The 67,864-nt window shown below is 45.9% G+C and overlaps 1 protein-coding gene, 1 long non-coding RNA gene, 1 other non-coding gene and 2 pseudogenes across 5 annotated transcripts; 4 read left to right on the forward strand and 1 right to left on the reverse strand.

The window, feature by feature from the left end:
• The first annotated feature begins 12,754 nt into the window (after positions 1–12,754).
• LOC142456785 (uncharacterized) lies at positions 12,755–47,618 on the forward strand. Of its 2 annotated transcripts, none has more exons than XR_012786097.1 (3): positions 12,755–12,891; positions 19,128–19,163; positions 47,020–47,618. It is a non-coding gene; the product is annotated as an uncharacterized LOC142456785 (long non-coding RNA). The 2 variants fall into 2 exon arrangements; XR_012786098.1 differs by lacking the exon at positions 47,020–47,618 and adding an exon at positions 32,369–32,508.
• LOC142457633 (small Cajal body-specific RNA 15) lies at positions 17,518–17,644 on the forward strand. Its single transcript, XR_012786333.1, has one exon.
• FSD2 (fibronectin type III and SPRY domain containing 2) lies at positions 21,917–56,266 on the reverse strand. 2 transcript variants are annotated; one of them, XM_075558044.1, is made up of 13 exons: positions 55,622–56,266; positions 55,173–55,268; positions 49,025–49,255; positions 47,502–47,524; positions 46,233–46,354; positions 40,396–40,551; positions 37,699–37,833; positions 36,415–36,565; positions 34,744–34,877; positions 31,995–32,109; positions 30,879–30,890; positions 24,221–24,403; positions 21,917–22,169 (listed from the first exon to the last, which is right to left on the reverse strand). In XM_075558044.1, the coding sequence occupies exons 1-13, from the start codon at positions 56,264–56,266 to the stop codon at positions 21,917–21,919; spliced, it is 2,256 nt and encodes a 751-aa protein (XP_075414159.1). The 2 variants fall into 2 exon arrangements, with proteins under 2 accessions (XP_075414159.1, XP_075414160.1); XM_075558045.1 differs by lacking the exon at positions 37,699–37,833.
• LOC142457506 (U6 spliceosomal RNA) lies at positions 44,647–44,747 on the forward strand (annotated as a pseudogene).
• LOC142456342 (haloacid dehalogenase-like hydrolase domain-containing protein 2 pseudogene) lies at positions 51,341–52,135 on the forward strand (annotated as a pseudogene).
• Positions 56,267–67,864: the final 11,598 nt, after the last annotated feature.

Here is a 67,864-nt window from a genome sequence, read left to right on the forward strand (position 1 = left end):
CATTTTTCCCTTCCCTCCCCGTGCCCCCTCCCTCATGAACCCTTAATAATTTATAAATTATTATGTTGTCATGTCTCCCTTCACCCACTTTCTGGTTGTCTGTCCCCCAGGGAGAGGGTTATATGGAGATCCCTATGATTGGCCCCCCCTTTCTACCCCACCTTCTCAACACCCTCCCGATATTGCCACTCTCACCACTGGTCCTAGGGGTTCATTTGTCCTATATTCCCTGTGTTTCCAGTTCCTGTCTGTACCAGTGTACATCCTCTGGTCTAGCCAGGTTTGTAAGGTAGAATTGGGATCATGATGGTGGGGTGGGGTGTGGGGTGGGGGAAGAAGCATTAAAGAACTAGAGGAAAGTTGTATGTTTCATCGTTGCTACATGGCACCCTGACTGGCTCATCTCCTCCCCGCGTTCAGCACATTTTAAAAAATGGAGTTTTTGTGATAAAATTAGATGTCTGGGCTGATATTCGGGTTGGCTTATACTCGAGTCTATGGGATATATACATTTCTATGACGGCAACCACTGTTCTTGTTAAACCTCCCTTTCCTTTAATAGAAAAATCCATTAGCAACATTTTGGTTCCATACTATAATTGCTGAGGTTTTTCAAGTCATCGAAGGCAATGTTTCTTTCTTTTTTTTTTTTTTTAATTTTAACAATTTATTGGGGCTCATACAATTCTTTTCACAGTTCATATATATACATACACCAATTGTATAAGCACATCTGTACATTCTTTGCCCTAATCATTTTTTTCTCTTTTCTTCTTTTACATTTTATTAGGGACTCATACAACTCTTACCACAATCCATACATATACATACATCAATTGTATAAAGCACATCCATACATTCCCTGCCCCAATCATTCTCAAGGCATTTGCTCTCCACTTAAGCCCCTTGCTATCAGGTCCTCTTTTTTTTTCCCCTCCTCCCTCCCCCTTCCCCCCTCCCTCATATGCCCTTGGTAATTTATACATCGTTGTTTTGTCATATCTTGCCCTATCCGGAGTCTCCCTTCCCCCCTTCTCTGCTGTCCCTCTCCCAGGGAAGAGGTCACATGTGGATCCTTGTAATCAGTTCCCCAGGCAATGTTTCTTTCTGTGAGTTGTAACCCATTCAAAAGCATCTAACTATAGAGACAAGGCATAGGCCCTCTTCCAGCTTTGTCTGATGACCTGGGGAAACGACCAGAGCGTGTCTATGCTGAAGCCCGACATGTATTTTATTCCATACTGTTGGGAAATGGTGCATCTGACCGGAGCCATGATATTTTCAAACGCCTCAAATGCACATTGAATTAGGAAGAATGAAGCAGAATCCATGCATATTAATTATGGTGCTGGCAAAAAAATATTCCAAGTATCATGAGTTGCCAAAATAACCAACGAATTCTATGTTGGAAGAAGTACAAGCCAGTGTGCTCCAGAGGCACGTCTGGTAACGCTTCCATTAACACACTAGGGACGTGTCAGGAGAGACCAGTCCCCGGAGTAGGCCCTCAGCTCGGCAACGAAAAGGGGAAGTTGATCGATAATGGTGTATTTGCAGTGGGCGCAACAAGGAGTTCAACCATAAGAACAATTGTGAGGATGGCGTAGGGCTGGGCGATGTTTCCCTCAGCTGTACACAGGTTAGCCCCACCTGAGGAGACTAACAATTCGAAAGTAGATCTCCAAGCCAACAGCTCTGGCCAATCAGAATGGGCAAGTTCCCTCCCCGCCCCCACAGCGTTATTCTGTGGTTGTCTGCTGCTTCCAGAGGTCTGATGAGAACTTCTGAAGGCCTGAAACCTTCTGGACGTTAAGAGGAGGGGGATGTGGGCGGAGGAGTTCACGGTGGGTCCCTGCCTATTTGGTTCTGGTCCTTGTTTTCTGTCAACGTCTGTAGCCCCAAGTTCCTTAGCATCAATCATGTGTCTTGGCATCACTTTCCTCCTGGACCTAGGGAGTTCTCAGCATGGAGACCCAGGTCCAAATGATCTGTTTTGTTCTTAGGTTTTCTTTCTTGGTGGTTATCACGACTCTCTTTCTCTGTCTCCTTGTAAAATTTAAGGTGATAACAGCCACAAATCAGTATTACTTGAGTTGGATTAGGGCGGTGACCTGATTCATGGTGATCTATTTGCATAGTATTTTATACTTTGCTGGGCTTGATCTGTAAGGTCAGTAGTTGGAAAGGATGAGCCATATCATGAGAGAAAAATGTATTTTTTATGCCCAGATGGTATTATTAGTTAGCTAAAATATATGTACATAAATATTATTTTTAAAGGAGTTCAACTTTTATGTCATAACATGTGTGTGTGATTATGACTAAATTGTTTTAATATTAGGATAAATTAATGAAATGATTCATTTTGACAGCATTTTATATATATATAAAACAATATATATATATAAAACAACTTTAGAATGCAACTTGAATTAGACATTACAGAATGTGTTTCATTTAGGGACTAAGAGATTTTACAGGTAAAACTCGTTTCTTCCAGTTAGCCAGGACTCTCATTTTTTAGATGAACCTGATTGAGGTTAAAGACACATTCAGTCTAGCACTTTGATAACAGCCTGGATGAGGAGCTCTGGTGGCACGGTGGGTCACGTGTTGGGCAGCTGACTGCAAGGTCAGCAGCTTGAAACCACCAGCAGCTGCTCAGGAGAAAGATGAGGCTTTCCACTCCCTTGAAGATGGACAGTCTTGGAAATCCACAGGGTGCCTTCTGCTCTGCTCGGTTCTACTCTGCTCTGTAGGCTCATTGTGAGTTGGAATTAACTTGATAGCAGTAGGGGTTTTTGTTTTATTTTGAGTGGCATATTGAGTTATGCATTGAACTACTAATCAAAAGGCTAGCAGTTCACACCCCACAGTGAGGATGGCACAGGGCTGGGCGATGTTTCCCTCAGCTAACAGTTCACACCCCACAGTGCTGGGCAGAAGGAAAATGCCGTTTTCTGCTCTCATAAAGATGTATAGCTGGCTCTACGGCAGTGAGATTTTTGAAAGGAGCAGAGCCACAGCCTGAGTCTCATAGAGTCCTAGGGAAAAAATTTTGGAAGGAAAAAAATAGCTCCTAAATTTAGTGTAGAAATAGTCTGAGTGACGCAGAGAGTGAAGCACTTGGTTATGAACCAAAATATCAGCAGTTCGAGAACAATGGCTGCCCCTGAAAGATCAGCTTATCCACTCCCATTTGTGTTGAAATCGCAGAAACTGTAGGAAGCAGTTTCTATTTGGCTCTAGGGGATCTCAGGGCGTCACAATTGATCGAGTGAATAAGTTTTTTATTTTTAAATTAAAATGAAATCTTAAAAAAATCTAGAAGAGCTAAATTTAGATAAAACAAGTAATAAGAAAACAAAAAACGGTTAAACTTTATTTCAACAGTGTCCTGAACATAAGTAATTTTTAAAATCTTCAAGTAAATTTGCTTGTTTTAAATTGGGTTAACAAATATTTGTTAAATTAGAAGTCAACATGCTCTTGAAAGCTATACTCAGGTCTGCTAAATCATGTGTTCTTTTTCTCCATTGGCAGAGGTTATTTACCAGTGCTGTGCCACAAGAGCACTGCTTAAAGGATTGGTGAATCATAAATGTGTTTGACAAAGCCAAGTGTTTTAATTCAAGTTACTTGTAAAGATCTTGATTCTAAAGTTGTTTTATATATTTGACCAGCATTTAATAATTTACTTCTTAAAAAGGGGAATGTTATTATTATTAACCAAGAACTGGCCCTCTCCATTGAAGTAACTTTTTTTTCTTGAATAATAGTTTGAATATTTAATTCATTCTTTGAATAATCTAGCTTCCAAGACAAAAGTGATTTAGGTTTGCCCAGTGACATAGTTTTGGAAAAGGATGATGCTCAGGTGTCATTTATTAGATTATTACATATTGCCAATGATTCGAACCCATGAGGAGTCGTGTAACCTAAACTTGCTTCCTGTTGCTTTGTTCCCCACCCCAATCTCCATGGAATTTGAAAATAACTTTCTGTAGTGCTCTAGGACCGAAACAGTGTGTGAGAGCACCTAAAGTATTTGACCTGGAGGGCCTCCTGGACAACTCTGCATTAAAGCATCCAAGGAGATTGTTGAGGCATCATAAATGTCTCATCTGATTACCCGAGTGACCACTTACATCTGGTGATGATCATTTCCACTTAATAGGCTATCACTTTATTTATTTATTTAAATCATTTTATTGGGGGCTCTTACAGCTCTTATAACAATCCATACATACCTTGGGCTAAGCACTTTTGTACATATGTTGCCATCACCCTTTTAAAAACATTTTCTTTCTACTTGAGCCCTTGGTATCAGCTTCTCACTTTTTCCCCTCCCTCGTCTACCTTCCCACCCTCATAAACACTTGATAAATGATAAATTATTATTTTCATATCTTATACCATCCACTGTCTCCCTTCACCCTGGGTGGGGTGGGGGGGTTATATGTAGATCATTGTGATCAGTTTCTCCTTTCTCCCCCTACCTTCCCCCTACCCTCATGGTATGGCTCCCTCCTTCCCTTCCCCCACCTTCCCCTCTCCCATCCCATGCCCCTCATCCTCCCCAACCATCATTCCCATTGTTTTCTCCTCCAAATAGTTTATTCTGCCTGTCTTATATAGATAGACATGAAAAAAAATCCTAAAAAGTTGACCTTTTATGAATGTTTTCTGATCAAGTCTCAGGAGGTATTAGATTTTCATTTTAATTATTTTAATTGCTAACTTGTTTCTTTTGAATCTAGCTCACTTATGAGCTCAGTTCAAAAGTTTGGTAACTTGAAGTTTTCACATTATACTTAAAATGTTTAAAAACTGAGATGAATAATGTGTTTATGATTTTGGGGGGCAGTATTATTCCTTCTGATTTTAAGTTAACTCCGTTTGGCTTTGTATTTGGATCTGAAATTCCCATAAGTTCTTTCATTAAAAGGCACTTATGAATTAGCCAAGGCTGTATTGTGTTGTCACCTACAGATAAGCTTCGCTCTCTAAAACATTTGACAAAAAACAGAAATTAGCCACTAATCAGTAAAAATGTCTCTGTAAAGCCTTTAGATGGAAACATTGTGGGGTTTTTTTAGTCTATTCTCCGCATATAAGTAACAACTTTTCTCCCTTTTCCTAAATTACATAACTAATGATTTTAGCTATTATGACTTTTAAATGGAATGTTTTCATTGGTAAATGTAACAAAAGTTATAAAAACCATGACTGGAGAAGCTAATGACATTTAATCTATGCTTTCAAAGCAGATTGGCAGTAAGATTTCTTGCTAAATCTCCAACAGGAACAGTTCTGTATCTTTTTAGACCAGGGGGTAGGGTGGGGAATGTCCAACCCTTGAAGCCACCTATACTAGCTAGCATCACACGCCTCACCAAAGAGAAGCCATGCCAGCCATTCCATCTCGACCCTATAGGGCAGGTAGGACTGCTCTTTGAGTTGCTGACACTGTAACTGTTTAAGGGAGTAGGAAGCCCTGTCTTTCTCCTGAGAAGCAGCCAATGGTTTCCGGCAGGGGGCCTTGCAGATCACAGCCCAACACATAACCACTGCGCCTCCAGGGCTCCTAGCCACCAGTGTAAGGATGTTAATGAAATGTTTGACCACATAGAGAAGATTAATTTTTAAACTGATAAATTTGTATTACCCTCAGATGCAATTATAAATATCCAAATGGCTTTTGGCATAAAAAAGGTTCCTCTCCCATTATAGATTAATTCTTCTATGGCCATGTTTATAAACAATGTTCACAGAATGTAGCCACTACTAGAATATTTATATGTAGAGTAACACTCTGTAGTACTTCTTCTTGAAAGCCATTTTGAATTTGAACAATGGTTCAGAAAATACTAGTGGACCATTTTATTCTGAGAATTGTGCTCTATTGAAGCTATCAGTATGCTTCAAGCAGCAGTTCTCAACCTGTGGGTCACCGACCCCTTTGGGGTTGCTCGATTAATGACAATAGCAAAATTACAGTTATAAAGTAGCAACAAAAATGATTTTATTGTGGTGGTGGGGTATCACCACAACATGAGGAACTGGATCATGGCAATAGGAAGGTTGAAAACCACAGGCTTAAAGGAATAGATTCCCCTCTCCACCAAAAAAGAGAAAGAATCAGATTAGTTATCTGGGTTTAGACCAAGTCAGTAATCATTTAATATGGGCTCAAAGACAATGCTATGACGTGTCTGCCTAATACTAATAATCCATCTGTCACTCCTGTATTGCACATCTGAGAAACTGATTCTTCGGAACAGGTCTCACCTCAGCTTCAATCAGCTTTTCTTTTGGAGGAGTGGGGGAAAGACCTGATGTTATTGTTGCTAGTTGCCACTGAGTCGGTCCAGACCCATAGTGACCCTATGCACACAGAAACGCTGCTGGGCACTGTGCCATCCTCACCATTGCTCCTATGTCTGCCCCCATTGTTGCAGCCTCGGTGTCAATCCAGCTCCTTGAGGGCTTTCCTCTTTTTCAGGGCCCCTCCACTTTGCCAAGTGTGAGGTCCTTCTGGAGGGACTGGTCTCTTCTGACAAAGTATGTACGAGGAAGTCCAGAGTATCCTTGCTTCTAAGGAGCATGCGGACTATACTTCTTCCAAGACAGATCGGTTTGTCCTTTTGCCAGTCCATAGAACTTTCAATATTCTTCTCCAGCACCGCAATTCAAATACATAGATCCTTTTTAGTTCTTCCTTATTCAATGTCCAACTTTCACATGCATATGAGGCAATTGAAGATACGATAGCTTGGGTAAGTACACTTTCGTCCTCAAAATAACATCCTTGCTTTTCAATACTCTCAAGAGGTCTTGTGCACTAGATTTACTCAATGCAACTCATCCTTTGATCTCTTGACTGCTGCTTCCATGAGCAGTGATTGTGGATCCAAGCAAGACGAAACCCTTGACAACTTCAACCTTGTCTCCATTTATCCTGTGTGTCCGTCCAGTTGAGAGGATTTTTGTTTTGTTTTGAGTAAGAACACTATATTTTCTTACATATAATTCTATTGATTCAACACTTTTTCAAATAAAAAAAAAGATAAAAATAAAGCTTAGAACCGGGTCACCTAGCCCTTTCTCTTCTTATCAACTCCCAGTTCAAAATGCTTGCATCTTTTAATGCCCAGCATCCTTTGGACCTGCAGTTAGGTTCAACATGGTCAAGCCTCAGTCTGGTGGTTTAAGCCTTCTTCTGGAAAATTGGCTTTGTCTGCCCACAATAGCCACCCTGCTTCCGATCATAGTGCTTCTTTCTTGGTGCGGACAGGGGAATCCTTGCCCTTCTTCTACTGGGTCCCTGTGTGAGGTTGATGCCTGTCACACTTCTTACACGAAGTCCTTCCAGTTTTAGGAACATCGACTATCTTTGCAAAGATGTGGTCCACGCAGTGTAAAGGGAAATTGAGTGTCTGCGACCCTCGCTCTGTTTTCTTTACATTGAGCTGTAAACCACACTGAAGGTTGCAATCCTTGATCTTTATCACCAAGTGCTTCAAGTCCTCCTCACTTTCAGCAGCTAGGTTGTGTCACATTTGCATATCTCAGGTTGTTCATAAGCCTTCCTCCAATCCTGATGCCACATTCTTCTTCATCTAATCCAGCTTCTCTGATGATTTCCTCAGAGGATGCAATTTACTCAGAGGATACAATCCTGACACATATCTTTATTTTAAACCAGGCAGTATTCTCTTATTCTGGTCACACAACTGCCTCGATCCAGGTACAAGTTCTGCAGAAGCCCAATGAAGTGTTCTGGAATTCTCATTCTTCTCAAGGTTATCCATAGTTTTTTATGATCCACACAGATGAATGCCTGGGTATAGTCAATAAAATACAAGTAAGTCCCCGCCGATACAGCTGTATCTTGTGGTTACCCTAATTTAAAAGACTTTCCTAAAATGGTGGATCCATTGACATCCACGATCAGAGGAGGGGAGAACATAAACGAGGGGACTGCCTCACTGTGTCTGTCTCTGAGAAGTTGGTGAGTAAACTAAAGAAGAATGATTGGTCTTGTTAGGAAAAACCCAACAACTGCTTAACATGATGTTTTGGTAGTTCCGTAACGAGAGAAATTGCCCCAAAAGATGCTGGTGATCACGTATTTTAACCAAATTTTCCACCTGCCTTTGGTGATCCAGGCCTCATAACTACCTGTAGTTTAGATTTTGTTGTTTTGAAGTTTACAGTTTGTCATAGGTCACATCAAAAGGGCTAATATGGAAAAGCTACCAGTTAAACTAAACTTTACCTTAAACACACTCGTTGCAGCTCAAGAGAATGGAGAACCACTCCCTTGAAATTAAAGCTGAAACAACACCTCAGTGTGGGCAAAACCAGAGATGGCTAGCCCAAGGTTGTGGACTCTGCAGTTGTAGAACTTTGTTCAAACTCTATTGCTTTTGCCTTAGTGAATGAATGTTACTGAAATTGTTGTCTTGTATTTAACCTCATTGTTTCCTTAAATAGAATTCTGTCACTTAAGCTTTGTTGAATTTTCCCATGTATTGTTAGCATAAAGAGCTTTCCTCTGTATATATACCTATATATGAAAAATATATACTCAATTAGAAAGAAAATGTCTTGAAAATGATGATGGCAACATATGTACAAATGTGCTTGACACAATGGATGTATGTATGGATTGTGATAAGAGCTGTGAGAGCCCCCAATAAAATGATTTTTAAAATATCTGCATTTATATATATACACACATACATTTCCTTTTTCTCATTAGAATTTTAAATCTATGCTATTGGTTATACTGATGATGCTACTATTATTAGAATTATCAAATGTCCCAGGGAGGTTACATAATATTACTCCAGGGAGCTAATGTTACCTCTGACGTGGACCATATCCCTAATATATGAATCAATTTTGAGCTTGCACTTAATTGTAAGCCCTAATCTGAGATCAATTAGTTCTTATAGTGTAGCCCTTTTGGTACCTATACTTGTGAGATGATCACTGCAGATATAGCAAAGTGTGATGAAGAGATCTTATGGTACCTGGCTATAAGAAAGAATAGCATACGGGGTCTTCAAGGCATGTCTTAAGACAGACACTCATCTAAGGAAAGTGTCAATTAGTCCTTGTAGAATATGTACTCCAGTCTAGGTGTGATTAAAGATTTTAAATAAAATCCACGATCAGAGGAAAGGGATTACATCAGAGTTTAAATTTCGGAAGTTTACAGAAGGCTATAAGTTACAGTGGAAGCCCTAATCCATTTATGAGTGTCCACATAAATTTAACTGCCACTGAATTCTTCCTGACCATTTTACTGGCAGTGTGAATGCTTTTGCCCTCAAGCAGAGTGCATTAGCGTGTGTGTCACTATCACTCCCCCAGCCAGTCCAGAGAGGAAGAGCCTACCTCTCAGAGACTTGCTTGGGTCTTCCTTTAATGTTGGGATGATGAAGCCACATGATCATGAGATATACCCGAACTTAATACACATATATCTCTAATTATACTTGAAACTATGGTCTCTTTTTGCCTCTGGAAACATCTGTAAAGTCAACATTTAGAACTTAATCCCAAATTTTCTTTGACAAGGTTAAATTTCATGAGTCATGGATTAGGAAGATGTGGGTGTATGTCCTAGGAACTCAACACTTACTACTGTTTGATTAAAGAAGAAGTCAGGATGCGGAGGGAGAAAAGGCAAGTGGGAACTGAATTCTAAAACCAGTAAGCCTGAATACGACAACCAATAAGCTTCATATAATAGAGGCATTCATACTTTTCTTTCTTTTTTTTTTAGTGAGAGTGAGTGAGCGAGTGAGAGAGAGAGTGAGTGAGTGAGTGAGTGAGGGAGACAGTGAGTGAGTGAGTGAGAGAGTGAGTGAGTGAGGGAGACAGTGAGTGAGTGAGAGAGTGAGTGAGTGAGTGAGCGAGTGAGAATGAATGCGTGAGTCCACACTTTTCAATTACAAGAATATATATATTTTTTCTGTGTCCATGCAATACATAAACACTGATAATATACTTCACAAAGAAAATCTTAATTTAAAAATATAGATCCTGATCATACTGAAATAGAGCTAGAAAGAAAATAATAGATGTTTTGTGTATTCATTGATACATCATGTTGGTACTTTAAGATGAAGTATTTTTTCTATTTTATTGTATTTCAGACAGTCTTTAGGTTAATAGAAATGAGCTCCATTCCTAAATTTATCTCTAAATTGATTTTGTATATAAATAATAAAGTTAGTACCATTGATATCTAATGTTTTCTTACAGTTTATAATGTATCTTTCTATATATTAAAAAATTAAAGAAACACTTCTAGACACATTAAACATTCTGAACATGATAATACAGCAATAATTATGTCTTAAAATGTATTTCAAAATAGCCCCGATTATTTGAACATCTTTATTTACTTTAAAAATCATTTTATTGGGGGCTCATACAACACTGATCACAATCCATACCTTTACTTACTTTTTAAAATGTATAGAGATCAACAGTTTTACAGTTAACAGTTCACATATTTTATCTCAAAACCCCATTCTTTATTATGAATCATTGCATGTACTTCAAAATTTTTAGTATAATAGACTTGCAGGTAGAAGCTGGACTCATCACTACTGGTTATACACAAGTTAGACGTTCATATCCTGGGAGTGTTGACATACTGATGAACAAGGGCTTTTTCCTCATGAATCTTCTGAAGCCCTCTCATGTACGAAGAAGTAAGTTCTTATATATTAATTTATTTGGCCACCTGCTGAATTATCTTATGGCCTGTCATTGGTTGTCATTTCATTCTGTTGTACTCTTTTAGGAAGAAAATAGTATCATTTTCACACAATGAAGGAGCACAGTGGATTAAATTTTGGGCTGCTGATAGGCCAACGATTTGAACCCGCCAGCTCTGATGGTGGGTTAGCAAGATGAGGCAGTCTGCTTCACTCACTGCCATCTCGATGCCTACTCACAAGAACCCTGTGGAACAGAGTTAAACTGGCCCTGTGGGTTTTCAAGGCTTTAAAAGCTTAAGTCTTCACAGGAGTAGACAGTCCCATCCTTACTTAGCCCATGGATTCAAACCGCTGACATGGCTAGCAACTCAGTTCCTAGCCCATTAAGCCACAGGGCTCCTTCCCAGCAGCTCAATTCCTAGCCCATTAAGCCACAGGGCTCCTTCCCAGTAAAGACCTGGAAATACTCTGTAGTAGTTCTACTCTGACCTGTAGGGTCACTGTGAGTCAAAATCACCTTGACATAATGGGCTTGTTTTAGCTTTTACACATGAATATTTTCCGCTTCATTTCAAATATTTTCCTTGAGTTACTGCTTGAAGAGGAAAACCTAGCACAATGTTGACTATAAGAAGTGGAGAGTTATGCTTTTTCCTGACCTTAATAGGAGTGCTTCTAATGTTTAATCGTGAAGAATGAGTACTAGATTTCTGAAAGTGCCTTTGATCAAGATACTTTGAGTCAATATCAACCTGATGGCAGTTATCTATCCCTCACCGTCTGTCAGTTTGTCACACTGCAGTGGCTTGTGTGCTGCCAGGATGCTGGAAGCCAGGCCACCAATACTTCAAATACCAGCAGGGCCATCCATGCAGGATGAACAGATTTCAGTGGAGTTACCAGACTAAGAACACACTTGGAAGAAGGAAGAGGCAGCCCACATCTGAGGGATTAGCCACTAAAAGCATTTTAATAACAGCAGAACAGCAGGATCTTGTCGGACATGGTCCTGGGAGATGAGCACGCAGGTTGGCAAACTTAAACCAAACTCACTGTCATCAGTCAATGCCAACTCAGAGCAACGCTATAGGACACAGTAGAACTACTATCTCTGTGAGTTTCTGAGACTGTAAGTCATTCATTTATCTAATTATCTATTTACCGTTCTATTTGCACTTCATCCACATGCCATACAATTCAATAATTCAATCATATTGAGTTGTGCAATCATTACCACAATCAATTTTTGAAGTTTCGTTCTTGTATTGTTTTTCATGTAATTATTACTTTTTAATTGTGGCCAAACCATATACAACAAAATATTCTCCAATCAACGTGTATAATTAGTGCCATTAATTATACTCTTTGCAGAGACTGTAACTCTTTACAGGAGTAGAAAGCCCAGTTTTTCTCTCAGGGAACCACTGGTGGCTGGCCAGTGGTGGTGTGGTTTCGAAATGCTGATCGCAACGTGAAGCCTACGAGGTCGCCAGGGCTCCTCCTGAGGTTGGAAGGCATTCAAAATACAACTGGGGAAGAGTTGCCCCCGCGATTTTAATGACGTATATGTAATAAAGCTTTAGGGCCCTTCATTGCTGATGGGGCGCGACCCTACCAGAAACAACAGCTGCAAGCATATAGTAATCAGAACATGGCACATGTAAGTATAAATGTAGGGCCATTGGAAGCTGCCAAAAGTGAAGTCGACCCGTACAGGATACACAGAGCAAGGAGGGGGAGAAGCGCTCTCGGCCCTTACTGTCCACCTCCAGGCCCTCTCCGCTCCCCAGGCCCGGCCACGCCGCCGAGCTCCGCGCAGGAGTCCTCCAGGCGCCGTGACTCCAGTTCCAGGCGCCGTGACTCCAATTCCAGGCGCCGTGACTCCAGTTCCAGGTACCGTGACTCCGGTTCCAGGCGCCGAGACTCCAGTTCCGGAGCACCTGGGAGGGCGTACTAAGCCCGCCGACGCCAACTGAGCCTGCGCGCGGCGTCCCGGCGCGCCGCGTGACGTCAAATGGTTGCGACGACCAGGGCGGGGCGGCTTCTCCGGGCCGGGAAGCGGGAAGAACTCTTCTACCACCAGCTGGGAGCCGCGTCGCTGGACGGAGAGCGGGACGAGGAGGCCGCGCCGCGTTTGGTGCGTAAGGTGAGGTCGGCAGGGCGAGTGCCGCGGGCTCCTCCCGGCGCGCACGCTGGCCTGTGGGCATGGCGTCGCTGCGGACGCGACTCTCCGTCGCGGGGTCGGAGCCGCCGGCGACCCGGGCCCATTTCTTAACTCATTTGCGCCCAGCCTGCTCGTCCTTGTCTTAACGAGCGGGGCCCACGGAGCTGTGCGGGGACTGATGTGTACGGGAGGTTGCGCACTGACGCAGGAAGTTTAAGAGGAAAATTTCAGTTTTCACACGGGTAAGGCGAGGCCTTCTTGGGGATGGGGGGCGCTTCTAAAAACTCGGGAGAAATGGAATCGAAAGATAGTTTTCCCACAATTTTTTTGACGCTGGTACAAACTTATTTTAATTCGGTGACTCGGACTTGAGGCAGTAGTACCTGTTGCATTCATTTGGTAATACGCGCAGCACACAGATCATTTTTAAGCTTATTTTTAAAGAAGCTGAGGGGTAGGGGGCTTGTCCCTCCCATACCTGCAAGGGCCCCCAAAGAGAGGTCCTAGTCTGTGCATGTTTGGTTTGGGGGTCTTAAGTGTCCAAAGGCTGCCAGATTTCTTTCCAACCTCCGGTCTTTTCTACGTGGTGGTTCGTGCCCAGTTGTGAACCCCAGCGCTGCTTCCACGGGGCTTGGCACGCTTTCCAGAAATCGCATGTACCCTTTTGAGACTGTGAAACCGGAAACGTCCCGTCCTTCATAAAAACTCACTTGGATTACAAAACCTGCTTCAGCGTGAATTCTAAGCGTGCGAAGCAAAGAACCGAGGTATAACCTACTCCAGGAACCTAACAAAAGTCTTGTGAGAGGAGACGGCTTTGCCACCAATACAAAATTATTTCTATATTTAATGTTTGCATTGCTAAACAGCCCCCACACACGTGGTCCTTTTTGGTAAGTGAAGGGAATGTTGATCTGCATTTAGGTCGATGTGAATCCATCCAAAGCAAAGCCAGTACCATCAGGGGTTATTTATGATACTCGTTTATATTCTAGATACTTTATTGATGGTGGTCAGTCTGTAAGTTTCTCCTTTCATTTCTCACTCAGCAACATATATGAAATAACAAAGCTTGTAGGTAGAATTTTGATTTCTTATTGCGTATTTTACACAAACGGTCAAGATTTCATTGAACAGTGTATCCACCACAAGAGACTTACATCTAATCATTATTTGAGTTGTGATTATGGCTATATGTTGTAACAACTTGTGTACATGTTTACCCAAGACTGGAAAGAATTTATAAATTGCCTGCAATCCAGTTGAGAAGCTGGAGAGTACACTGCAGGCACATGGCAGCTTTCGTGTTAGACAACATTGCTTTGATGTTCATGCAGTTTAGATGTATTGTGTATTTTCTTTGTCCTTATCCTGTAATAAAACAAGAATGTCTTGTAGAGAAGTGTGCAACCATGTATAAAAGGCTAAAATGAAAAAGCAACCCATACAGTAGCAGATACTGAAAACGTACCATCACATCGGGAAAAATCTCATTAGGGGAATCATGAATATTCATAAAAAGCAATTCTCAAACTTATGGTCTCAGCATTTAATATTTGAGGACTCCAAAGAGCTCTTGATTATTGAGTGTGTGTAAATATATACATATATAATACTATATATGATATAAACTAAAACTGAGCAATGTTTTTTAAAGCATAAGAATATAGAAGCATACCCTCCATTAGCTAGCAGGGTTGTGAATGTCTTCACTTGTCAGTTAAACTCTAATGTATCTTCATGGAATTGAAGAGAAAAAGACAAGTGATGTCTTAGTATTATGGAAGGGGCAGTGGAGGATCAATGGAGGGCAGGTTCAGTTCTCAGCCTACCACCACTTGTCTGTCAGTGTAGGCTTGCCTGGTACTATAATGTGGAACAGGTTTCAGCAGAGCGTCTTAGCCAGGAAGAGAAATAGAATCTCATCACCTGAAATTCTCTTCAATTGCACCTTTTCCAGGGAAGGATGGGATTTTGATAATGAGGGATGCCTGCGGTAGGTCTGCACCGTATAAGTAATACTCAGACATTTGACCAGAGTTGTTTTGTTGGTTTGTTTTTTTCTTTGAAGTCTTGCTATCATTGTTTCTACGGAGCTTTCTGGTTTTACTTCTTCTTTTTTGGTTTTTTACTTCATTTTTATAAATAGTTTTATTGGCACATAATTCACATATCATACAGTGTAGTAGTTTAATCATATTATGAGTTATGCAACCATCACCACAATCAATTTCAGAACATTTTCTTCTAGTACTCATTTTTGCTAGCTCCTCATTTTCCTCCACCTGTCCCTGCCATGCCCCTAGATAATTATTAATCCATTTACTATCTCCATAGATTTACCAATCCTGAATTTCTCATATAGAAAACCATAGAAAGCACAAACTAACAACAACCACAACAGAAAACAGAGGGAAACCTCAATAGAAAAGTAGAAAATATTAAAAACAAACAACTTAAAAATAGGTCAAAAGGGAGATCAAATTATGAACGTATTGTATTTTAACCCAGCTACTTCTGCCATAACCGACTTTATAGTGCTCCCTATCTGTTAAGAAGGCTTTTCACATCCCTGCATCATGTTCAGAGTGGATTCAGCAGAGGCTTTATCCATGTGGGGACCTTGCGAGTGGAATTTGGGCTTCCACTGTCATCAATAAACCAAAAAACCACACTCGCTGCCATCCAGTCAGTACTGACTCACAGTGACCGATAGCTTTCTGCGAACTGCGTGCTCATAACTTAGACTCTGATATACTCCTCCTTTGGATTTTGGCCTGAGTTGATTTTGAGGAGGAGGACTGCTGTTCAGTACTGAGCTTCTTTCTCTGTCGAATCCTTATGAGGAAGTGTGTGTGTGCGTGTGTGTGTGTGTGCGTGTGTGTGTGTGTGCGTGTGTGTGTGTGCGTGTGTGTGTGTGTGTGTGTGTGTGTGTGATGTATATATAACATTAAGAGGGGCTCACCCTGTGGTCTGTGTGATTACCTTCCCGGCATATACTTTTCTCTGTAAAAGTCTTAGATTCTAAAAGTAGCTAAGAGCCATAGCACCGTGCTGTAGTGTAAGTGTGAGGGGGTCAGTTGAATGTACACTATCAGTGAGAAGCCAACTTCTGCTTACCAGCCTCTAGGTGAACCAGTGATATGCTTCAGGCATTTAAAACACACATTTTGTGCATCTTAGGACTCTTTTAGAATAGTCAAAACTATGAACCTTAAAAGGGAGTGCCAGTGATCTTTTAAGTACTTCAGGGTAGGGTGACATTTTAAACCCGATATGAGGGAGCTTCAGAGAGTTTGTAGAAAAGCCGATGAACAGACAGTGAGATTTTTCCACAAGCTGAAGCCCTCTTCTCTAGCTTGTTTTGCACGCTTGTTTAGCACTCTTTAGCATGCTTCCCCTCTCCCCAGGTCTGAAGTCACCATGCAACACTGCTACTCCTGGGACTCTCAGATCCCGCAGGTATATTGAAGCAGAAGAAAGGTTGAGCATCACCGGTGTATATTTTTAAAACTCCTGCCACCACCACCCCCCAACATATAAATTCCAAAACGACTTAACTCGATAATGAAGAAGCTTTTTCTTTGGGTTGAAAAGCATTCTGTGTGTCTGTTTTCTCTGCACAAGTACGTGAGCTCTGTGCACAGAGGCTGTTGGTGCTGTGTTCTGACGATTCAGTAGCAGAGATGCTTGGGCGAGGTTCCAGCTTTTGATTTGCTTACAGTCAAGTGGAGGAGACAAGTCACTGATTGCAGTATAGCTGTTTAAATATTCTTAAAAACGTGAGTTATTTGGCTTATAAGTCAGCCTGGGAGAGGGACAAATGAGGCAGTGCTTCAAGAGGTGCCCCTCGAAAAGCTACACAATATCGGTCAGGTGGACAAAGATGGGGAGGTCCATTCCAGCTACAAGGGTGCTTCAAAAGGTTTGTGGGAAAATCCCATTCTCTTTTAACTCCATTTTCCCACGAACTTCCTAAAGCCCCCTCTTTTGAGTGGTGTAAACTAAACAAAAGGCCGCCTCGAGTGACTTTCACTTTTATCCCTACCTTTGGACAGTGATTCTTGTGTATTTTTTCTCCCTCTCTTGCCCTGTAACTGAATGGGTGTTTGCGATGTATAAAGGAGCTGTGGTGGCCTACTGGGATATGTGCGGGGCTGCTAACCACAAGGTCAGCAGTTCAAACACACCCGCCAGCCACTCCGTTAGAGAAAGAAGAGGTCAGTGCCGTGTTCATTGTAGATTTCCTGACCGATGGAAAAGAGGTTGACCCACTGCAGGTGCTTTTCCAAATGACACACTCATCCTGATTTTAGCTTCGTTAACAATTAGTTGCAGTGAAGCAGGCAAGCTTGGTGTTATAAAAGTAGTACAGTGACGCCTGTGAGAGGTGAAACGCAACACGTTTTGCCAGTTTCCTGACTGACAGGGTGCAATCTAACCACTTTCCTCTAGTTTGTTTTAGAGGAAAGCATTTGAGTTCTCCTGTCTGACAGGTTTCCATCCTACACCGGTCTCAGCTGTCACCGAATTCACGAAATTAGCTTTCTTTGACTATCCAGGCATGTTAGACGACAGTGTTTTAAAGCTGCACTTGGTCATGTTCTTCTGGAGACTAAGAAAAGAGAGTCCTTGAAGTCAAGCTGGCTCTGCTTCTAGTCTCCTAAATGAAAAGGTAGATAGAACAGGTCTTGTGAGCGAAATAAATTCAAGACTTACGTATCTACCAACAGCAACTTGACACTTCCCACCATCGTCCTACTGCGGGAAACAGGACTAGTCGGTTTGTAGATGAGAAAGGGGGGAGAAAGACGTAATGAGCCCATGAAAATCCTACCGTACTCATTTCCAGAAAGGGGACTAGAAAGTGGAGCGATCATGTTAGTATGGGAAGGAGAATACCTTTCCTCCCACAGAGTCCAGGAAGGTTTTCTGGAGCTGAGTTCCTCGGAAAGACGTGGCTGCCTACTCCAAAAAAAGAGTGACACTCCTCAGACTCACAGGGGCGCTGAACCCGTACCACAGGTTGCGACGAGTCGGTTGTCGACTCGATGCCTGTACAGAGGAAGGTGTGCAGCTCGCAGTGTGTGAATTGTGTAAGATTAGGAGTTTAACCAAGGGAGACAGTGAGCACTATAAAGAAAAGGCCCCAGTGCCCATGCCTTTGGATAGTGATTTTTATATCCTCCTCCTCCTCCCTCCCTGGCCCTCACCCCCTTAATTGAATGGGTGTGTGGGTTGGGAAAAGGAGCTCCGGTGGCCCAGTGACTTAGATGTTGAGCTGTTAAACACGGGGTCAGCGGGTCAAAGAGCAGTCTGCTAGAGCACGATGAGGCCCATGTCCAGGTTTTATACTGATGAGCTGACACATGCTTCAGAAGTACGTCACTGGTTATGTCAAGTGGTGGCGTATCATTATTCAAACCAGAAGGAAGTCAATGATTAAACATTTAGCCATTACAATTTTTCTATTATGTTGAAAATGTACATAACAGAACCTGCCATCTCAACAGTTTCTACATTAAATAAACTTTTTCAAATAAAAGAGAATTAGATTTTTATCAGAAACCAATGTCGTTTTATATTCCATCTCTAACCTGCTTTTAATTCCATCTAATAAGGCCTCCCCCCCTTATTAAAGGAACTTCTGAATGTTCTGTTACTATGTTTATATTAAGATTTAATTGCTTTTGCACCTTTGTGAAAAATAAATTTGGCATATTTATGCGGGTCTATTTCTGGGTTTTCCACTTTGTTCCCATTGATGTGTTTATCTCTGGCCAGTGCCTTACTGTTGCAGTTACTGTAACTATTGAGTAAGCCTGGACATCAGTTAGAGTGATTTGCTTTACCAAAGAGTTCAAGACCTGCTTACCTGCCAGCAGTAACTGGACACTTTCCACCATCCTATTATTGAAAAATGGGACTAGTAAGTGTATAGGTGCAAAAGGGTAGAGAGAGATACAATGAACTCATGGACTACGACTCTAACTGACCTGCCCTCTCCGCTTTGCTAACACGGGAATCCGAAGCCGCCTATGTGACTGAGTCATTTGAACTATAAAGTAGTACAGATAGGGCTGAGAAATGAACAGCTTTGGTATGTTTTGTTTTTACGGTTTAGTACCAAAGAGTTAGCAAGAACTTCTAGTCATATAAATAACCATTCATGGCTACAATGGTCTTTAAAATTTTTTTTTCTGTTTTTTTTTTAACAGATGTATCTGCAGGTTGCAACTGGACATGGCCTCGAGGTAAATCCAGCCCCTTGTTGAAATTTTGCTTCAGCAGACCATGCGTAATATTCTAAGGAATTGTAATATTTCCCAGAAAAGCAAAAGCGTTGTGTAGTCTTGGATTGAAATGATTTCCCTGTTTACAGCAGAAAGATGCTTAAGCAAAGGTTCTTTCTGCTGAATCATGGTGATGCTTACATAGAGCCATCCCCACCTTATTTAATTAAGTGGGTTATAGTTCTTAACTTAGTGGATTTTACGGCCAAAGCCAATTCTAGAACATTTTCCCTTGTTTGAATAAAATGTTATTAAAACCTTGTTGTTGAGTTTTTAGTCCATTTGTTATGCCTCCTACGGTTAGAACTGCTTGTGTATGTTAGAAGTTAAAGACACAAACTGACAGTCATGTCGATAGTGTTCTGTGGGGAAATGTCAAGCGTTCCATATTGACTCGTGGCTGTGCAGCCCATTCCAACTCACAGCAGCTCGTAGGACACCATCGACCTGCTCCATAAGGTTTCTGAGATGGGAGACTGTCCAACTGCTGGGTTTAAGTCACTCACTGCCCATGTCTAGTACTTAACCCGCTGCACCACCCGGGCACTTAGAAAGCCCGGTAGAACTTTGAATTCAAACCTGCCGTAGTTATGTCCCATTTCCTGCTTTGCAGTTTCTACCTCAAACACTGGGAACACTTTTGTTTACATTTTATTCTGAGAGCACTTATGAGTGTTCTTGTACTTAAATTTTAATTGCTTATAACTTTCACCATTTCTGTTATCCTTTCCTTATTTTACAGTAAGTGTAAGTGATTCAGCTTGACAGGGCAAGATTTTGTGTGTGTGTGTGTGTGTGTGTGTGTGCGCGCGCAAGTAAAACAAGCTTACAAGGTTGTAAACAAGCTTACAAGGTTGTTGAGTGAGTTGTAAATTCAGTAGTATGAGCTGCTTTTTTTTTTTCCTAGTAGGCAAAGTTGTGAGATAGTATATGAGAGGTACACAGTGTGCCAAACTTGGAGTGTTCTAGAGTACATGAAAGTTTTAAAGGAAAAATATATTTCATCTCTCACAAAACTGGGAGTGGTAAGATTAGAGGAGACCTGTGCTTAGGGAGGCATAGCCGGGGTAAGTTACTAAATCGTGTCTCGATAATTCATCAATGGAGTCATTTGTTCTACAGCCTGACGTGAGGTGACCTCTTCACTGTGAGAACTGTGCGTAGCACCTGGAGAAGTGGAGAAGCAATAGTGCAGCTGGTGGGGCTGGCAGTGGGGTCCAGGGTGCCAGCAAGCTAGAAACCACTGCTCTCCATAGTGGTTCACTTTGCCCGCCGGTGAGCTGATGGTTTTTGCTATATGTCACAGACTGTTACACCCACTCAACGTTTATCATCCAGTCTCCTTTTCCTGCGAGGCAAAGATTATTCTTCCTTTTGTACAAAGGGAAACAAGCTCTGGAAGAATGTGGCTTTTCCAAAGTCATAAAGCACAGTGGAACAATGACCTAATTAAACCCAACTCTTCGGACTTCAAATCTGCTTGTCTTTATGTTAGAGCACAGTTCCTAGAATCAGTTGCAACAAATATTTTCTACTTTTCCCCTGTCTGTCCCCCTGTAGGAACCTGGTGGGTAATGGCTTGGGCTGCTAGCCACAAAGCCGACATTGGAAACCACCAGCAGCTCTGGGGGTGAAAGAGATGGCTTTCTGCTCCAGAAAGACGTACCGCCTCGGAAACCCATAGGGGCAGTTCTGTTCTGTCTTATGAGTTGGAATCAGCTCGATGGCAGAGATTTAGTTTTCTGGACTTGCTCTCCACACTCCCACGGTGAAGTACCACACTTGAGTAGTGCTCCATTTCCTAATCGCAGAGATGCTGGCTGCTTCCTTTGTGTTTTTCTCCAGTCCTTGGCCATACGTCCTTGGCTGTAGTTTTGAAAGAGCACCCTAATCCCTCATGTGGAGAGAGCAGTGAGTGGCTGACATGAAGAAGACCATTTATTCAAGTCTACCTGAGGATCCAGTGGTGTACAAGGCACCCTTGCCTCTGCTTCCCTGGAGTTAGGCATTAGAGAAGTAACTATAAAATCACAGGAGTCCAAGTGCTATGATAAAGAGATACTGGGTGTTTTTAAAGGGCATGCCTTAGGGGAAGCTCACTCCTCCTGCATCTGGGAAAAGAGAGTAGGTCACGGAGTCCTGGTGATGCTGCGCTTAACTGTTGGGCTGCCAGCCAAAGGTGGGTGGTGGGAACCCAGCAGCTGCTCCTTGAGAAACACATGTTGCAACGTGCTTTGGCAGAGGTGACAGTTTGGAAACCCAGGGGGCAATTCTATAGGAATTGATGCCACACAGTAATGGCAAGGCCACAGAGAAGGGACATGGCTTTCCGGGTCCTCTTTGGGCAGCCTCTTGTCTGCTTAAGCCTGTTCTTGAGTAATCCTACAAGAATGCCTGCCCAGCCTGTCTACCTAAACAAAGCTCTGTGGGCCTGGAGACTCTGGATAGGTGCCGGTCCTCTACAATTTGGCAACTTGAAGGATTGTTGAGTTCATTTAGCCTGCTCCTTCATCTTAAGTGCTGGGACTGGTAATGACTAACCTAGTATCACACGGGTCATAGTGTGCAGGACCCGAATCCATCTGCCAAATATCAATGAGGCCGAAGTGGGCCAGGCATAGTGCTTGGGTGTTTTACCTTTCACCAGCTGAGGTGGGAGTGACTGAGAACGGGTAGGTTCTGACAAGAGGCAGAAAGCTGAGTCTCAGAATAGTCTAATAGAAGGTGACGTGCTTGGGCATTGGAATGCCGTTGTGGATCTTCAGAGACCCTGGCTTTCCCAAAGAAAACCAGGGGTGCACAAAGTGGTGAAGCTGGCAATTGAATGTGTACAGATGTTGAGAAATGTCCACGTTGAAAAATGACAGTTTGGAATTTTCGTAGTCCAACAGAACACCAATCCTCCTTGGGGAGACTGTTACTCTTATGTCTGGAGTCATCTTGTTGTGTAGAAATTCATATTTATGCCTGAAAGTCAAATGTTGATAGAACAGAGCTTTAGACATCCTATAAGTGGTCTACTTTTAGGACATTTCATCTTAGTTTTTTTCAAATACTCCTCTGCTATTTTCTTTTACGAATTGACTCCCCAAATAGCAGGGCATACCCAACACTCTCTTCTTGAACATTTGTCTTAAGAAGTTCTCATTTTAAAATGGTTTGTTCTTGAGTGATTTCTTAGCCTAAGAAGCTTACATACTGTATTAGAAACTCAGATTGCATCAAGATTGGCAGAGAATTAGACAAGTTTTAAACATTTGGATTCCAAAGTCGTTTGTAATGACATCTGAAATAGGCAAACTGAACAAATGGATCTCTTAGAGTAGGTGATGCTGTGTCTAAGTTCTCTTAAGACAACCAGTTCTTGGCCTTGCAATGAGTGTCGGAGGGAGTATGCAGTGGGCCTGCTCAGTGCTCTATGGCACCAGTTCCCTCGACCCATGCTCTGAAGCTCATGTGCTTTGAAACATAACTGGGGGGGGGGGGCTGAGGGCTGGACAGCTACAGAAATTTCCAAACTGCTACCTACAGACATTTGAAGAGCACTGTGTGCCAGCATGCAGCTGGGAGGAACACTTGGAATCTGATCTGAACAAGGGTGTCAGAGCAGACCAGCCTGTCACTCCTCCAATTCACCTGATTGCCTCTTCGCTTCTCTCCTCAACTGAGCAGCCACTGGAAGCCAGTGACACCACCCTCCCACCGTCCCTCCTACATCAATAGAACTATGAACCAAACTGAGCTGAGGTTGGAGACCTCACATTCCCTGCCACTCATAAGACACACACTGAGACACCTTTCCAAGACGGCTGCAAGAAATGTCTCCGCTAGTGTTTAGCCTGTTTCTCCCTTTCCTTGTTCTTTATTCCCTTTGATCCACTCCTGTTACTTTGTCTCCATCCTTCTCACTATACGCACACACCTACTTTCTCCCTTCCTGTTTCCTCAGCCTTCCTGACCCTGGATATCTACCTTTCCAATGGAAAGACTTCAGTTTTTAGTGTTATTTCAGGGACAATCCCCAAATAAAAGATATGGTTTAATAAATGCCAAAGGGCCTCAGAAATTGTCCATGAGCTTGTAATAGCCCTCGCATATCTACATCCTGTAAACAGCTGCGGAGGTTCAGTAGGAGTCACTATAGTTTAAATAGCTTGTCGGGGAAAACGGATTTTCCTCTTTGTCTTGGATTAGACAAGTACATAACCGTCCTGGAGGGTCACGGGCACGAACACTGCAGGTGAAACATGAGAAGGACTCAGCAAAGCTCAGAGAGGACCGCGAGGGGAGCTGGGAGCACAGGGTTATCTTGTTTTTCAGTCTCCAAGGCAAAGGAGAGTTGGAGCCATAACCTTTCAAATCTGGGAAAGGCCATTGTCCTGGACATGGGGTTTCCCCCGCTTTATGGGTCTACTCCAGAACCATTCCCTTTGGGTAAAGACAACGCCTAGCAGAAGTAGACCAAAGGTAGCCATTAAGCCTCTTACCTACATTAATTTAAAAACCGGTCTTTAAGATTAATTATATTCATTTAATAACTAACATTTAATAATCCAATCACATAGTGGTCAAGGATGTTGTCCTTGGACCTAGACTTCCCTGGTTTTGACTCCACGCTCTGAAGCCCACATTGAGTGGGTTACCTAAACTGCTGTGAGTTGCAACTTAGTGTTTTTAATAGGATAATCAATTGTGAGTGGTAAATGGAGATTATCACAGAAGGGTGTAGAGTAGTGCTTGCCACATAAAACCATCTGTCCATGGAGTTTAGCCATTTTAATCTCAAAAGTAGCCCAAAGCTGCTCTTTCTCTTCTCATCTGGACTTTAAGAGAAAGTGGCCGGAGGCAAGTCTTAAAACACCTTAGAATGTTTTTGCAAAGTAATTTTGCTAAATTCCATCAGGGTTGATGGAATAACTCTGAGCCATAATGTGGGACTTAATTATTGTGAGTGGGCACCGCTTGTTTGAGTCTTTCAGAAGTAAACTTTCATCTTGGCTGTACTGATGTTAACTTACCTTGATGATGCAAACGTATGCTTCATGCACCACGAGTGGCGGTCTGTGCCCAGGTCCTCTTGTTTAGGGATGTCTTCAAAGGCCACACCAACACTATAGTCCAAGCGCTCATCCACCTCGACCTCCCAGTAATGGCGCCCACGCACTGGAATGAGATCTCCCCTGACAGCGACACACCTGGTTTTAGAAAGAAGCAGCGTGGGCAGGTGAGTGATATCCAATACTGGGGTGGGTCGGTAGGTGGTCTACAGATGTGGAGGTAGGTGCCACTGAACACCGCCCAACTGGAGAGCAGCCAACTCCTCTTTCAAAACTATCCTGACTAACTAAAGATGAGAAGAGAATGATTACACTGGTGATGGACAGGAAGAGACATGGAAACAACAAAAAAGGCTGTTTGCTTTTTAAATATATACTGGTTAGGGTTTTTGTGGTAGCAAAAGTAAAGCTTTGGTCAGCTTGTTTGTTTTAAAAAAGATTGATTTAAGAATGCAGTACAGTCCAGGGGAATCGTGTTGAAGGTTTATGGACTGACCCCCCCTCGCTTGTGGCACTGAACTAGCCTGGAGGGACTATGGAATAACGTTTATATTGGATATGATCCTGGCACAGGACAAGAACCCCGATTCTGGAGGCAGAGCCGAAAAGAGCAAACTAGCAATCCCCTTACTCATACATCATGAAAGCCTGACGTCACATTCAACAAGGCACAGTTATACTCACAAAGGTCAGAGTTATGTTCTATAACAGTGAGGTCCTCGACCAACCAAAGCTGAAAAACTCACTACCATCAAGTTAATTCTTACCTGAGCGATCCTCTAAGGTAGAGTAGAACTGCCCCGTGGATTTCTGAGACTAACTCTTCATGGGAGTACAAAGCCCCATCTTTCTCCTGTGGAGCAGTTGGTGGTTTCAAACTATTAACCTTGTGGTCAGGAGCCCAACTTTTGATCGTATGCTCCTAGGGCTCACTAATCCACCAGCTCTCCTCCGAGGAAGGGTTTAATAGACCAGATAAATTGCATCAGTACCACAAAGTGAGTGTTCTCTCTCCGTCAGACAATGTAGCTCTCCAAATCCTTAGAAAGTTCAGCTGTCGTCAAAATATCCTCTCTTTCAAAATCCTTGAATTCCCAGTGCCAAAGCAAAGCTTTGGCAAGAAGATCTCTTCTATATTTTCCAGAACTGGTCCATGGTCAGAGTTCCTGGAAGTTTCAGTAGCACTCCTGATTATGAGAGGTCTAGGAAGAAGGGTCTTCAGTGGTCTGGGAAAATCCTGATCTGAGCCAGCCTCAGATCCTGCTCTGGCCCAACCAAGTCAACGTCACGGTGACTCAGCCAGAATGCCTTGAGGGTTGATGAAATGACTGAGCCATAATTGTGGGGTTGACATTTTAAAATTGTGAGTTTATGAGATGCAGTGGGAGAGGCTGAGCTTTGGAGTCAAGGAGACCTCGGGGAACCCAAATCCCCCATACCAGGTTGTTGTACCTTGTTGCCACTCCGTTACTCCATCTCAGTTTTTCCATTTACAAAATGAGGCCATTTCCAGTCCAAGCACCACATTTCTAACAAATGGTTCAAATTTGGAATGTTCAACACTGAAATCATCACATTATCCTCTTCACACGTACTGAAGTTTGTATTTGGGAGGGTGGTGGTGGTGGTGGTGGTGGTGTGTGTGTGTGTGGTGGTGGTGGTGGTGGTGGTGGTGGTGGTGGTGTGTGTGTGTGTGTGTGTGGTGGGTCTGGAGGGGGTGGGAGTATGTTCTTGTGCTTCAGTTTTCCCTATTTTGGTTACGTCAAGGCAGAAAACTAAGGACTGATGTCGTGGTACAAAGAGGTTGGAGTTGATTCTGACTCAGAGTGGCCCTGTACAGCAGAACTGCCCCTGTGGGTTCTGAGATGGTAACTCTTCAGGGAAATGGAAAGACAAGCTTTCTCCCATGGAGGGGCTGGTAGTTTTATGTTGAGCCATGTGGAAACCTGAGCCAGCCCTGTGATGCTTCCACTGCCACTGGGTCCACAAGACTTTTCACCCACCAGCCTGTAACCTTCCTGCGTTCTTCTTAATTGCATGTGCTGTGTGAGTCTGAAGAGAAATTTATGGACTAGTATCAAACTTATGGGCTAATATCAGATTTATGGACTTGATCTGGACTGGGATGGGCTGTTTTCTTGATATACAATTAGCCTTTTGATATAAATCTCTTGCTTATACATATATGAGTGTCTCTGGATTTGTTTCTCTAGTCAACCTAGTCTAACTCATTATGGTACCTTGGGAGTGGGGTGCTAGAGACACAAATCATAGAGATGGAGAGTGGATGCTCACTTGACTTCTGCTTTATGGCAGTTTTTCTTTGGCTAGCTGGAAGTTAAATATGACCATACAGTTGACTGGGTGGTTTTATGGAAAAGACAAGGGAAGTGAAGGTTTTGTTTCCTAGAAGTTGTTTTGCTTATTCTTGTTTGAAATGGTGAGAATGAAAGTGATAAATGCAAATTTTGAGCTTGGGGAGCACATGGCCCCTTGAACTTCTCTGAGACCATGTGCTTAGTCAAAATGGTCAGCAGAAGGCCCCACACTAGCTCGATGCAGTCAGAGGCCTAAGACCATCCTGCATATGAATGGGACAGTTTAGATAAGGATTGAATTTGACTTAAAAATTGAGTTTAGGATCTGGCTGCACTAGGTTTATGCTGTTTTCTTTTGCCTACTGTTATTGATACAATGTGTGGCAGAAATGATTATTGGGAAGGAAAAATAGAGAGTTTGTGAGCATGCTTGCCTTCAGCCATTAAATTGGATCTTTAACTGGGTGTAGGACACCCTGTAAAGAAGTTCTTTGAAAAGATACTCCTCACTCAGTGCTTTGAGTGCTCCGGACATTGGCACTGAAAAAGATTTGCTGAGAGAGCTGTTGACAGACTGAAGGAAAAAAGGAACCCTTTGGCTTTTTGAATTCTGAACTAGTGGTTGGTGCTTGAAACTAAAAAAATCTGGAGCAGGAAGGAACTCTCCTCTGTAGGACTGAACACTTAAAGAGAACTTGAGGGCAGCCTGAATTGCTTGCTAGGTGACCACCTGGATCCACATGTTGAGTGGAAGTAGGAGAAACGCAGCCATAGAGAGAGGAATTGAGTCTGACCACTAACACCCATGGACCTGGTTCACAGGGACTAGAGAAGATGAGAGCGGGTTGGCTGGTCTGAAGTTTAGAGAGTTGTGCAGAACCTTAGCCTATGTCATGACCTAGACCAAGGGGGCTAGGGTTGTTGAGAATTTTGATGGGGCCTGTGGTCAAAAGGCGAGGCAGCCTGTGGGCGCCCTGGTGAGGCTAAGTGAGGCGGCGTCCCACATTGAGTTGACCAGACCCTGACTAGATGAAGATGAGATTTTTAAGCCTGTGAATTGGTGTATATTGCTGTAGACTTTATGGATGGCCTCTCCTGATTTGACTTTGCTTATGGATGCAGACTCACAAGGTTCCAAATGGAATAAAGATTCTTCACATCAAAGAACATGCTTGTCTCCTCCAGAGCACTGGGTTCACATAAGTAGACAGTACAGAAATTAGATACCCAAAATTGGGGTGACAAAGGTATTTAGTTAGGCACTAGATATGATTTTATTATTGTTTTGTTTAAAAATCATATAAGTGCTATTTCAACACAATGGGGAAAGAAGGAAAGTGGAGGGAGAAAAGGGGTGGGAAGACAATGGCACTAGGGTAATAGGGCACTAACCCACCCAGGAGGAGAGTATTGGCTATGTCTCCACAGAATTGGGAGTGTGCATGCAGACCCCACCATGGCGCATCAAACCCTGAGGGCAATGTAACCACATGGAGCAGCTCATGAGCAGAGTGGGCTACAGAGCCAGCCCCAATCAGAACCAAACTGACCCTTTCCCTAGAAGTATGTGTTACAGAGGACAATATAAAACCTATAGGTTGGGGAGAGGGGCCTGCCTGCCATGCCCACAGGGAAGCCAATGAAGAAGGAAAAAGAGAGAGTGAGGGTCTAGACCCCATATTGGCACACCAAGCCTGGAGGATGATGTCTCTGCATGGAGCTGCTAAGACACTGAGTTAGTTTATAAGGAGAAGCCATATGGACCTACCCCGATGCAGCCCTGGGTGCTGGAGCACCTGTGTGGAGATCCCTGCCAGCACTGAAATGTTTACACATTCACTGACTAGGCTTTCTTCCTGCAGTTGGCATCTTAGTGTGTGTGTTTTGTGAGATTGAGGAGGACTTTGTGTATTAGTGTTGGACATATGGGTTAATGTTGGACTTGTGGGCTTGGGCAGCACTGGGTTGGGATATTTTCTTGATGCACACTTAACCTTTATATAAAACTCTCTCTTGTACATGAGTTTCTGTGGATTTGTTTCTTTAAAGTACCCAGACTAACACATTATGGTACCTTGGGAGTGGGGTACTGGAGAAACAAATCATTAGATGGAGAGTAGATGTTTGTTTGACCTCTCGAGACATCTTGTCCCCTCACTGGAGCATACTGCGACAGAGGCCAATGCTGGGGACACACGGCAGAGAGTTAGTTCAGTCTAAACCCCCCACAGTAGGTGAACCAAGAAGGGAACAAAACAGATCAGCAACAGGAGCAAAACCAAGCCACAAAGCACCTGAGGAGCTCCCAAAATAGACATCAGGCTAGGAGGGGGCAGTTCCCAGAACTCTCCCAGGACCACTGGGGAGATAGTAACAAAGTTCAGTGGACAGGCCTGGAATTAGGTATGCTTTTTTGGTTTTGTTTTCCTAGTAAGTATCTTTTTTTCTTTTGATTCAATCTTTTTTTGTCTCCGTTATTGTTGGTTTTACCTACCTACAAAAGATAGGCATGGGAAGGAGGCTCAAGGAGAAAGCAATGGACTGATGGTCCCAGAGGGATTTGGGGGAGGAGGAGGCAGGGGCAAGGGAGCGGTGAGCAAACAACGCCATAGCCAGGGGAACAACTAGGGAATGAAAATCAACAACGAGGACATAGAGATCCTAGCGGTGCTGGAGCAACAGCAATCTGGCTGAGAGGAATTACTAAGAGGGTGAGCATGATGGTGGGGCAGGATGAAGGTAAAAGGAAACAGGAAAAATCTAGGAAGCAAATATATGGATAGAGGTATAAACATAGGTGTGTACATATATAAATTAATTCATAAAAATAGAGGTATTGGCCTATGTACATATATTTAAATGGTAACTAACAGATAGTGGAGGGACTTTGGGCCTCTGTTCAATCCCTGCCTCAACACAAGAATACTTTGTTTTAACAAACTGGCATTCTGTGATGCTCACCCTCCTGGCACGATCGCTGAAGACAAAATGGGTGCATAAGGAAATGTGGTGAAGAATGCTGATGGTGCCTGGCTGTCAAAAGATACAGCATCTGGAGTCTTAAAGGCTTGGAGGTAAACAAGTGGCCATCTAGCAGAGAAGCAACAAGCCCACATGGAAGACGCACACCAGCCTGTGTGATCATGAGGTGTCGATGGGATTGGGTAACAGGCATCAGAAGACTACAAACATATAAGAAAAATATTGTTGAGAGGGAGGGTGCTTGGAGCAAGACCCTAAACCCATCTGTAGACAATGGGACATCCCCTCATGGAAGGGTCACAAGGATGGAATGAGTCAACCAGGGTGCAGTAAAGCACTGATGAAACACACAATATTCCTCTGGTTCTTTGAGGCTTCCTCAGCCCCCACTATCATGACCCCAGTCCTGCCTTTCACTGAGGGCTAGACCAGAGCATGTACAAAGGTACATTACAGGTAAGAGATAAGAGCTCATGATACATGTTATCCAGGAACAGGAATGGGAGTAGTGATACCAGGAGGGTAGGGGGAAGATGGGGAGGAAGGGGGAACCAATTGCAATGATCAACACATAGTTGCACACACTCCCCCACCCCCAGGGGACGAATAACAGAAACCACGGGAGAAGGGAGACAGTGGACGGTGTAAGATATGAAAATAATTTATCAAGGGGTCATGAGGGGGGCAGGGAGGGAAAAAAAGCTGATACCAAGAGCTCAGATAGAAAGTAAATGTTCAGAAAATAATGACAACATATGTACAAATATGTTTGATACAATTGATGTATGGATTGTTATAAGGACTATAAGAGCCCCTAATAAAATGTTCATTTAATAATAAATTTACATATGTCTAAAGAGTGGCGTAAAGGTGTCAAGTTGACCAGGGGTGGTCTGTGGTAGTTACATAATTTCATGTCTGCTTGATAAGTAAGTGCAGGGGTGGGGTCTCGCCTATCAGTCAGGTCATAGCCTGATGCTGCTGCTTCCTGAGCGTGGCCTTCTCATGATTCTGGGACCTTTCTCGCTTGCTGTTTCTCCTTGTTGACAAGACACATTGAGCCATGTGGAAACCTGAGCCAGCCTTGTAATGTTTCCCCTGTCATTGGCTTCACAAGACTTTTCATCCACTGGCCCGTGATCTTCCTGCATTCTGTGTCATTGCATGTGAGTCTGAAGAGAGATTTATGGACTAGTATCGAACTTAGGGCTAATATCAGACTTACAGACTTGATTTGGACTGGGCTGTGATGTTTTCTTATTATACAATTACCCTTTCATATAAAGCTCTTTGTTACACAAAAAACAAACTTTATATGTATGTGAGTGTCACTAGATTTGTTTCTCTAGACAACTCAGCCTAACATACCAAACAAAGAATTGTTAATAACCTGTGAAATGCAGATAACCCAACTTTGCTTGCTGAGAATGAAGAACACTTGAAGCATTTACTGATGAAGATGAAATCAAATGATTATTGCACTGGGAAAATCTCCTCAAAAGATCTCTTTAAAGTGTTAAAAAAACAAACAAACAAACAAAATATATTCTTTGAGGACTACGGTACATCTGGTCCAAGCCATGATATTTTCAGAAGCCTCATATACATTTGAAAGCTAAACAGTGAATAAGGAAGACTGGATACAAATTGATGCCTTTGGGCTATGATATTAAATATATTATGGACTGTTAAAGAACAAATACTTTGTACTGGGAGAAGTACAGTGAGAAAGCTGCTTAGAAGCAAGGCTGGCGAGACTTCAGCTCATGTACTTTGAACATGTTATCAAGAAGAAGGAGAAGGTGAACAAAAAAGAGGCAGGCCCTCAGCAAGATGGATGGACACAGTGGTGGCAACAGTGGGCTCAAACATAGCAACGAGGGTGAGGGTGGCGCAGGACTGGGAGTCACTGAGTCAGAACAGACTTGATGGCACCTAGCAGCAACACTGAGCAACTTTTCACCTGCTTGTGGAATATCCTCTTAATCCTTTGCCCATTTTAAAAATGCATTATTCAGGAGCCCCCTAGCACAAGGAGCTAGGAACCACCCACCCCACCACAAACACACACACACACACACGACTAACCCTCCCAAGAAAATGAAATAAAATGGTGAAAAAAATGCATTGTCTAATTGATAGTGGGCACTCATTAAATACATGTCATCATCTCTTCTTCCACAACTTGACAGCAGGATCCCAATCCCATCACTTCATGATGAACCCTGCAGCTCTGGCAGCCCAGGACTTCTCCTCCTGAGAGGTCACAACCTACCCCTTCTGTCTGCATCCACCAGCCCCCGCTCATGTCCCTTGTTCCCCAAGCCCCTGTCTCATTCATTTTGAGGATTCCTGTTCCCTTTATCTGTCTTCGGTAACCTGACCAAGTGTCTATTTGAGAAACTGTGTGTGCTCATGCGCAGTCGATACAGCACCTGGGTAGTGGCTCCCTTGCTGTTGTTTTCCTTTCTTTCCGGACGACTGTAAACCCATCTTCAGAAACGGTCAGCCAGGGATGGCAGGTGTCCTTGTTTAGGTGGAAGTAGCTACCTGTGCGGGGAGGGAACACACAGCAAACAGCCCAGCCAATCATTGCACTGGGTTCTGTGGGGAAGGGCCTAACTGCGCCTTGCTGGCTGATCTTCCTGTCAGGCTCATAGACCTGAGCAGTGCATAAGAATAACCACACTAATAGTGACGACCAATCCCACTACCACCGAGTCGATTCCCACTCCTACTGACGCTATAAAGCCCAGTTGAACTGCCCCTTTTGGTTTCCCAGGCCGTGACTCTTAATGGGGGCCGAAAGCCCCGTCTTTCTCCAGATTCACTCTGCGGCTTTGGCAGTTGGCAGCCCAGCCTGTGACCCGCCATGCTACCAGGCCTCCTGATAAGGACAGTTGACAGAAGAGGAGAAGGCAGGTGGCCATACTGCGCGATGAGAGCTGGGGTACGCAGTGGTTGGGAAGAACCATGCTGCGCTGCTTCCAGAGGATTGCAGCCTCGGAAACCCCCTGGGGCAGGTCTACCCTGTCCTCAGAATCGTGGGCTCCACAGCAGCGAGTTTGGGTTTGGGCAGGGCGTGGGGGTTGTATTATGCTAAACAGTTTGCAAATCTTATATCACTCCTTCTCCCCAGTTACCCCTGGAAACATGATTTCCATTTTGTAGATGAGGAAACCGAGGGAGAGGGTGGTTACAGAATCAGCTGGTTAATTCAAAGGACTCAATTTGGGCCTTAAGCTCCTCTGCCTCCAGTAGTGCTCTTAAATGTCACAGGCTATTAATGTGGTGCACAGCCCAGACTCGAACCTGCCCGCTACAGGAAAAAGGCACTAGAAACCAAGGGAATTCTTAATCATCCAGTTGACAGGGATTAGCAAAATTTAACTTCCACTCAGGAATGGAGCTAGTTCACTGCCAGGTGGGTTTCCAAGAGATTAACTGTAGTAGAAAGCCATCTGTCTCTCACAGAGCGGCTGGTAGTTTCACACTGCTGACCTTGCAGTTAGCAGCTCAACTCCTAACCACTACTCCACTAGGGCTGCCCCACAAAAACACCCTCCCTGCCCATGAGTTGGTTCTGACTGGGAACCTACAGGGCAGAGTAGGATTCTGTCGGGGTTCCCAGGTTGCAGTCTGAGCCAGCCACTCAGCATTTACTGCCTGCGCCTCCAGCGCGCCATCTTCTGGACAGAAGTCTTTGTGGGCCGTCAGCCAGGCCCTTCTCTTTCGGATGCTCCAGAAAGGGCGCCCTCCCCTCTTCTCACTTCTAAGAATCTCAATCGATAGTTCACAGCATTGCTATTAAACCACTCACAACTATTTCCACAGCTTGGCACCACTGGACGTTTGGTCCACTGTCGAGCTGGCTAGCAAGGGCGAGGTACATTCCCACCTTAAAACCGGCCTTCCGTCACTGCCTGTTCGCTAGGCCCAAACAAGAGCCATTTGGGACATGCAGTGGGTTTGCTGAATTCACATTGATTCATGTTCTTTTCATAAATATACTTAAACCATTACCTGAACAAATAGATGGCCTGGTAATCAAGAGCTGGCTGTATGAACCTCTTTCTCTGTGTCCTCTTGTACTGAGTTTGACATTTCAACCCACCAAGTCAGCACAGGAAATTAGAGGTGCCAGCCAATCCTGGCACTAACCCCACCAGCTTTAGCACCTTCCGTGGCCATTTCATTTGATCCCTCTAACTGTGAAGGGGAGGTAATAGGTCACTCTCCTGTCAGCTTCCTGGCATCAGAGGACATGTGACACCAGGTTCTGTAGTGAGATTCCAGGCAAGAGGACATTGTCCCCTTAGTTCAGGGCCAGCCTCGCTGCTTCTGCTTCTCACCCACATGGCCTGTGCTGGCCTTGCTCTGTGGGGCATGGGCAGCACTGGCTCTCTGTAATGAGTCCTGGTGAAGCTCAGAACCTGGAGACACAACAACTCTGGAAGAACGGGAAACAGGTGCAATGTCGCCGGCCCTGTCTGCTAACTCACCACTGACACAGGAGATATGCCAGTTCTGTGACATGATGATAGCCAGTGACAAGCTGAAACTAGGGATGTGAGTACCCACTAAGCCACACCACTTGTCATCTAGTTGATTCACAGTGCACTGCTCCACGGGGCTTGCAAGGCTGCACCTTTCAGAAGCAGGTTACCAGGCCTGTCTCCTGGGTGGGCCTGAAGCACCAACCTTTTGGTTAGTAGTTGAGTGCTTAACCCTTTGCGACACTCAGGGGCTTCTGCTGGGACCAGACAAATTTACATTAGGCCTGTGGGTAGGGAGATGTTGGGTTGACAGCCAGAACTGGGAGGTAAGTCAAGGCCAATGACTTCCTGGGAATTTCATAGAAGTCTCTTCTCAGGAGTGGTGTTCAACCTGTTGGAGATATGAAGTGACAGGGCCATCCACGTCTAGTGTGACAAGTTTAGTGTACTTGAGGGGTATAGAGAAAGAAGCACAATAGTTTGGGGTCAATGAGCTTTAAGTTCTACTACTTGTTCAGTCACCAACTTGCTTTGTGATTTGGACCTTCAGTCTCCCCATCTGTGGAATGGGACCACAGGATCATGATGACCCCTGAGCTCCTCTGTCCAGCCTTCCTTGCTCTGTGTCTATATCCGTGTACTCTCATCTATTTCTACTAGAACTGGCTGCATGGTCAAGGGCACAGACCTGTGGTATGGATGGTGGCAGGCTTGCTCCTGGCGCTGGGCCCACCCACATTGAGGGCTCTCACGTAGAGTGTGTAGGTCTGCCTGGGCTGCAGCTGTACCAGGGCCTCGCAGGTTGGGATGCCCACAACAGACCTGTGTGAGGAAGCAGAGCCGCAATCACCATGGGGCTGGGGGACCTGGACCCTTGGACTCAAGCTCCAAGCATCTCTTTTGAAACTGGGATATTCAACTCACTTTCCTGCCCCTACCCTCTGACCCACAGTAGCACAGCCAAGAGTGTAGCCTTCTGTCCCCTCCCACTTTTCTCCCTTCCTGGTTACTTATGATTGTGCCTGCCTCTCCTCCCAGGCTCCCATCCTAGTTCTTCCAGCACTTCATGTGTTTTGATGGTGGTCAGAGGAGGCCTGCAAGCTGTAGAATCTAATGAAGTTCCTTCTATCTGTTAGGATCAAAAGCTCTCTGAGGGCAGGATTGGAGTCCAGGCCCCCAGTCCATGCCTATAAATAAGTGACTCTGATCAGAGCAGACAGGGCCCATTTGAAAAAGGCCCATGATGTCAATCCCTTGGCCCCCAACTCTTGGGAAGACTTCAAACAGTCCTATGAAAACATTCAACCTGTTGACGGGGTGGACTGACTCGTGGCGACCCCACATGTTATAGGGTAGATCCATGTGGATCACCAGGTCTTTCTTCTGTGGCCCCACTGGGTGGGTTCAAAACACACATGCTTCCGTATCAGCCGAGTGAACTACCTGCTCCACTCCAGGTTCTTTACCAGGTTGTGCACCCAAAATTGCTCCAGGTGATATTCTTGTGGTTGCCAGCAATTTCAGTTTGGTGGGAAAGAGGAGTCTTCAGCATTCATGCATTTGTTGTGTTTTTTTTGTCTCCTTTTCCCCAGGGCTGTCAACTCCACAAGGACAGGAAACTAGTCTGTCTGGTTCACCAGTGTCTGCCCAGGACCTGGCACTGTGGAGGCACTAGATACTTGTTGAGTGAATGAATGAATGGTAAACTTCAGTTGGGATTAAATAAATAAATAAAGCTGAACTTTAACCTTTTATTCATTCGCTCATCTTCATTCATCTTTAAGAAAAGCATTGTGGCAACTTTCCAAAACTAACTCCAAACCAACCCCTCTCCTGGTGCGTCTGTCCTGACTCCAGGGACCCTGGAGGACAGAGCAGCACTACTCCACAGGGTTTCCAAGGCTGTCACTCTATGGAGGACCCTGGTGGCTAGTGGTTACGCACTAGGCTGCTAACTACAAGGTCCGTGGTTTGAAACCACCAGCTGCCCTTGGGGAGAAATGCAGGGCTTTCTACTCTGGTAAAGATTTACAGTCTAGGCAGTTCACAAGGGCAGTTCTGTCCTATGTGGTCGCTATGAGTCAGAATTCACTTGATGGCAGTGACTTTGGCGTCTTTAGGGAAGCAGACAGCCCCAGCTGTCTCCTGCAGAGTCAGCAGTTGGTGGTTTTGAGTGGCCATCCTTCCGGTTGGTAGCTCAGCATTTAAACATGGCACCGCCAGGGCTCCTTTCAAAAAACCCAGCAACCTAAAATGAAGCTGTGTCCTACACTCTGACTTCCTCTCCACGACTTCAGACATTTTCTAAGTCCTGGTACTGAATCAGGTGTCTGAAGCCTCTGATGCCCTTGTGACTCACTCAGTGACCCCCGAGGCTTCTGGCGTTTCTGCTTGGGTCAGCTCCACCGTGTAGGAGTCCACAGGATTCAGGTTCCCGGAGTCCCAGGAAATCAGCGCTGCCTCTTCACAGCTCCTTATTGCCGTGGTTTTTATGATGGGGGAAGAAGGCGCTACAGGGGAGAGAGAGGGAGGTGAGCAGCTCTCTGTTTGTATGTGGCATTTTGTTCAAGCTAAGGACAAACATCACAATGCCCTCCTCTGCCCCTTGACAGAATCGGAGCAATAAAAAGCAAGCCAGGGACCACCTTTCAGAAGCTCCTGGAGCAGAGAGGCCGCTGCTGTGGGATGTGGAGGCCGTCCCCACGCATGGCACCCCTGAAATAGGTCAGAGTAGGAACCCTGGTGGTGTTTTGAGTTAGGCCTTATTAGGTTGACTGTCAGGTCAGTGACTCAAGCCCACCAGCTGCTCTGAAGAAGAAAGAGGAGGCTGTCTGCTCCTGTAGAAATTTCAGTCTTGGAAACTCTAAGGAACAATCCTGCTCCATCTTACAGAGTCGCTGTGAGCTGGAATGGACTCATCGTCAGGATAATCTTTATGAAGCAGGCTTGTCTGTCACACGTTTCACTCGAGGTGACAATAGATCCAGCCAGCTCGAGCCATCGGTTAGCAGTGCAGTGCTGCACCACTGTGCATCCGGGCGCTTTGGAGGCTGGTTGCAAGGTTCAAATGGAAGTATGACCTCAAGTTGTTGAATTTTGAGACCAACCATGAGAAAATATCTCTGCCAGGCCAGCTGTAATAGACTGAACTATGCCCTCAAATAGATGTTGGAATCTTAACCCCTGTTCTATACTGTTTGGAAACAGGGGTTTTGCGACATTAATGGGCTCTAAATCTAGTCACTTCTGAATTATACAATGAGTAGGTCAGACAGAGAAGCGCATGCCTGCTTGGGGAAAGGCAGGTGGCAGGTGAGAATGACCAAGGAACCTGGGAACATCCAGGGCTAGTGACAAAGGAGGAATCGACACGACTGAGACACTGATGGGCTTCCAGACTCTAGAACTTGGAGAAAATTAATTTCTGTTCCTTAAAGCCCCAGCCCCCACACCCCATGACATTTGTATTATAGTAACACTCGAAAATGAATACCACAGGCATCAGATTACTTTTCTTAAATGAAATTTAAAAGAGTTGTTCTTTCTGCCCTTCCAAATGAATTAAAACCCTGCATGTCTAAACCCGGTGCCCCTGTGCCCCTGTGATGAAGGCCTTGCTCCAGAAAACAAGTGGCCACCTTACCTGTCATGTACACTGCACACTCACTGGCTGGGCTGGTGCCAGCCCTGTTCCGAGCCGTGACCCAAAATTCATACTGGGTATTTGGTGTAAGGTTTGTTACTGAGCAGTATGTTTCTTTGACAACCACTGTAAACTCTGAAAAAGAAAAGGAAATAAAGATAGGAATTCAATCCTAAAATTGGACAGAGGGGTCTCAAGTTCATTGTGGGGATTCCTTTGTAGGAATTTACAAAGCTGGCCCCACGCCCCTCCTGTTCCTGTGTGTGCACCTGTCTGCATGTGACTGTCCAGCTAGCACCGTGGGCAAGGCCTAGTCATGTGACTCACTTTGGCCAATAGGACACCAGAGAGCATGCTGCAAGCAGAGACTTGGAAAGGGTTAGCACATAGGGGCTGGTCCTCTTGCTGCTAAGAACTTTTCCACCGCCATGCCAACAGGGCCACCTGCATGCTACAAACCATGAAGCACTTGGCTACGAACCAAAAGGTGGTTCAAGCCCCCAGAGGCGCCCTGAAGGAAGCCTAAAAATCATCACTGAATACTCAATGGAGCATAGTTCTACTCTGACACACGAGGTCACCATGAGTCAGCCTTAGTGGCGGCGGGTGTTGCTATTGCCGTTGCTTTACCACATGAAAAAGACCAAGTCAGCCTCGGTTGCCCAAGTTGCCCTAAACATCCCACCTAGCAATGTATGGCTATCCTAGGTATCCGGCACTAGCCAAGGGGACCCAGTCCTCTAAACAGTCTAGCCCGCGCACAGAAATGTACCAAATAAATGTGTGCCCTTTTAAGCCATACATTGCATGCTCAGCGATATGGCTACTTAGACTATTGCCGCCATGCGGCACAGCTAACTGATGTAGCCGCAAACCACCTAGGCTCTTGAAAGGGAGTAGTACTGTGTCACCCCACCCTCTGATATCAGTTCCTTAGTATCGGCGATCTTCATGGATTGCTAGGCTACAGACCCAGTGCAGCGGCTTCTGTGTGTCTACAGAGGTGCCAACAGGGTTGATTCACGGCAAAAAACTAAACTCACTACCATTGAGCTGATTCCAACACACAGTAGGGGTTTCCAAGACAGGAACTCTTTACAGGACTAGAAAGCTTCGTCTTTCTGCCTCAGAGCTGCTGGTGGTTTCAAACTGCTGACCAATGTGTAACCACTACACCACCAGGGATCCTGTGATAAATCAGGTCTGATTTCCAGGTTTCCTTTACTCATTCTGATTAGCCACCTCCACTGCCCCCACCCCCACCCCTCATCATGACTTCACCTTACTCTCCAGTTTTCTTCAAGGATCCCCGTTCTTCCTGAACCCTGAGAAGACACTCTGTCCTTACCTTCTGGTATTCAGCGTGCTGCCTGCATGGCTGAGCATCCTGAGTGGAGCTCTCTGGACAGGGAGCCTGCAGAGTCTACCCTAAGTCACTGCGTCCCTCTGCAGTTCGCCTCTCTCGGGGCCTCAGCTGCCTCATCCATAGAAATGGAGCTCTCTCGGTCTTTTCCCTGGAGTCCTGTCCCCACTCCATGCACAGGCTCAAGTCCGGCAGGCTGGCTTTAATCTCTGGCCCCTTCAGACGGGCAGCTGGGACTCGGGGGTTATCAGACCCTTCCTTCTCAACTTCTCTACAGTAGCCTGGCTTCTTGATTCCTGGGTTGGGGAGGTTTACTCCAGCCTTCATCGCCACAGCAGCCGGTCCATGGGTTCCGGGAAGACGATGGACCATGGGCTGCCTGACATGGTGACCGGGAGACCATCCCCAGAAGCTGGTACCATCTGAGACTGACAGCTGGTCATCACCCTCTTTAAGGCAACAGAAGTCCTCTCACCTTTCATGAGAGTCTGCAGCCCAGACCCCCCCGCCCTCTTTCTCCTGGAACATAGGCTTGCTCTGAAAAGATAGTATTGGAACTGCTGGATCTCAGCCAGGGACCACTTTTGAGCAAGGGGTGCCCCCAGTCCTTGCATGCCATGCAGTGTGATACTCCATGTGACTCCCTTAGATACGCTACAGCAGTGGTGCTGAACCTTCCTCAGGCCACGACCCTTTCACACAGTCCCTCATGTGCTGACCCCCAACCATAACATTATTTTCGTTGCTACTTCATTTTGCTACTGTTATGAATCATAATGTAAATATCTGAAATGCAGGATGTACTTTCATTGTTACAAATTGAACATGATTAAAGCATAGTGCTTAATCACAAAACAATATGTAATTATATATTGTGAAATATTATTTCTAATTACAAATATCTGAAATTTTGTCTTGAAGCATGGTGTAGCATGGGTAATAGTCTTCATGGGCATATATGTATGTGGGCGGACCCGCTTAGAGATGGTAGAGGAGTGGTGTCTCGGTTCCTAAGACCATTGGAGATATGTATTTAACGATGGTCTTAGGCAACCCCTGTGAAAGGGTTGTTTGACCCCCAAAGGTGTCATGACCCACAGGTTGAGAACCACTGCTCTACAGAGCCTTTTGCCTGGCCTATGGTCCTCACTAGTCAACACCCAACTCACCTTCTAGTTCCACTTTGCTATTTGCCTGTACCCCACCTTCTGGACAAAAGGAACTCCTCAGGGTTCCCAGATGACACAGCCGCAGTCCGGCCCACCTCCATCTTTCCCACAGCCAGCACGGCCCCGGCGTCTGTGAATGGGAGCATGCTCGTGGCGGAGGCTCACCTGCCTGGTCCTCTCGGGGTGGGCTGTCTTGCACTGGCCGGTAGGCCAGCTGGTAGCTCTCCACAGTGTCATCGGAGTATAAGCTCCAGCACACTCGGACTGAGGAACCTGTAGCTGAGTTTGGGGCCTGTGGGTTTATCACTGGAGCAGAAGGAACTAGAAAAGAAAAGGGGGGAAATGCAGAAACAAATGAGAATCCTGAAGTGGAGGTGTAGGCTGGGAGCTGTGTCTTCCACAGGACCACTCTCCCCAGTGCATCCGTGGTCTCTGGGCAGGGAAGAGGCAGCCCGACACAGAGAAGGCAAAGCCTTTCAGCCACAGGCCTACAAGGAGTAACTGGTAAACCATGCCTGATGTGACAAAGGCACACAATCTCAGGGGAAAGGGGGACAGTGACAGGGTCTAGTCTGTCAGCCCTGCCCAAGGTCCTACCTCTTTTGACCCTTCCATGCAATCTGCAGAGGCAGAGCAATGAAGACCACAGCAGCGCTGAAGTGGACAAAAGGCAAGGAGCCTTCAATAGGGACACCCTGCTCTCATTGGCTTCACTGCCAATGACTGGCTCCCATGTCCCAATGAGAGAGGAGTGGGATTGGCCAGTTGTGTTTTTCAGAATCAACTTCTTCAGAGTTTTGCGTTTATTCTTTCCTTCTCTGTAGGTCAGTGTCTCTGCCGCCTCAACTCTAACACAAACACACAGCCAAGAATAGAATCAAGTAGTGTTTTCTCTCCATAATCCTCCTCCCATGTAAACACTGCTCTCCATCCCAGGCTTTTAAAAGCATTCTTTGTGTCAAAGCTTTAATTCAAAGGCATTTAATTAACTGTACTCAGCTCTTTCCTTTTTGGTCAGTGGTATGTTACATGCACAGTATAATTCTCAGTGGTTGGGCAGACGTACACTGTTATTTTGCCATGAACTGAGCAGCCAATCAGATGAGAGGAGGGTGTGGCCTGTCTCTGGGAAATAATAGACATCCTAGAAAAGCTCCCTCTTTCTTGGCATGCACTCTTATAGCCTGACCCGTGGACGGAAACCTACAGAAGTCTTTGGCCTGCTGCCTGACATGCAGGTTTTGAGTACTTCAGCCTCTGCCAACACGTGAGCCAGCTGACTTTGGCAGCCTATTGCCTAGCACACAGATTTGGGAGTTGCCAGCCCTCACAACTATTTGAGTCACTTTCTCACAATTCCCAACCAAGCCATTTCCTTGAAGTAAATTGCCCTATCTATCTATCTAGCTATCAATCTACACTTTACTGGGTTTGCTCCTCTAGGGAATGGAGACTCTATGGCAAAGCAGGAAAGAGAAAGAATTGCTATTCCCAGATGACCTCTTTAGGATGCAGGGAAGATTCCCTTTCTACTTATCTCTTCACCCAAAGATGCAGTGCAAGGGGAAGGATGTTTTTTCAGTTGTTACCTGTGTTAATCCAGGTAGACTAGAGAAACAAATCCATGAACACTCATATGTGTATATGAAAGAAGTTTATCTACAAGAGCAATTGAACATTGAGAAAACATCCCAGCCCAGTCTAGATCAAGTCTGTAAGTCCAATATTAGCCCATATGTCTGATACTAATCTATAAAGTCCTCTTGAGACTCACAACACACATGCAATGATGCCAAATGTAAATCACAGGCCAGTGGGTAGAAAGTCTTTGGTCCCAGTGGCACTGGAAACAGCTCAGTGCTGGCAAGGGCCTCTGCATCAGGGTGGGTCCATGTCTTGTCAGCTGCTATGTCTCCCAGGAGTGTCAGAGAGTCTCCCACCTCCAAAAAGGAAATAATCAGATTTCCCAGAATTCTCAGGAGAAGACCAGGCCCACACAGAAGCCTCATTGGCTATGATCCGATTAACAGACTAGACTCCACTCCTTCCTCTCAAATTGACACCAGATTAGGTGACCACCACATTACCCTCCTTAGGAGGCAACTAATGTGTGGTAGCTAACTAATCTCAATTTGAGACTATTAGAGTGAAGGGGTAGAGTTTAGCCTGTTAATCATGGCACAGCTTGATGACCTCATTTGGAGGCCCTAAGGAGATAAGTAGCTCACTGGAGGAGGGACACACACTCATTCCCTGCGAGACATTACTGTTGACAAGCCACATGGAGCTAAGCTGATGGTAGTCAGGGTCCTGGGGCTGGAGGAACCACATGGAGACCCAGGCCAGCGCCAAGATGTTTCCATCACCACTGGATCCAAAAGATTTTCCACCTATTGGTCTGTGATCTTCCTGCATTTGGCATTATTGCTTGGCTGCATGAGTCTGGTATCAGACATATGAGCTAATATCAGATTTAGGGACTTAATCTGGACTAGGCTGAGATGTTTTCTTAAGGTACAATTACTCTTTATATAAACTTCTTTCTTGTACATAGATGAGTGTCTATGAATTTGTTTCTCTAGTCTACCCAGACTAACTAACACATGGGGCAAGCAGAAGGGAGAGGGCATACTTGGGATTCAGACACAGGAGGGTTAAGAGTAACTCTCAGTGCCTTTCCAGGATGGATGTGGGTGGGAATGCTCTTCCTGACAAATGCCTGCTGCTGTAGGTGTCACCCCGTGCACAACAGGATTGGACCCCTGTGATTCACAGGTCTTTCTTGTCTTTTTCTTTTAAAAATCATTTTTTATTGGGGCTCTTATAGCTCTTAAATTGTCCATCCATCTATCCATTGTGTCAAGCACATTTGTACATTTGCTGCCATCATCATTTTCAAAACATTTTCTTTCTACTTGAGCCCTTGGTATCAGCTCCTTCCTCTCCCCCTCCCACCCTCATAAATCCTTGATAAATTAGAAATTAATATTATTTTCATATCTTATACCATCCGCTGTCTCCCTCCACCCACGTTTATGTTGTTCGTGCCCCTGGGTGGGTGGATGGGTAGGTGGGGTTATATGTTGATCATTGCAATCGGTTCCCTCCTTGTTCCCCCACCTTCCCCCTACCCTCATGGTATTGCTACTTCCATGATTGTTCCTGGGTTCTGTGTGTTGAGAGCTCTTATCTGTTTGTAAGGTAGAACTGGGGATCCATGGGGTTTTCATTGGCTGATGTTTAGATGTAGCTTGCCAGACCTTTCTTCCTTGTCTGCCTTAGTTTGAAAGTGCCTCACAAACCTGTCCAGCATTCCAGCACCACACATCTATCTCCACAGATCGATGGAGGTTGTGCAGGGGTGCAGTGGCTGGAAACGAAATGCAGCTCTCCAAACAACCAGGCCTGCTTATCTGAGTGGAGCTCTCCCAATTGCTCTGTGGGATAAGCTCAGGCTGGCTGCCCCGGTAAAGGTTTACAGTGTAGGACACCCTATGTAGGGCCAGGATGAGTTGGAATCAACTCAAGGGCAGTGGGTTTGGTTTTTGGTTGGTATTCTAGGACAGGAATAGGACCATCCAGTTGGCATCACAGCTCCGTGAAATGTTTCTTACACCCAGTGATTCTAAGAGTGGCCTCAAAGATTGTTTTTAATAAGGATAATAATGGTGAAAAATCTAGAAATATCATGTGGGAATATAAACTCTTTATCTATTGGTCCAGTTGTGAGGATTGTGGTCTTCTTTACACTGAGTTGTAGTCCACACTGAAGGCTGAAATCTTTGATCTTCATCAGCAAGTGGTTCAGGTCCTTCCTGTTTTCAGCAACAATCGACACATAAACATGTTAAGGTACTTATATGTAGTTAATATTTATGTTGCCATTAAAATCATATTGGAGAAGAATTTATCTGTGTGAGAATATATTCATTATGACTGGTTGTTGGAGGGGAAGTTTACAAAAGAGCACAATCCCATTTTTATTTTAAAAATCTAGGCAAAGTAAAATGCTGAAATGGTAGAGACAGCATTGTTTACAATCCTGTTGGGTACTGGTGAGGAAGAGAAAGTGAGTCAAAGAACTCTGCATTCTAGTATCATTCTATGAAGTAATAGCAGTATATTTGCTAAAGGAAATGGAAGAAATGATGACATAAGAGAGGTGAAAAGAAAATGTCAAGCTGCAGCTCAAGAAGGCAAAGCTAAACATTGTAATGAAATATACAAATCCCTGGAGTTAGAACCCAGAAAGGAAGAACACACTCAGCATATCTTAAGCTGAAAGGACTGAAGAAAAATTCAAGCCTCGAGGGGCAACGTTGAACGCCAACGGGAAAAACATTGAACCGTGCAGAAAGTACCAAACGAAGATGAACGGAATACAGAGCCACTGCCCCGAAAAGAACTAGTTGGTGCGCTCGCTTCGCCAGCACATGTGCTAAATTGGAACGATACAGAGATTAGCATGGTCCCGGCACAGGGATGACATGCAAATTCGTGAAGCGTTCCACAATAACAAAAAACCTAGTTGGTATTCAAACATTTCAAGCGGTAGCATACGATCGAGAGTGAAGGTGTTGAAGGAAGAAGTCCAAGCTACACTGAAGGCATCAGCCAAAACCCAGGCTCCAGGAATCGACGGAACGCCAATGGAAATGTCTCAATAGGCCGATGGAATGTGGAAGACAACTACTTGGCTAAGTTTCTGGAAGCGATCCATATTGTTCCGGTTCCAAAGAAAAATGACTCAACAGAATGCAAAAATGATAGAACACTATTATTAATATCACATGCAAATGAAATGATGCTGCAGATAATTCAACAGCGATCTTCAATATCACAACAGCACATGGACAGAGAGCTGCAGAAATGGTCTGTGGAACAAGGGTATCATCTCTGGCATCAGCTGGACCCTGGCTGAAGAAGAATCTGTCCAGTTGAATTGTGTCGAAAGCACCGTGGAGTGCCAAAGAAAGAGCAAGTCTCTCTTGGAAGAAGCACAGCCAGATGCTCTCAGAGATGAGGATGGTGGGACTCGGCCGCCCCTGCTCGAGACAGATCATCAGGAGAAACCAGTCCCTGGACAAGGACATCGTGCTAGGTAAAGGACAAGGGCATCGAAAAAGAGGAAGACTCCAAGCAGATAGATTGGCACAGTCACTTCAACAGTGGGCTCAAACACAACACTCGTTGTGAGGATGGCGCAGGAGGGGCAGTGTTTGGCACTGTTCTAAATGGGGTCACTATGAGTCAGAACTGACTTGAAGACACCTGACGACAACCACAACCTACTACCATGTGCTGTGCTGTACTTAGATGACTTCCGTGAACTCTCGTCATATTCCACGAGACATTATTGGGTTCATTTTACCAAGGCTCACAGCAGTGTGGCAAGTAATTCAAAGTCAGCGCTAGGACAGGGCAGAGCTGGGATCCTGTCAGCTCACTCTACTATACAGCCTCCCAGGCAACCCAAAAGCATGTGATCAGCTGGCCTCCCTTCCTCCTTATGCTCATGCAGAACAAAAGAGAGACACTCCATGGAAGGCAAATGCTTGCTAGGGGTCAGTCCAGAAGTAGGGCAAGTGCTTGTGAAGTCTGTTCAGGCTGCTTGGGACTAGACAGTGCCATTCGGAACAGCAACCTCTGTTCTAAGCCTTATAAGCCGTAAACATGAAAGCATGATCTACAGAGGGAGAAAAAACCCAATTTGTTCTTAAAACTTTATCATTTCTTTAGCCATTAAACTTTTTAATGGCTACATCGGGGAAATCTGAACTTGCCATTATGTATGTACCTGGGCAGAGTTTCTGTGTGGGGGCGTGCAAACAGTTAAGAAGCTTAGTTGCTAACCAAGAGACTGCAAGTTTGAGTCCACCCAAAAGCACCTTTGAACATATCAGCCATTGAAACTCTTATGGATGTACAGTTCTGCTCAGATACAGGTGGGCGTCCTAGGAGTCCAGACTGGTTTGGGTTGGAGGCACACAGAAACTAGGCACCTGGGATGCTGTTGATGGAATCCATGAGCTGCTCCACATCTGAGAAGTCCAAGGTTTGGTCTTCAAAGTCAGGCTGGGCAGAAAGGTCCACGTCTGTTTGGGTTTTCAGAAACGTCCCGAGTCTATTAGTATAAAAAGACACAGCCACGTGGAGGAAGGGACATTCTCCTTCGGGTGGGTCTATTGGGTGGGTCATGAGGAGGCCAGGGAGAGGGCCACTTCCCTGACCTTTTATTTCTCCACTTTTAACAAGTTGCTAGCTTCCTTCCACCATCTGCTTTGTGGCCTGACCTAGAAGATCATCAGTGTGGATGAATGGGGTTGGTTTGATCCTCTTTTGAGGGGACGGGGAGGCCCCGGAGCATAGATAAGGTTGTGTTGCGGGGTTCCATCCATGAGCCCCAGAATCACACTCTGAAAAATTCCTGAGCTTTCCACATGGCCAAACAAACCAACAAAAACCTCACTGCCATTGAGTCAATTCCACGTTAGAGTGATCCTCTATTGGATTTCTAAGGCTGTGACTCTTTACAGGGGCAAGTCGCACATCTTTCTACATGGAGCGGCTGGGGGTGTTGAAACGCCAACCTTGCAGTTAGCAGCCTAAAGTGTAGCTTACCAGGCCACCAGGGCCCCTTTCCACATGGAGGGCCACAGAGTAGGGCTCTGGGTCTCCTTGACCCTGCTTCCTCAGCCAGAGGGGTTGCAAGTGGTAGAAGCAGAATTTGAAACCAGACCTGTCTTTTTCCCAAGCCCATCACTTAACCCTTGTGTCTTTACCTTCTAGGTTCATGCTGCTCTACAGCCATCGCCCTACTAACTTATCACAAGATTGGCTCTGTAGACGAGGAAGGTGCGGTCTGACCTGAGCTATAGCCGGATTAGAACTGCAGTCTGCCTGACTCGAACACGTGTGCATTCTGTAGTCCCATAGTCTGGGTCCTGGCAAAAAGCAGGCCCCAAAGGGAGGATCTGGGCTGTCACAGCCTCTGCAGATACGGTGTCCTCCGAGGTGAGCCAGGACCTCATGGAGGAGAGCTGGCCGCCTCCTGCCATGCGTTCCCATCCGGCCCTGAGGTTCTCACATTCGAGACCAGCAGATCCTGCGACCCCATGTCCCTTGAAGAAGCTGCTCTAGCCCAAAGGCAGTGCTATTTTACTCTTAGTGCCAGACATAAATGTGGAAACGGTAACCATATAGCAAAGTGCAGCTGAGTCTATTCAGCTACCCCGAGGCTGGGGGCAGAGAAAAATGAACAAAAGTCTTACCTGTCGGCCATTATCACGGCATCCTGCAATGCAAGAAAAGAGGAGGATGTGTGTTACATTGTTTGGGGAAATAAATTTTCTTCCTCAAACTTGAGGGTATTATAAGCATCTTAAATAACAACAACAAAACACCCCAAAAACTTTGAAATTAAGGAAAAGAAAGAAACAAACAAAATTTGCCTGCAAAAAAAAAAAAAAAAGGTAGCCCTATCAATCATGTGTGCATTCTCTCCTGCATTTCATGTGTTGACAGAGATACAACCTGCAGCCCCTTGGCTTGTCTCCACTGCTTTCCCCCTCCCCATTCTGTAAGCACTTCCCACGTTTCCAGTGGATGGCTGGGCTCTCAACAGGAAAGATGGCAGGCGGTTCACTGATAGACACTCCTACATGTGTTGGGCTGTTCCGATAGTGTTGGGCATTTTGGCTGCTCCCTGTTTTGCACCATGTTAAATGACAGCGAGAACACCTTTACGCATATGCCTTTTTCTGTGTCCCGGATCATATCTTTGATCTATAACACTCCCTTGGTTCCGAATGCATGTGTGGCTCTCACAGTGTCAAATGCAGCAGGGAGGAGAAGCTGCTGGGCTTTGAAGAGTGACTATGGGCATGGACAGTGAGAGGCCGCACACGACAGCCACAAAGACACGGAGGTGGAGGCTCCTTCTGCCACGTCCTGACACCACCTCTGCCCCCGCATGCCCATGAGACCCAGCTCTGACTGAGGCTGAAATTCCCACAGTCAACTGCATGGAAGCTTGGGTCAGTTTAATTTGCGTTCCAGAAAATGAATGCAGTTTATGCATTTCTCAGCTTATGAGGGAACACTTTTAACTGGTATATTCGTAACCCGAGGGGTGGCTGAGGGGCAGGCTTCCCAGCATCCCTTGGAGAGTGCAGAGCTTGATTCCCTGCTGATGCACCACAAGTACAAGCACCACCCTCCTGTCCGTGGAGGGCTTGTGTTGTCATTAGGATTCAGCAGAGCTTCCAGACTAAGACCAGGAAGAAAGGCCTGGCGACAGACACCTGAAAACCCAAGGACCACCATGGTCCAGCCTGTTGTGCATGGCGTGTCACACAGGAGCACAACTTGATGGCGGCTAGCAACAGCATTACCCTCGTAACTGGGAAACCTGAGGTGCCTTTTTAGCCTGAGCAACTTGCTCCCTAGAGCCTCAAAGGGACATCCTGAGTGGCTAGACATCTCTCCAGGCACTGTCTTTGCTCCGCTGCAGGAGGAGCAAACATGTTGCTCTTATTGCCACAGTGATGGAGAGAGCAGGTCAATGCGTGTGAGCCTTCTCTGCCACCCACGGCCGAGCTAGGCAGAGAGAGAGAGAGAGAGCGTGCCAACCTCACCGCCAGGAGCATCCAAAGCAATCAAATGGGCGCTGACTGCCAACATCACTGCCCTCCTCCAGATGGGAAAACCTACCCACCTACCCTCACCTACCCTAGCCGCCCCGTCATTCCTGTCCCCACTGTTTCATTTCTTTCCCTTGCATGTCATCACTGACCTTTATGAAATCGACCTTCTCCTCGTGACACATCTCCTCGATGGTTTCCATCAGTTCTTTACACATTTCAAGGTTTTCTCCACAGCTGACCAGTTGCCCGTACAAGGCTTCCAGCTTCTCTTTCTTTTTCTCCCCCAGAACTTGAATTTTTCTTTCATACTTTTGAGCCAGTGTTTCCAAGATCTCATTGTAGTGTGACTCAAAGTTTTGTTCTTGTCTTCCAAAATTCTCCTACAAGACAGTTGACCTCAGCCATCATTTTAGGGTACAGACTGTGTCAGCCACAGGACCAGGGACAGGGCAGTGCATCTACCCGGGGAGGTCTCAGCTCCTCAGCTGTGTCTTACTACCCGTCTAGGATGCTTTCAGCCTCGAACTCGGGGATGATTTTACAGGAATTACCGCTTTCTCTCTGGCAGCTGTTGGCAATCTTTCCCAGGTTAACCACCTCCGTCAACCTGACTACAGGTGATGGAGATGACTGCCACTGAAATCCTAGATCTTAACTCACAGGCGGTCATCCTTTCTTTTCCTGTCGGGTCCTCTACTTTCTGAAGCTTGGATCGTGCAAACACCAGGGTCACACTGAACCTCACAACCAGGGGAGAGGTAAAGACAAAAGTGGGTAATGGTCATTACCAAGTGGGCCTGCCTAGTAGCTGAGCAAAGGCAGAAAGGCAGAGGAACGGTGGTGACAGTACTTATTTCTGTAATGCGGTGGGTGAGAAATATTAGAGCATATTAATTTCTGGTCTCCGATCTCAGATCAGATGTCCAGAAGAGCTATGCAGATTGTGATCGATATCCTCCTCCTCAGATGATTGGGGCATTTCTGAAGAAGGTACCTGTATCAATCATCCAGGGACTCTCTGCTGAGCACCTATTATGTGCATGAGGCCTGACAGAAGTGGGAGAGCAGGAGGCTGTTCTCCTCCTGCTGAAAACGAAAGGATTAGGGTGAAGAGGTTTTGCTCTGGTGCGTGTTCTGACAGAGCGTGAGCAGTTTTGTCCTTGCAAGGTAAAGGTTTGTGCCTCCGCAACGCAATCACTCTTTCAACAATGGGATAACGAGATCTAGCTGTGGTCAGAAGAGGATGTAGAATGAAGGATGTCATTACTGATGTCAGATGGATCTTGGCTAAAAGCTGACACTACCGGAAAGAGGTTTACTGGTGTGTTATTGAATATGCCCAGGCATTGGACTTTGTGGATCATAAGAAACTATAGATAAGAATGGGAATTCCAGAACACTTCACTGTCTTCCTGTGGAACCTGTACACAGACCGAGAGGCAGTCGTACAAACAGAACAAGGGGATAGTGCATGGTTTAAGATCAGGAAAGGTGTGTGCCAGGGTTGTATCCTCTCGCCCTAATTATTCCATCTGTATGCTGAGCAAACAGAGAATCTGGACTATCCAGAGATAAACTTGGCACTAGGATTGGAAGAGGGCTGATGAACAAACTTCAGTCTGCAGATGACACAATCTTGCTTGCTGAAGGAGAGGAGAATGTGAAGCATTTGTTGATGAAGATCAAAGGCGGCAGCCTTTAATGTGGATCACAGTTCATGTGAGGGTGATCTGACTGTGACATCTATCACCCCGTGGACTGCCAGGGTTGATTCGGCTGATCTGGCTGGCAGATCTGGTGTCCCCTTCCTCCCTCACTACACCATTCCTCCCACAGCTTCAAGTTCTGCTGAAGAGGACGACCTTCCTCAATAGAAGGGGTACTGTCCTTTGGTCAAGTGTATATGGGTAACTTCGCTGCCCTGCTAGAGCCTCCAAACAAACTCACATATAGATTGCAACTCAATGGAAAGAAAATAAAATCTTCACTACTGTACCAATAGACAGCACCATGATAAATGCAGGAAAGATTGAAGCTGACAAGGATTTCATTTTGTTTGGCTCCACACTCAGTGCTCATGGAAGCAGCAAACAAAGAATTAAAAAGACACATTGCATTGGGCAAATCTGCTGCACAACGACCCTCAAGAGTTGGAGATCAAGGGCGTCACTTTGAGAGCAAAGATGCACCTAATTCAGGCCATGGTCGTTTCAGCCACCTCATACACATGTGAGAGTTGGACAGTGAGTAAAGAAGACCACAGAAGACTTGATGCATTTGAATCATGGTGCTGGCGAGGAAAAACAGAAGTACTCTGGACTGCCAGAAGACCCATATTCTTGGAAGAAGTATAGCCAGGATTCTCCTTAGAAGTGAGGATGGGGGGGGCGAGCCTGGCTGCGGGGCTACCAGAACGTTAGGGAGGCCTCAGAACGTGCTGTGGGCCTGTATCTCGAAGCCAGCGTCTGACGGGAAATGAAGGATGGCAGCCCGCCGCACATCAAAGGCTGTTTTGGTGGATCTCAGTGGCACACTTCACATTGAAGATGCAGCTGTGCCGGGCGCACAAGAAGCTCTTAAAAGGTTATGAGGTGCCTCGGTCTCGATTAAGTTTGTGACCAACACAACCAAAGAGAGCAAGCAAGACCTACTGGAGAGGTTGCGAAAATTGGAGTTTGATATCTCTGAAGATGAAATATTCACTTCCCTCACTGCCGCCAGAAATTTAGTGGAGGAGAAACAAGTCCGGCCCATGCTGCTAGTTGATTATTGGGCACTACCCGATTTCAAAGGAATACAAACAAGTGATCCGAACGCTGTGCTCATAGGATTGGCCCCCGAGCAGTTTTGTTACCCGATTCTGAATCAAGCGTTTCGGTTACTCCTGGAGGGAGCACCGCTCATTGCGATCCACAAAGCCAGGTATTACAAGAGGAAGGATGCCTTAGCCCTGGGGCCTGGCCCCTTCGTGACTGGCTTAGAGTACGCCACCGACACCAGAGCCACGGTTGTGGGGAAACCGGAGAAGACCTTCTTCCTGGAGGCCCTGCGAGGCACTGGCTGTGCCCCCGAGGAGGCCGTCATGATAGGTGATGACTGCAGGGATGACGGCGGGGCTCAGAGTGCCGGCATGCTGGGCATCTTGGTGAAAACTGGGAAGTACCGAGCAGCCGACGAAGACAAAATCAGCCCCCCCTCCTTACTTGACCTGCGAGAGCTTCCCTCATGCTGTGGACCACATCCTGCAGCATCTGCTGTGAGCCGCCCGGCCCTGGAGCCGAGCCCCTCAACCTGAACCCCAGCATCAGGAGACGCCAACCGCGCCCCCGTGCGCCCATCCCCATCCCCCACCACAGTGCATGGAAGGCACTGAATGGCAGCCAGCCTCTCAGCCTTGCTCAGCCCCTTTGTTTCATCCTGTGAAAGAAGATGGGACCCACAGAAAGGTTGCTCGTGGATTCTGTGCCACTGCTTGTAAAATAGTCATCAGTGCAGCAGGGCGGCTCCTGCCGGACAGCCACGCTGCTGCCACTGGGGAGCAGTGGGGTTCCGATGGTGAAGGAAGTGGAATGGTGGTCTGAAAATTCCAAAAGAATGCCACGAAAGTACATCCAGCTAAGCTGTGGTCTTAATACCACGTTCACCAAGTCCGCCATTCCTGCCGAGTGGCGACACAGGCTGAGACTGCAGAGTGAAGGGTCTCTAGCCCCCACGCCTGCCCAAAACAGACAACGGAGTTGCACGGGTGCATGTGGAAAGCTAGATGCTCCACTGCCTGAGTCCGAGCACGGGCAACTTCTTTTTATCTTTTCATTAGCCAGAGATGACTAGTTTAAAATTAGACCCTGATTTTAATTTAAAATAATATTTCCATTAATAACCTATTCATTGCAGATACCTATTATACTGTGTAACAGTTGTTTGGGAAATTTTATGTAAAATTAAAACTATCAGTATTTAAAAAAAAAAGAAGTGAGGATGATAAGCCTTTGTCTCACTTACTGTGGGCAGGTTATCAGGATATAAAATGACATCCTGCTTGATAAACCAGGAATAGTGAAAAAGAGGAAGACCTCGAGGAGATGGACGGACACAGTAGCTGCAACAATGGGCTCGAACATAAAAACAATCGTGAGGATGGCACAGGACTGGGCAGGGTTTTGTTCTGTTGACCATAGGGCCTCTGAGTCTGCCGTAGGTACATCATTTCATGTCAACTTGAAGATATATAAAAGTGTAGGGGTGGAGTTTAGCCTGTCAGTCAGGTCACAGCCTGAATGATGACTCTTTGTGGGTGTGGCCTCATAAGGAGAGGCCTGGGAACCTCCTCCCTCCACCCCACCCCACCGCCTTCACCTTCCTGTGCGCTGACCCTGATGGCTGCCAGAGCCACTGCCATTGGATCCACATGACTTTGCACCCCCCACCCCCGGCCTGTGATCTTCCTGCATTCTGTGCATTATTGCACGAGAGTCTGAAGAGGGACTTATGGACTAGTACCAGACTTATGGACTTGAGTTGGACTGGGCTGGGATGTTAGCTCGATACACAATTCTTGGTATAAAGCTCTTTCTTACACATATGAGTGTCACTGGATTTGTTTCTCTCGTCAACCCAACCCAGCCTAACACAGAGTTTAAACGGACTTGATGGCACCCAACACCACCACCATCAAAGACAGGCTGGATGCCTTGCAATGCCTTTCCAGGCTGCTCCCTGAAAGAGGAACTTGTTTTGTGTGGTTCTAGGGACCCAGTTAGGACCAGGGGCAGAAGTTATAGAGCAGCAGCTCTGTCTCAGTAGTCAGGGTCTGAAACTTTCTCCTTTGTCTCGAGAGCCCTCAGTCTGCCTCAGTTTGTCAGGAATGAGGTGGAGAGGAGCCACACAGGGGATGAGAATTCTGACTCTAGATTTCTAAGATTATTACTGGATCTCTCAAGGAAAGCCTGGAAATTCCTAAAATATTATTTAAATCCATACACAGCCAAAAGCATGCCTGTGTTTGAGTGGCCTCAAGATTGCCTATTAAAAGTTCTGGATAAGTTTCTACGTAGCTGCAGGTACTTACATTGCCACATTGCAGGAGCTTCCAAAGCCTAGAATGAACAACCCGAGAACAGGGAAACAACCCGGGACCCTACAGTCTCCACTACACAGCCGGCAGCATGGAATAGCACCCAAGGGGTTTTCTCAGTGAATGGGAGAGTAGCAAGAACACACACACACACACACACACACACCAAAGGAAGCTGTCCATCTCTTTACTAACTGAGTTGAAACGAGGGCTTCTCCTTGGTAACACTATTTTCAAATCATCCGTCTAAGCCATGACAGTTGGTGATTCAGGAATAAAGGGCATGAGAAGAACAGAGTCAGCAAATGAAAGAAACAAAACCAAACTCACTGCCACGGAGCTGATTCCAACTCATCGTGACCCTGTCGAACAGGGTAGTACTGCCCTGTGTGTTTCTGAGACTGTAACTCTTGTTTTTGTAAACAACAGTCTTATTGCCAATTTACCCAACTATCATACAATCCACTAGTTCAGTCATATCGAGATGAGTTGTACAATCTTTACCACAATCACTCGTACGACATTTCTTCTTCCTTCTACTTGACTGTAACTCCCCATGAGAGTGGAATGTCTCGTCTTTCCCCCACCGAGCAGCTGGTGGCTTTGAACTGCTGACCTTGCCACTCACAGCCCACCACATCACCACTAGGCCACTGGGGCTCTGGGCAGTGAAGAAGAATGGTGCTCAGGACGTCTGAGTTGTAGGAGGACAAGGGATCTCAGGGTGCAGAAGACCCAGCCTCCTAGTTCTGAAAACCTCAGGAGGGACTAGCAACCGGTCATTTGTTCCATGAGGTATATGAGGGGACTTCAAAAAGCTCGTGGAAAAATTCCATTCCATTCTGTTTATCCACCACCCTATTTCAAATTTCCCTCCTGGAGTACCGTGGGAGGCCAGGAGAAGGGGTGTGGGTAAGGGGCAGGGCGGAGCCAGGCAAAGTTCTCTATCTGTGGCTCCTCATGTTTCAAGAAGCTAGATTCTCCGACCTGTAACCAAGGCACCCTGGTGGCACCGTGGTTAAATGCTTGGTTAGCAGTTCAGACCCACCCAGTGGCTCCATGGAAAAAAGACCTGATGATTTGCTTCTGTAAAGGTGACAACCAAGAAAACCCCCGGGCAGTGCTACTCTGTCACACGGGGTCACCATGAGCCAAACACCAACTCGCCAGCACCTCACCACCACCACCACCACTGCCGGCAGAGCCATGAAGCATGCCCTTACCTCTACCGTGATGAAAACCTCTTCCAAATGGCTTGCAAAGTTCTCCATCTCAATGATCTGCTTCTCCAGCTTGAACATGTTTTTGTGAACTTCGTCCTATCAAACAGAGGCGCACAGAGTGTGAATGTAATGCCCCCTCCCCCTGCCCCTCTCAGAAGGTATGTTAGGCTTGGAGCCCTGGTGGCATAGTGGTTCTGTATTGGGCTGCACTCCGAAAGGTCTACTGTTTGAAACCACTAGCTGCTCTGCAGGAGAAGATTGGGTTTTCTACTCCCATAACAACCAGTCTCTGAACCCCCCAGGGGAAGTTCTGCCCTGTCCTACAGGGTTACTGAGAGTTGGCACCAGCTGGAAGGAAGTGAGTTTATATTAGGCTTATCCCCAGCCACATACCTGGCATCCAGGCGTACTATCCAGAAGAAGAAAAAGAACCCAGGAGGGCAACTTACCTTGGCACTTTCCAGTGCTTTCTCGAGCGGGGTCACCTGGTGCTCCTTGTGTTCATCTAAATCCTTCTCACAGGCTCTTATTGGGCTTTTGCAAGTGACACAAAAGACGGTGGGCGCGTCCTCCTCATCCTCCTCCTCTGGGATGACATAGCATTCATACTCCTCGCTGGACCGGCCACGTGCGTACCTGTAGGCTTCTCGCAGGTTCTGGCACTGGTCTGTGGAGCCCCACCCTCCAAAGCTCAGGTCCTCAGCCTCGGCTGCCTCTCCACCCAGTCGCCAGTCTCTCTGTTCCCCGGCGGCTTCTCTCCTCTTCATCACACACGGAGGAAACTCTGAAAGCCCCTTCCCGAGCGTGTGTCCACCTGCGAACTCCTCCCCTAACTCATGACCACCTTCCAGGCCATACACATGGGCGATCGCTTCCTCTTCCTCCAGAAGGTCTCCTGGAACCCGACCTTTGGCCACGGCCCTTGGCTCCGTGGTCGTTTTGGCCCGAGCGACTTCTCTTCCCACCCTAGTGTTTGCCTCTGGGAAGATGGGCAGTCTGTCTTCAGACTCATACAGATCCATGTGATAGAAGAGGAAGTCCGTGGGAGCAGCAGACCTGGCCAGCTCGGGCACCTCCCCCTCTTCCTCCTCCATGGTCACGCTGGAAGTCCGGGCAGCACCTGTGCACAAGAGGGAGCCTCCTTGGTCAGTTAGGAGCGCACCAGTAATGCAAAGGGTCCTGTAATACAAGCGGAGACGTGAAAGTCAGCTTCAGGAGAGGTCGCGGCAGAAGGTGGCAGCACTCTGAGCTCTGTTCATTCACAAGTTGTGAATGCCGTTTGAGCTGCTTGCCTGTGATTGCATTTTGAACTTTCTGATCTGAACCCTGGTGGCCTAGTGGTCACAAGCCTCCAGCTGCTCCATGGGAGAAAGGTGAGGCTTTTACGCCCATAAAGAGTGACCGTCTCTGAAACCCAGAGAGGCAGTTCTACCTGTCCTGTCGATTACAATGAGTCAGCATCGACTCCATGGCCATGAGTCAGGTTTAGTTTGGATTTTTAAAGCAAGGCTGTCTTCTATAGCAGGATGGGCTGTCTAAGTTTTTAAAAGACAAACAAGGCCACAAAAGAAACATCAATAGATTTGACCACCAGAAGCCTCCTGCATATAAAATAACTCCAAAGGCAAAAGAATGGGAGGAGTCCCAGGCAATTAGTATTACAAATATCGTACATGTTTAATTTTAAAAAGCTAAGAACTCAGTCGATGAATGTACAAGAACAATTCACAAGAGAAATGCTCTTGTGTATGCTATTAGCTGGCAGTGCAACAGGTCAGCACTTGGCTGCTAATCCATAGGTTGGTGGTTCAAATCCACCCGATGGCTCCACAGGAGGAAGACTTGCAATTTCCTCCCATGAAACCTAAAAGCCCTCAGGGGTAGTTCCGCTCCCTCACATGTGTTGCTGAGTCAAAATCAACTCAAGAGCACCGACCAACAATGTTATAACACCAACTGTACACTAGAGTCTGGAAAAGCGTTCGTTCCTGTGAGGAGTAGAGTAACAGGGCATTTTGCCTTTCCAGTGAGCAAAAATTAAAGATTCTAAAATTTATAACCACAGTAGGGAATTATGAAGCGAATTATGCCCCACAGCAATATGTGTTGTAAATCCCGACCTCTATGTCTGTGGTTATACAAGCTTAGCTTGGTGATAGTTCAGGTTTGGCTCCAGACATCAGAATAAAAAAAAAGAATATTATAGTCAAGTGAGTCACGTGAGTTTTTTGGTTTCCCAGTGTAAATAAAAGTCATATTTATGCTATCATTTAGTGGATTGCGTGCACAATAGCACTATGAAAAGGGTTAAAATATTGTGAGAATTGCCAGACTGTGACACAGAGGCACCAAGTGAGCACCTGCTGGTGGGAAAATGGTGCCGACAGACACGCTCACACACAGGCTGGCCACAGCCTTCAGCTTGTCAAAAATGCACAGTCTATTGAAGCAGCATACTGAAGGGCAATAAAATGACATATGTGCGCTCTCCTTTGGGAAGGGTTCTTTGTGTGTCAATGAGCTAGAGTTAGTGTAGGGTGCATTTTGAGTCAATCCCCTTTGCGATATAAAAAGAGATTAAATAGGCAAGCAGAGAAAACACCCTGCCATTAATTAAGTCCATTCTGACTCACAGTGACACCCCCCAACCCCCCCGGGCAGGGTAGAACTGCCCCTGTGGGTTTCTGAAATTGTACCTCTTTCCAAGAGCAGAAAGTCTTATTTTTGTCTCACAGAGCAGCTGGTAGGTTTGAACTGTCAACCTTGTGGCTAGCAGCTTAACACATGACCACTGTGCCACCAGCGCTCCAGAGGAGATGGGATAAAATAGATGCTAAGACACATGGAGTTCTCCTAGGAACCAGAAAACAGAAGCTGGGGAGACAAAAACTTTTCTCCTTCTGAACTCAGACTTCTATCCTAGTAAATTTTGAGAAAATTAATTTCTGTTTGCTAAAGCCACCCCACTTTGGTATGTCTGTTATGGTAGCACTAGATCATTAAGATACTGTGTAAGGAAAACCAAACCCAAACAAAATAAACTCACTGCCATCGACTCATAGCCACCTATAGGACAGTGTAGAACGGTCCCTGCCAATTTCCAAGACCAGAACTCTTTAGAGGAGTAGAAAGTCTTGTCTTTCTCCTGAGGAGCAGCTAGTGGTATCAAACTGCTGACCTTACAATTAGCAACACAACCTGTACCCACGGTGTCACCAGGGCTCCTTGAGACTAGTGAAATGAACACCTTCATGAGGCTGCTTGGGATGTAAACGGGCCACACGATTCTGGAGAGCAAATTTGGTCATGTGTATTAGGAGTTTTGAAAGTTTTCACTCTTTGATTTAGTAATTGTCTCCTAGGACTCTAAGGAAATAACCTAATATACAAGGAGAAAAATGATTTCTACATAAAAATGTCCACAAGGATTTAGTTTTTTTTGTTTTTTTTTACAAATCATTGTATTGGAGGCTCTTACAGCTCTTATAACAATCCATGCATCAGTTGTATCAAGCACATTTGTACATACGTTGCCATCATCATTTTCAAAACATTTTCTTTCCACTTGAGCCCTTGGTGTCAGCTCCTCTTCTTTCTCTCCCTCCCCCCACCCCCTTCCACCCATTTGAACCCCTGACAAACCATAAATCACTATTTTCTTATCTTACACCACCCACTGCCTCCCTTCACCCACGTTTTTGCCATTTGTCCCCCGGAAGAGTGGGGGTGGGGTGTTATACATTGATCCTAGCCATTGGTTCCCCCTTTCTTCCCCTTTCCTCTGCCCTCATGGTATTGCTACTCCTACTACTGTTCCTGAGGGTTTGTCTGCCCTGGATTCCATGTGTTGAGAGCTCTTACCTGTACCAGTGTACATGCTCCGGTCTAGCCAGGTTTGTAAGGTAGAACTGGGTTCATGGTAGTCGGAGGGAGGAAGCATTAAAGAACTAGAGGAAAGTTGTGTGTTTCATCGGTGCTATACTGCACCCTGGCTGGTTCATCCCTCCCTTGTGACCCTTCTGTGAGGGGATGTCCAATTGTCTACGGATGGACTTTAGGTCTCCACTCCGACCCCACTCGTTTGCATCAGTATGACTGTTTTGGGTCTTCTGATGCCTGATACCGATTCTGTCAACACCTCATGATCACACAGGTTGGTGTGCTTCTTCTATGTGGGCTGTGTTGCTTCCCTGCTAGATGGCTGCTTGTTTAACTTCAAGCCTTTAGGACCCCCAATGCCATATATATTAAAGATCATCATTTTATTGGGGGCTCTTAAAACTCTTATTACAATCCATTAATTATATCAGGCATAGTTGTACATATGTTGCCATCATTCTTTTCTACACAGTTAGTTTCTATTGAGCCCTTGGTATCAGCTCCTCTTCTTTCCCCCTCTCTCCCTCCCGCCCCTGAGACCCCTTGATAGATTATCAATTATTATTATTTTCATATCTGTACCTGTGTGTGTGCTCTGGTCTAATCCAAAGAGAGAAGCAGCACTGGGGTCATGGTAGTGGGGGGTGAGGAAGCCTCAAGGAACCAGAGGAATATTGTGTGTTTCATCGATACTTTACTGCGCCCTGGTTGACTCTTCCCTTCCCTGTGACCCCTCTGTGGGAGGATGTTCCATTGTCTACAGATGGGCTTTGGGTCTCTGCTCTGACCCCCTCCTCCCACTCTCAACAATATCCTTTCATTTGTTTGTTTGTTTGTTAAGGGTCTTCTGATGCCTGTTACCTGGTTCTGATGATACCTCATGATCACACAGGCTGGTGTGCTTCTTCTATGTGAGCTTGTTGTTTCTCTGCTGGATGTCGCTTGTTTCACTTCAAGCCTTTAAGACCCCAGATGCTATATCTTTTAATAGCTGGGCACCAACAGTTTTGTTCACCGCATTTGCTTATGCACCTGCTTTGTCTTCAGCAATCATATCGGGAAGTTGAGGGTCACAGAATGCCAGGTTATTAGAACAAAGCATTCTTGGGTTGAGGAAGGACTGTGTCTTTAATACTTAACATATAAATATATTTATATATGAATATATTTACATATGCACGTTACGTACATGCCTATATTTATATCTCTATAAATGTCTTTTATCTCCTAACTCTTTCCTATATTTCCTTTTACTTTCCTGTAGAATGCCTGGTGGGTTTGATCAAGGGCAATGTAGCCAAGAGGAATTACTGAGAGTCGAATGGAGGTTGAACATGATAGTGGCACAAGGAGTTTTATAACAGCCCCCTCCAAAAAAAATCTGGAAAAAAACTCCCAAATGACTAGGAAATGATTAAGGAAACTAGGGTATGAACATGCCATCGAACATACGCAGCCTTTAATGTTTACGGAGTCCACATAAGCCCACTGCCTTCCGTCGATCCCAGTCCTAGCGTCTGAGACTGTCAGCGGTGCCCGGGGAGATGGCTTCATCGTTCTCCCTCAGAGCAGCAGGTCGGCCGAGCTCTTGGTTAGGAGCTCAGTGCTTACCCCACAGCACTACCAGGCACCTGGGAAACACGTACACTATAATAGTAAGTCCAAAAGAAAGATCATTAGGTGCAGAATGTGAAGCGCACAGTTTTAATGTGGTGGCTGTTGGGTGCCATCGAGTCAGCTCCACCCCATAGCGACCGACCTCATGCACAACAGAACGAAACTGCCTGGTCCCGCACCATCCGCACGATTTTCTTAGGCTTGAACCCATTGTTGAAGTCACGGTGTCAGTCCATCTCCTTGAGGGAACTTCCTTTTCCAAGGACAACATGCTCAAAGTGTGTAAGACGAAGTCTTACCATCCTTACCGCGAAGGATCACTCTGACCTACTCCCTCCAAGACAGATTTGTTTGCCCTTTTGGCAGTCCACAGGAGCCCTGGTGGCATAGAGGTTACACGTTGGGGTGCAATCTGCAAGGTCAGCAGTTTGAAATCACTGTTGGCTCCTCGGGCCTTCTACTCCCATAGACAGTTACAGTCTTTGAAATTCACAGGGGGCAGTCTACCTTGCATATGAGGCAACAGAAGATGCCACGGCTTGGGCGCACCTTAATTCTCAGAGTAACATCCTCGCTTTCCAATACTCTAAAGAGGTCTGTGCAGCAGATTTATTGAGGGTACGTGAAATCGCGAAAGAAGTAATCCTAACCATAATATGAGTGGTGCAAATGCAAGAATATTAGTAGCTACAGGAGCTCTGGTGGTGTCATGGGTTGCTTGTTGAGCTGCTAACGGCAGGAATATTAATAGGAAACCTCTTTATTGTTGAGTTGACTCCAACTCATAGTAACCCAATAGGACAGAGTAGAAACTGTCCAATAAGCTTTCTAATGCTGGAATGTTTTTATTAAAAAATCACTTTATTGGGGGCTCTTATTACAATCCATACATCAATTGTATCCGGCGTTCTACTGCTATAATTTTTCCAGAAGTAAGCTGCCACATCTTTCTCCCTCAGAGCACCTGGTGGGTTTGAACTGCCAATCTGGGGCTGGTAGCCTAGAGCTTTAACCACTATGACATTCAACAAACAAACAAAAATCATACCCACTGCCATTCCTTCGATTCTGATTCATAGCAACCCTATTATTATTTCCAAGACAGTAAATCTTTATGAGAACTGACAGCCCCCCATTTCTCCTGAGGCGCAGCTGTTGAGTTTGAACTGCTGACTTGGTGGTTACTAGCCCAATGCCTAACCCGCAGTGCCATCACAGCTCCTTAATAGTAGTAGTAGCTGCCTGTTGGATCACTAATAAGTGGTAGTCACTAATCCACTGCCATTGAGAGAGCGTCTTAAAGGCCTGAAAATAAAGAGACAGACATCTAGCTGAGAAATAACAAAGCCCACATGGAAGAAGCACACCAACCTATCCCGACAAGATCACTGAAGACAATGAGGGTGCATAAGCAAATGTGGTGAAGAAAGCTGATGGTGCCCAGCTATCAAAGGATATAGGGTCTGGGGTCCTATAGACTTGAAGATAAACAAGCAGCTGTCTAACTGAGAAACAACAAAGCCCACACCAGCTTGTGAGATCACAAGACCTCAAAGGGATCGAGTATCAGGCATCAAAGACCAAAAAATAAAAAATTAATAAATCATATCATTGTGAATGAGGGGGGAGTGCAAATGGGCACCCAGGGCCCATCTGTTGGCAATTTGACATCCATTGCAAAAGGATCACGGGGAGAAGATGAGCCAGTCAGGGTGCAGTGTAGCAGTGATGAAACATACAACTTTCCTCTAGTTCCTAAATGATTCTTCCCCCCACTATCATGATCCAAATTCTACCTTACAAATCTGGCTAGGCCAGAGAATGTACACTGGTACAGATAGGAACTGGAAACACAGGGAATCCAGAATAGATGATCCCTTTCAGGACCAGTGGTGAGAGTGGCGATACCAGGAGGGTGGAGGGAAGGTGAGGGAGAAAGGGGGAACAGATTACAAGGATCTACATATAACCTCCTCCCTGGGGGATGGATAGCGGAGAAATGGGTGAAGGGAGGTGCCGGACGGTGTAAGACATAACAAAATAATAATAATTTATAAATTATCAAGGGTTCATGAGGGATGGGGGAGCGGGGAGGGAAGGGAAAAATGAGGAGTTGATACCAAGGGCTCAAGTAGAAAGCAAATGTTTTGAGGCTGATGATGGCAACAAATGTACAAATGTGCTTGACACAATGGATGGATGTGTGGATTGTGCTTAAGAGTTGTACAAGCCACCAATAAAATGATTTAATGATTATTTTAAAATGACAGAGTGAACTCTTCCCTAGGGTTCCTGAGACGGTAAATCTGAACAGTAGCAGACATCTTCATTTTTGTCCAGACTGGTGGGTTGGAAGTGTCAGCCTGGCGGTTAGCAGCCTGCGCTCCACCCACTGCACTGGCCGAGCTTCCTCATTCAGCTCTGGGCAGCCATCAGTCTATTTTAGAACTCCATAGATTGACCTCATTTGGAGGTTTCGTACAGATGAAATCATATAATATTGGATCTTTCGTGACTGGCTTTTTTCATTTAGCATAATGTTTCCATAGCATAGCATGTCTCAGGACTTCACTTTTTCCCTGTGTGTGTGTGTATAATGAACGCATGGATAGGTCATGGTTAGTTAACCATTTACCACATGGTGGAAACTTGGGTTAGAGTCACTATTGCTATCATGAACATCTGTGTGCAAGTTTTTGGGTAGGTGTACATTTTTTTCCTCTTGGGTATTTACCCAACATCTGGATATAGACTCAGATTATATTCCACAGTGGAATATAATATAATATAAAAAGCTAATCTGGCTTTAACTCTCTGAGGAGCTGTCTGCTGACATCTTTGCTGAATCCCTCACAGACTGGCATTCCCGGTTTCCATCCTAGGCCCTCTTCTTCCCACTCTCCATCCCCTCCACGGGATCTCGTCCACGCTCTCTGCTTCCACAGTCCCCTTTCTGCCAATGGTTTCCAAATCCATGTCTCTGGGCCTGACTTCTGCCTGAGCTCCAGGCTCAGAGGTGCGCCTGCTTCCCTGAGCCTCCCCATTCACCTCGAAGGCAGCCTTGTTAGATGGAGCTCAGGGCTCTCACTTCCCCAAGCACAAACCGAGGCGCCATCACCTCGTCCCCCAACCACAGCCTGCAGTCACCCTCCACACCCAGCCAGCATCAGGTACTTGTTAATGGGGTGTCCTCCCACCAGCCCTGTCAAAGCTCTTCCCCTGAAATGGGCGCTCTAGTTAAACTCAGCAGTGAAAAGCCCAGGGTGAATCCTGAAGATGAGCCTTTCTAAATGCAGCTTCCAAGTGGTATTGTAGACCATTCTAGAAGATGCCTGGGGCAGTAGCTGGTAGTGGGACATGAGAGGGTGGAGTAGAGCAGTGGCCCCTATCCTGGGAACGCTTTCTTGTGCAGCGCTGTCTTAGACCGCTGGTCTGGCCCACAAGTCCTCGCAGGAGTATCCCTCGGACAGATCTCCAGTTGTACCCCTTCCTCTGCCTCTGTCTGGGAGACCAGGGCCCCTCAGCTTTCCTGCTTATGTCCTCAGGTCAGTGTCCCGAGCTCATGCTCAATGTCCACTACTGGTCAGAGATGGCACTTTGCCCTAGTGACTCATCCCTTCCTCTGCCTCCTGGAGAGCTCTGCCCTCCTGGCTGACCTGCCTGCACCCCCTCTCTTCCCACCTTACCACCACTCCCTCCCCAGCACTCCGGGGAAAGGCAATGGGCTGCGCTGAGGAGAGGAGGCGATGACCGGTTTCACATCTGGACCTTTTCGGGATGTTTGGTGCAAGAATAGGAGGTCCTGGATGCCAGTGGTGGAGACTTAGCCTGCTCTCAACCAGTGGGCCTTTCTCATAATTAGGCCTCAGCCACCTCTCTGTGAGGTGGGCTCGGTACCAGATACCACTCCCTCCTTGGAAGACCCTCACACCTTCCTCAGGGGTCACCGGTCACCGTGGCTCTCCCCAGTGGCAACACCCAACACAAGAACTGACTGGCCTCCCCTGGCCCTGAGGGCCACAGGGCGACTGACTGGCCTCCCCTGGCCCTGAGGGCCACAGGGCGCGTGAGACCCCACAGACTACCTCCTGCTCTTCACTCCAGGTCTCCGCAGGATGCTGCGTGCCCATTTCCTGGATCAGCGCCGTCCCAGCCACCCTCCTCTTCTGTGGAGGCCAGTCAGCTTGGATCAGAACCGAGGTTTCCACTAAAACGCCACACCTGCAGGCTGGGGAGCAGCCCACTAAAAATAACATTTCCATATCCACAGGGGAGCTTCGAATTACCAGAATTCTCAATGACCATTACGTTTTCAGGAGGAAGCCTTACCATGCACAGCGTGGAGCCATCGAGGCAAAGACACGACAAGAAGGCCGGCAGGCATTTAGCACAAGTGCTGACAAGAGCAAGTGCTCCGTGTCGGAATTTGCCCTTTGAACACACAAACACGAGCTGGGTTGTGAGCCGAGCACTGGAGCAGAGTTTGCCACAGTCCCCCCAGTTGGCACTCACTTACTCTGTCCTCAGCACTCTGTCTCCTGCAGCGGCTGAGCTGAGAGGGAGGGAAGTGGAATGATTCAAGGATCATCCCAGCTGAGGCTGAGGCTCGAAGAAAGAGAGTAATGCGTCACAGTAGATGATGACTGTAGGGCCTGCGCACCCCCCCTTCTAACACCCTAAGGCTGCGGTTTTAAAAGAAAAGAAACACTGTGTGTGTGTTTTTCCTGAAATCTTGTGCAAGTGTGTCCAGTGTTTAAAGTAGAGAAATCCCCTTGCACAGTGGTTGTTAATCTCTTATGGGGTGTCTCTGGCAATGTTCTGAATGAAAGCTGTTGTATTTATTCGCTCTCCAGATCTTGAGCACATCAACATGATGTGGCCTGTCATTTTAGAATCCCATCCAGGTAGCCTCTAACTATTGCAAAATCAAACTTGTTTTCAAGTCTTGGCTGTGCACCATGAAATATGGCTCATACGAACTTCCCATCCACAGCCCCTAAACCTGGTGAGGACAAACACCCCCAAACCAAACCAACATGACAGTGATTTCCCAGCATTTCAATCAAAGCCCGACAATACAGTCATGCAGCACATGGGTTAAACTAAAAACTGTACACTGGCCCAAGAGCAGAGTATGCAGCGGATAATATCAACGAGCAGGGTTCCCAACTTTTCTGAGACACGGACCCCTGCACTAACACATCTCAAGAGCGTCTCGCTCCTTCCTTACCGCCTGGGCCGCATTCCATCCTGAGAAGGCGCAGAAACCGAGTACGCTGTTTATACTCGGTGAGACATTGTCATTCACTGTGCCGTCCTTCCCACCTCAAGGAAAACCAGTGGACTGACATTGAGGCATTCCTGAGTGTGTTTCTAATCATATAGTTTGCATTATCAAAGGAAATCCATTACGCATAGGGAACCCGCAGGAGAGCGTTTGTTCTCCGTTGGAGTGGTTGGTGGGTTCGAACTGCTGGTCTTTTGGTTAGACTCTAAGCCCTTCAACAACTGCACCACCAACCCACTGACCCTCGAGACAGAATAGAACTGACCAGGACTTCTCATTTTTTAAAAAAGGCCATCCCCAAACTTGCCTGCTATTTTAAGGGTCTGTAAAGTCTTCTAGAAATCAGAATCCATGCTCAGCAGGCACTCCTTGCTGGGTGACCTCTGCCGGCACCACAGGTCTGCCCTGTGTGTCTGACACCGGCGCCCTGTGAGTGGGGCGGCAGAGACCATGTGGTAACCAGAGCTGATTCCACTGCAAATAGCAACAGGCCTGTCGCGTGTGAAAGCCCAAATATAGGCTTGCCTCGGCGGCCTTGCCGCTGCTTGCTGCTCAAGTGACACCAGAAAAGGTCACATGCATTCACCATGGGCAGCTGGCTTCTGGGGCAGTCACAGCCAGGCCAGGATGGTGGGAGCGCAGGGGGAAGGGGGCTGGAAAGGGAGGTTTCTGAGAGCGGTTCCCCCTTCTACCTGGCCATTCTGGAGGCCTTCTCCCAGGTCTTTTGCATAAGACTTTCTGGTCTCTCTTAGCTTGCCTAGGGGCTTAGTGGGTTAAGCATTGGGCTGCTAACCACAGAGTCGGTGGTTCAAACCCACTAGCCACTCTGAGGGAGAAAGAAGCCGTCTGCTCCCATAATGACTTTTCAGTCTCAGAAACCCAAAGGAGCAATTCTATTATGTGCTGGAATTGATGGATGGCAGTGATTTGACTCGGGTTTCCAGCCCACCCCCTTAGGTAACACACAATCCTAGAATCACATTGTCATTGCGTCCATGCAGTAATTGACTATCCAGTCAAATAGATTCATAAAATATCCAAATTATCCAGCATCAAAATCTCCTCACCTCCCCAGCATAGGCCTGCCCTGGGAAAGGCGGGTGAGGTAGGCCCATCCTCTCCCCACCCCCTCCGGGAGCTGCTGATATGAATGCCCAGTGGGAAATGGCTCCTCTGCTAGCTGATTCTGCCCTTGCTGCTGGCTCCTCTCCTCCCTCCCCCAGGGCCTCTCCTGGAACTCGGAGCCTCTGGGCAGAAGGTGGGTCGATCAGCAGGAAGATGGGCCTTAATCACTTCCTTGCCTCCACCTGGGAGGCCCAGGAGCAGTCTCTCGGAACAAGAGACTTCTCTCTTCCCAATCAGGCCAGGAGATCCTCTGTTCCTTGCATTCCTCGGCCAGGATTCCTCCCGTAGGAGGCCTCCTCATCCCTGCAGTTGGCTCTGCTGGCTGGGATCCAGCTGACCCCTGGCTGCAGCTCATTCCTGCATGGCACCTAGTAGAGAATAGGCCAGTTCCTGGTGCAGGCTAAGGAGCCAGCTTCTCCTCCCAGACCGCCCTTGGCACGGCGGCAGGGAATACAGTAAGCACTCCAAAGGGCCCCTGGCAGATTCCCTAACTGCACTTAGGGGGAAAGGATGGGACTTTCAACTCTCCCCCAGTCTGACAGCAAGTCTTTCCAAAGAAACCAATTCCCTGGGGTCCCTCCATCCGCCCCCGCTTCTTTGTGCTGTTCAGAGGGTCCAGACCTTTTTCTTTGAAAGTCTTTATGTCATGATTCAATCTTGGAATTTGACACTCAAGGCTTTTTGGAGATTCCATAAAAATTTGATTTAAAATTTTTTTTAATTCAATTTAAAAATGCCATTACTGTACCACTAGTGTCCTTAACATGTATATGAGAGAGAGAGA

The sequence above is a fragment of the Tenrec ecaudatus genome, chromosome 9 (genome assembly GCF_050624435.1).
Source record: "Tenrec ecaudatus isolate mTenEca1 chromosome 9, mTenEca1.hap1, whole genome shotgun sequence".
Classification (NCBI taxonomy): domain Eukaryota; kingdom Metazoa; phylum Chordata; class Mammalia; order Afrosoricida; family Tenrecidae; genus Tenrec; species Tenrec ecaudatus.

Bases quoted from the DNA above. Each gene is read 5' to 3' on its own strand.
- FSD2 (XM_075558044.1), bottom strand. From the start codon at position 56,266: ATGGAGGAGGAAGAGGGGGAGGTGCCCGAGCTGGCCAGGTCTGCTGCT. The intron at 40,552-46,232 runs GTGCCTAGTTTC...TTTCTTTTCTAG, and splicing joins TTCCATCAACAGCATCCCAG to TTCCTTCTGCTCCAGTGATA. The intron at 22,170-24,220 runs GTAAGTTAACAT...TTTGACTTTCAG, and splicing joins CATACGTTTGCATCATCAAG to GCATAAATATGAATTTCTAC.